Below are 66,268 nucleotides of genomic sequence, written 5' to 3'. Positions count from 1 at the left end.
CCAAACCATCAACACCTAGAACAGCCCATTGGATGGCTACCGGATAGCCAAGACCTAAACATATATATGCCTAAGTAAGATGCATAGAAACTAAGGCGAATAACTATCTAAGCCTCACCCAGAGCCTTGCGCCCCAAAATGAGCCACACTGAGATGCTAGGAGCAGAGTCTCTAGATGGAGCACTAGGAGTACTAAAGGCCCTCTTGCATGGTTGCTTAGACATCACCAAAGCTTTTGAGTTTCTGAAATGAATTTATTGATTTTAACCCACTATTTTCTTCAAATGGGATTCTAAAAAAATTGGCTATATGAAAATGCAAAGCTATAGAAAAAGAAAAATGTTGCTTCATTTAGCAAATTGTTTAACAATAGTATTCATGGGAGGACTTGAAGATGTCTATTGAAGCTCAATTGCCACTCCAGCCTTAACTTTGTTTGCAATAGGCTTTTGTTCCTACATTTCACAATCAGTAGACTCTACAACATTTTCAAGAACAGATCCATGTGCTAGTACTTCTACAGTGCACTCTAGAAACCTTGTAGTGAACTTTGCCTCAAACAATCTCTCCTTATCAGAATCAATTTTGCCATCAGGTTTATGATGCTTAAAGAATAAACTTAGACACATCATCATCATCATCATCATCATCATCATCATCATCATCTTTCATATAACCTTTCTCCTAAGAACCAAATTTATTAGGCAAAGTCTATTGTGGAGAATGTTCACGATTCCACAGACTCAATCCTTCAAGATTCTCAACTGAACTTTCTTTCTACTGCATATTAGATTCAAAACCATAAGCAACATGTTTGGAGTATAATTCCATAGTATTATCGTACATAGTATGAGATTCCTCCAACTTCATCTATAAGCCCTCTACTTTCTGCAATGCTTGATGTAGTTCATCTTTAAGTTTTGCCAACTCATCCTTTAACTGCCCAATTTGAGTATAATGATCCTCATTCACCTTCAACAACTTTTGTGTATCCTTTGAGACAAGGAGCCTTGAAGTACCTCGTAGGGCCTATTGACCACTACACCCAACCTTGCTACAATTGTATTCCAAGTCTACTTAGTAGTATTCAAAACTTGTGTATGCAACTTGTGATGTGTAGCATTTGTAATAACTAAACCCTCAATTTCAACTTCAAGATTATTTAGGACTTGCCTCTCTAGCTACTGTAAAGGCATCAACTACTTCTGCAACCTTTGACATTGCACCATCAATTCAACATTAGTCTGTGCAAGAGCATGATACTATTCAAAGGTTTTCAATCTCAATTCTTCAAACCATTCATTAAATATCTTGACAGAGACTTTACCTTGGATAAGCTACTTCTCCAACATATCTACTATTTTTTGCCAAGACTCACTTTCCTTTGCATGCTCCTTATTAATTTGTTGTAAATAGGAAGAAAGCTCCACCACCTTAGAGACCTCATGATCATACCTCTATTTGAGATCAACATATATAGCCATATCCATAGAAACCCTAGATGGTAATTGCATAAAAGCCATAATCTCATGCAACTTTGCCAAGGAATCTAAAACATCCAAATCTTGAAACTTCAACTCGTTGCCTCTATTGAAGGAAAATCAATCTGTCCTATTTTTTGATCCACAAGATTGTGTATAGCAATAGAACCTATAGATGTAGCACTCACTATAGCAAATTTTGCATCCAAGTTAATCTTCCACAATTCCAAAATTGGTTTCTTACTTGTAGACTTTGTGGGAGCAACATAGTCAAATACATCAATAGATAACTCCACATTGCCCTCCTTAGAAATTGTATCCACTACTTTCTTTGCAGGATCAACATCATAACCAACAAATAACTAATCATCTAGAATTTGTTGCTTTGGACTACTAGAAGCAGATGGATTTCAACATCCTCCTTTTCTTTCTTGATCTTCTTTGTAGAAAATTGTGACACTTTCTCTTTGTGCTTTTCAATAGTAGGAGTTGTTTGCAACATAGAGGGATTCATATTCACAACATATTTATGAAACACTCCCAAGAGCATGCCAAGATGGCTTCATTGCTCACATTTTCTGGTACCTCACAAGTAAACCTCTTGCATGATTCATTAGTAGACTACCCCTACCCGATTTGGAATGGCTTTATTTTTAGTATACCATAGGATGTCATATTATCCCCCATAGAATCTGTCTTCATCATATGCATGGTTGCTCTATAAACCAATGTATATGGAGCTTTCTCAAAGGTGGTAGATCTTTCAAGGTGTAAACAGTGTGGGTATCTATGGCTTCACCAAAATCCTCTCATCTCCCACGAAGAGCGTTTCCACAGTCAAGGTGTTCACTGCATGGAAGTCAAAGTAACCCACCTACAATGGAAGATATTAATTCAACTACTCCTCCTAGCAACCCTTTAACTGCCTCAATGCATACATTTGTAGCGCCGCATATATATTTTGTTGCCACTTGACCCAAAGGAGATTTGCATAATCCCATAGTCCAATTTATTTAAGTGCCATGCTTGAGTTTTAGGGTTATTTAGGTCAAGGGTTACCTGTGAGTCTTGGAACAATGCATGCCCAGATGGAGATAGTATGATTGACAATCCCTGGCTTTGTGAATCATCATCTTCTCTTATCATGGACTACCTAGAGGTCACACCCACCTCCTTGTCGCTATTAATCTCACACATTGAGGAGAGATCACCTTGTTGCTAAGCAAGGGGGCTCGTGTTTCCTCTTGGTGCTTCTCATGCTGGTTGCCATAAGTGAAGCAAGGTCGCACAAATGGTTTAAATGCCCAAGGGGAGAGAAAACGTCCTTATGTAGGGAAGATAAGGAATGATGTCTCATTTGAAGAGATGGGACACCAGGACAATCATGCAAGGGTACTTTATAGAAAATTACCTATGATGTGGGTGCATCTTTTCTCAATTGATGAACCCTCACACAATTAACAGGAGCAAATGGTTACACCACTTTATTCATCCTAAATTTGTTAACATCAGTCTTCGGGGGTCTCCTTGAAAATTTCTACAAAAGAAAAGTATCTTGGCCCACATCCTTACATTATTTGTAAGGACCAGAATAACGTGATTTGACCTTACCAAGATGTTTGCCTAGCTTCAATTTATAATCAACTAGACAATCACCTTTCTCAAAGATTTTCTTCTTAATATGTTGATTTACCCATGCCTACCTCTTATCTATAACACTCCAAGCATATAGGATGACATGATCTGATCCTCATCAAGTTGTAGTGTCTACTCCAATCTTGTCTAAATAGATCCTTTTGGAGCCAGTTTGAACTATGTTGCAATTCACACTAGAGATGGCACAACAAATTCCATGGGTATTATAACTTCGAAGTCATGCATTAAATCAAATGGGGCCATTCCTATAGGAACCTTATATATGGTATGAAATGCCCACAGAGTAGAATCTAGTTTTTGATTTTAGTCATATTGTTTGCAACAATTTTCTTCAAGATGCCCATCAGAATCTTGTTTGAAATTTTTGGCTGCCATTAACATGTAGATGATAAGGGGTAGACTTCTTATGAACATTCATGTGCTTTTAGGTCAGCTTTGCAATGACTTTGTTTGAGAAATTCATTCCTTGATCACTGACGAGCTTGATTGGGTGTCAAATTAGGTCATGATGTTAGAATACAAAAAACTAACTAAATTCTGGCTATATTATCTCTCAAGGCTTTTGCCTCCACCCATTAGTAATTTGTGAACACCAAAATATATCTATTCAAAGAGTACCTTGTTGGTGGTTTGATTGGGCCTACAAAATCGATCTCACATTTTTGAAAAGGTTCTAATAGAAGAATTGGATGATCCCACTTGTGATCTCATAGTTGGGAGTGACATTCCTTAGCACAAATCAAACAACAGTTAGCAGCGTGATAAGTATCTTTCAGAATCATAGGCCACCACAATCTAGCCTACGGAACCTTTTGGCCCACACTTCTTAACAAAATGGCCTCCTAGAATACATGCATGAGCCTCTTCAAGAACTGCCCATTGTTATTTTTCTGGAACACATCTTCTCAACACATCATTAGGTCCCTCTTGTACAATTGACCAAATATAACACGGAAGGATTTATGTTGCAGAGCAAGCTTTTTTAACTAATCATAATTGAGGGAATCATGCATGCTACCTCAAAGTAGAAACTTCAAGAGCTGATCATAATAAGAGTCAGCATTATACACTTGTACTTCAAATAAATCAACATCAGGCATCTAGTCATCAATGTTGGTTCCTATCCATCCAACTTGCTCAAAATATTTGCACAACAGTATGCTCCTTACCAAGTGTATGAACCACTAAATAATCAAATCCTTAGTATCCAATACGCCAACCAACCAGTTAATTGTGGCTTATTCAACAAATAAAGCAAAGCCTGATGATCCACATGGAAAATAACTTTGATGGCCAATTAAAAATATATGTATTTTTGCAAAGTAAACACCATGCTCAAAGCCTCTCGCTCACCGATTGAATAATTCTTCTCTACAACACTAAGCCTTCTACTAGCATAATATACATGCCTAAACCATCATGGAACTTCATCCTATATTAAAACTACACCAGCAACAACAACAATGAAATCATCCACAAAAACATGAAAAGGAAAATTCCATCTAGGAGGCTGCAAAATAGGTGCTATTGCAAGCCCTTTCTTCAAAACTTCAAATGATTTCTATTGGGAATCTCTCCACACAAAATGCATACCTTTTTTCGCTAATGTTGTCAATGGAACATATCAGATTTTGGAGGCTAAACTTTACTCACCACTTCAATATTTTGGGGATCAATGGCCATTCCCTCTTTTAGAAATAATATGACCCAGCAATACTCCATGCTTGGCATCAAAAGTTGATTTGAAGGGATTCAAGGATAATGCATACAACCGGCACCTTTTAGAACACAACTTGAGATGATGAAGTTGGTCTTCCTTCTTCCCAAAGACATAGAAATCATCTAAAAAGATTCACATAAAAGAGGTCAAATATGGATCAAATGTCCATTATGTAGTTCCCTAGAGCTCTGCAAGACCATTCTTTAGGCCAAAATTCATGATCATGCTAACAAAAGCACCCCATTTAGTTATAAACACTGTCTTATCTATATCATGAGGAAGCATGCAATTTTGATTATAACTTGGAAACCCATCAATGAAGCTATACATCTGGTGACTTGCTACCTCATCTAGTCGAAAATATGTAAAAGGAAGCAAAAATGGGTTTGCAATGGTAGCTACATTTAGCTTCCTATAATCCACACATGGCTGAATTTTCCTATTCTTTTTTGGGACCACTACAATAGGAGACATGAAAATGACTTGATTAACAAGCTTAATAGATCTAACGTGCAACAATTTATCAAGCTTCTCCTTGACCTACTTTGCATAATAAGGATTCATCGTGTAACGTCGTTGAACAACAAGTTTAGGATCCTTTTGCAAATAGATTCTATGTTGACAAATTTGAGGGTCAAAACCACACATGTCACTGTATTCCTAACCAAAAATATATGCAAATTCCTTGAACACCATATTAGAGAATTTGGGATTTTTTCAAGTCTCAATTTCAAAAAAGTGATAAATATTTGATCATGTGGCTAAATCTTGATCCATATTTGAAAGTGGGATTTGGAAAGGTAGCTTATATAGTATTTAGGGTAGACTCCACCTTTAAGTAAGACAATAAGATTTGACCATGTGGTCAAATAATAAAGGTATTGGGAATTCCCAAAGTACATGGAAATTCCCAAAATCTCTAATATATTGTACTTGCACAAATCCAATAGTTGTGCCTTAAATTTAGGAACTACAAAAATACTGATCTTAATGGGTTTAGGGACTTCAGCAAAGCCCAAATCCACTTCTTCCACTTCATATTCTATTATGCAAGATGAATGCCTCATTGTATGCTCAAATATTTCCTTTGCTTCAATAAATTTCTTCTAGGCCATTTCCTCCTATTTTATAACATTATGAGAGTGCTCTTCAGATTGATTTATAATATTTTATTCATGCAATATAGATTTATGGAATTTTGGAACCATTTCTTGAATGTTTGTCATAACAGGATTTCTACAACATTGGAGTATTCCTGCACTCTCTTTTCCACATCCATTTCAAAAATAGGAACTACTAAAGGATTACCTTGAAGGAAGAGATCTTCCTCATCATCTTCAACTTCAGGAGTCAAATTGATTGCTTGGACCACAAGTAGTTGATAGCTAGATTTTACCAATATCTTTCCTTGAGTGCAAAGTTTAATTTCCTTTTTATCACAAGGGATAATTGCAAACCCTAAACTCTATTCTTATTTCATCTTAGCCAACTTAAATTAGGATCGTCCAAGAAACATTTGATAAGAATCTTCAAAATCATCCATGTGCAAAACTACAAAAATCACATTAAACTTCAAACCAACCACCCAAATTAATTGATTCTTTAGGATTCACCAAAGGTTGTAATCTAAAGAATCAATTAATTTAACATTTGACAGTAGCTAAATAGACTTAATCTAAGTCACTCTTGTGATGACTAAATTAATCGAGCATAAAGCTCAAGGAGCAAATTTGAATAGACTATAATAGACATCACACATAGAGCAAATGTAGACATCCCTTGACAAACTAACTTGCTCTACCAACAACAATTGGGCCACTCAATTTACAAGTAACAATTTAAACAATCACTTTTGCCAAATACCATTTGCATCATTTGTAAAGCATTGATCATAGGCCACTTTACACACAATTTCAATTTCCACAATCATTGTATCAAATGTAGTTCATAGCATTTGGAGAGTGTTGATCACAAGTGGCTTTACACATGATTACATTTTGTATAATCATTGTGTTAAATGCAATTTATAGCTTTATACATGAAAATAGTTTGCACAATCATTGCAAATCAAATGCACAATCCACAAAGGAGACCAAATTATGGTTTGCACCAAATGTACACTTTGCACATGCCAAATTATACTTTTGCATTGAATGCATAGTGTGCAAGTATGCTTTGTTGACCTCATTAACATAATGGTACTGGTCATGTATTTAGATGACATGCTAATTCATACAAAAACTTTGGAAGAACACACATTATTCATAGAAATATTGTCCATAATAGAAAACTTTAATCTTAAATTACATCTTAAAAAACAGTTATGGGTTCCAAACTCAACTACAATTTTAAGGATTTATAATATCTCAAGAAGTCACACAAATAGACCCAAAAAGGATAGCAACAATAAAAGCATTCCCCAAACCTAAAAGTGGTAAGTAGTTTACAATGTTTTCTTGGTACGATGCATTTTTCTAATCAATTTCTATCAAAGTTAGCTAAAAGAACAACTCCTTTAAGAACATTAGGAATAAAGAAACAAATGTTTTGATGGGATGAATCATGTGGAAAGGCATTTGAATAACGAAAAGAATTAATCTCTTAAGTGATAATATTAAATTATCCAAATTTTAAGAAATTGGTTCTTTTGAGAACATATGCTTTTAACTACGGAATAGGAATAGTGTAAAAAAACCAATAAGAAAAAAAAAAGTGGAGGCCAATTTGTTATGTTGATCGCTTATTAAAATTGAAATGAACTACTCAACAATTGAAAAACAACTAATAACATGCATACGATCTTTACAAAAATTACACCCATATTGTGTATGGGTCAAAATTAATAGATGAAATAGGCCATCAAATATTAATATTCTTAAGAAAAATCATCCCCTAGGATGCCTTCTTTTTATGGTGAATTTCAACAATTCATGATGAAATTTTGATATAAAATATTATAGAGCAACATATTATAATATTGTGATGCCCTTTCTAGGATTATTCATGTTCAAAACACAACAATAGAAAGCTTACTTATAGACATCCAATAAATAGAAAGAAATCAACAACAAGATTTAGATATAAGAAATTTGATAAGTGAGTTTTAAAATAACAATTCAAAGACATAGAGATTGTGTATTCAAAATAATGTACTATACTATTTTGACAATCAAGAAGCAAACCTGGAGTCCATAAGGCCTTACAAAATACATATATTGAGTAATTTCATGCATAACCTTTGTTTGGACACTTAGAGTTCCATAAATGTTTAGAATTTATAAGAGTAAGATATTATTAGCCAAGACTATGGCATATTATAGCAAATTATCTTAAGAATTGGGAAAAGTGTCAAACATTCAAAACCAACCAATAGGTAAGTCAGTAGGACTGTTACGATATATAAAGGGTTCCAAACCATTTGAAGTAGTAGCTTAGGACAAAATAAGCTCTTTCCAAAAAAATAAAAGGAAATAAATAAATAATAGTCTTAAGAGAATATCTAATGCAATTGTGAAGTCGAAGCATTACCAGATTCAACATCAAAGTCAATAGCAAAATTCCTATTAGAATATGTTGTAATTAGAGATTGATTTCGAATAGCTATATAACATCAAGGCCAAAATTTTAAATGTAAAGTGCTCCAAATAATATATAAATTTCTAGGAGTACAACAAACATTCAGATCACTTTACCATCCCCAATCAAGCGGATTAACAAAACAACTAATTGAAATAATTAAACAAATTCTTTTGATGCATGTGGACCCTTTACAACAAAATTGGGTTGAGATTTCTCCTTACATAACTCATGCATGTAGATGTTTAGTACAAGTAAATTAAGCCCCTTTAGAGCACTATGTGGATGTGATTTAAGTTTTCCTCCAAAATACCACTTTAAAGAAAGATGTCACTTACTAGTTCTTGGAATTAAAACAAAAACAACCATTAATGAGAATAACAATTCATAAAAAATTAGATATAACATAGTCGCGACAAAAAAAGGCACAATAATAATAGGGTAGATTAAGAGTATAAATTGGAGATAAACTATCAATCTATTATCCAAATAGAAGGAAAAATCTAAATCAATCACTCCACCATAAATGGGTTGGCCCTTATATCATATCTAATAAAATAAGAAATAACACTCATATAATTAAAAGGTTAGGTAAGGATAGAAGAAAAATTGCATGTGTAACAAGAATTACTATGAGATCGTGGTAGCATCTTCTTCCCTTGCACCATATCATTGCCTCACCACACTTGCATGTGACTGATATGAACAGAAGACAAAGTGCTACACAAAATATAGAGGAGAGATCATAAATACAATTGCTTCTTATCCCTCCCTCTCTTTGTGTCACTCTTGCCGATCCCTTGACAAGTCATCATTGGCTTTGACATAGTCGTTTTTGATAAGAAACACATCATTGTTTCCTATGGACATGGACTTGTGCTCAAATCTATAGATGCCTTCTAACCTTTGGTCCAAAGTATGGCCAAGGTAGGACGGCATGAGAAATACCGGGCAAAGCCCCCACAATATGGATTAAAAGGTCTAGATATCAATCCCTAATATTCTCAAGGTAAGAACAAAACCCAATGTACAAGCCCAACCATTGTTGCAACAATAGGGATCTGCCAACCATATACTTAAGCCAACTGTATTCTTAAGGGAGTTAGCAAAACAATATAAGGTGGGAGATGTGGGGCATGTGATTTTGTATTAAGAACAAGGTATATGAACATCCAATGGTTGTCTTCATATCTTGCACTAGCATATTAAAAAAGGACAAACAATAGTTATAGGCATATCTACTTATCATTGTTTGCCTTCTCTCATTGAGATAGATTCAAAACAAGAACTAGCTTGGAAATGAGTAAGGCAAAGGAGGTTGGATGCATTGTAACAAGCTCATTGAGTTGGAGGGTGTTCTTGACAAGTTATATTTTTGTCCAAGCATCTGTCTCTGTCTCTGTCTCTCCCTCCCCCTTCAAATTTCACACTAGTAGGATGAAAAATTGCACAAAATGGCACACAATAACATTTAAGAACACATAAGGCCAAGCAAGCTTGTGCGGGATCTTATGCAGGACATGTGGAGGAGAAGGACATGGAGGGAGAACATGATGAGGCAAATGTAGTTTTTAGAGGGGGGGACTTCTACTCACTAAATGACCACTACGAGATTGTAGCAATATCTTGTTCCCGTGCCCCATATCATCACCTCACCATGCATGTGTCAGTGACTGATAAAGAATAAGAAGACAAAGTAGTGGACAAAATATAGAGAAGAGTATAATTGATACTATTGCTTCTTATCCCCCCTCTCTTTGTGTAAGTTAAGGGATTAGCAAGAGTGACACAAAGAGAGGGGAGAAGCAATATTTGTATTCATGTACATTTTCTAATCTTATCCCTCCTCTTCTTGATATTTATTTAAGAAGATTAGGGAATGTACATGAATACAAATGGAACAACAATTACTTTGAGATATGATTACTCCATTTTGGGAAAAAGAATAAGAAAGCAAAGTGAGAGTGGATGTTTAGAGCCCGTTTTAAAGCCGAAAAGAGTCTGGGAGGCCATAAAAGACCAAATTTTCATGCAAAATGAAACCATTGCAGATCGATGAAATGGAGTTTTCCTAGATGGAGTTCGATGCCAAGAACTCAACACAAGTCTTGGTTCGTCAATTGAAGTCCATTTGACCCCCCCATTGCCTTGGAGTTTGGGATTTGGGTGTCTGTTATGTTTAGAGCTCAAACTTTCTCAATTTATTCTCGATAGATATGACCGTTTTACTTTGCGTTGCAATCAACATTCCATGGGAAAATAAGACTTCTAGCTAGTTCCATGTACAAATACATCAAACAATGGTATATTAAATACTCTATTGTTCATTTTAACTAACGAACCTAAATAATAGTATTCTAGAAATAGGTACCACTCTCTTCATAGGCTACCTTCTCTAAGGTATTTTGAGATATAGTTGAATTAACATGGTGTAATTGTTGGGTTGGGTTGGCATAGACATCAATAGCTTTTGGCTTAGGATCTAGGATCTCAAGCGCACTGCTTTCTACTATTACTAGCTATGTGATTTGAGAGCTAGAAAGTGCATGACGAAGGCCAAGTGTGTAGATTTTTATGTCACAAAGCAGGCCATCCAGTTGGATCTCGAATTGGAGTTCGTTCGGGCCTCCGTTTGATTAAAAAATCATTCAGTCAAGTGTAAAGTTGGAACTAGTTTTTTTTTAAAGTTAAAGCTTAAGCTTGCTTAAGCTTGTATAGTCAAAAGACACATTTTATGGAATGTGGGGGGGGGGGGGGGAGGGGGGCATCGTTTTTTTTGGCACCCCTAAATTTGCCATTTTTTAATGATTTTCAGCCCAGTGTTGGCCAAAGGAATGCTCAGGGCACTAAGATCTTTGATTTCTTCCCCATCTATCGCTCTGAACAAATTGTGAAATGATGCATTGAATGGAAAGATCTGATTTTAGTCTTTCTCTCTCCTCTCTCCTCTTGTTGTATGTTCTCATGGATTAGTATATGAGAGAAGGGAGTGGGCTAAGATGAAAGATTTTGATCGTGCACTGATGCATAAGTGCAAACAAGCATAGATCGGAGTTGGACGGATTGTTAGCTACTGTTGAAGAGCATCAGCGGGCCTCCAATTTCAAAATACGTACGTCACAAGGCACGATCTCATGAGTAAGTCATATATTTCATTGTTTCATGATAAATTTTGGTTGGAAATGGTTGGAAGTGATTGTATTTGGTTGCCAATGTTTTGCTTTATTAGCCATGTTGAAGTAATCAAGAAAAATCAGTCATATAATAATTTTATGCTATAAAATTAAAAGGGTCTAGTAGCACAAGAAGGCTTAGTACTAGCCCTAAGCAACACAGCAATCACAAATTAGAAGAAAAGCATGGAAAGAACAGTTTTTGCACTTTCACAATGCTGATTGTTAATGAATAAACTTGTTTGAGCATAATAGTCCTGTGCAATTGCATTGCACGCACCATATGGTATCATCCTGGATGCATAACAACTATTTGTATGAGCAAGCGATGACCCATGTTGAGAGTGTGAGGTATCCTAAGCTGTAGGGCTAGATATTTGTTTCCTTAGGGGTTATTTTGTGAGGACTATTTATTATCTCCTAGATCAATCAATTAAAAGAGTGGAGCTTGTTTTGAATGTGTTCTATGTGTTCATGACATATATTGGGACTAATCCCCGAGGTGTAGGAGAGCCGTAGTAGAGCTGCGGTGATTAGCTAAGGGGTGCTCCCTTTGTGTGTGCTTATGTGGTGTATAACACCAATATGTTTAGGGATTCCCTCTGAGGAGTGGGAGAAAGGATATCTGTTTGACTACAAATCATACAAATGCAAAACTTCTATATTAGAGTTTAGAGGAGCATACCCCTTAGACACTCCTAGCCGCGAGGCTATGTGGGGTGGTTTGAGGTGAGTAGTAGAGGCGTGTTTTAGGTCATGTCATGCCCGTTTTAGGTCCTGACATGTTAGGCCCATTTTAGGTCCCGACACAAAGAGATGGCTAGTGCTTCTAAAGAGAGATGATGATAGGAATTAGAACACACACAAACACACACACACACACACACACACACACACACTCTCTCTCTCTCTCTCTCTCTCTCTCCATTTAACTCACAAGAAGGATAATTGTTTAGGTGAGGCAATACTAGGGAGCACAACTGCTTTAGACAAAGCCTTGTAATTTGCAAAAGTAGTGGTGACCCAACACCCTACTACCCTTTGTGACAAGGGCATGCATTTGATTAGTGAGAATCCACACAAATGGGAATTTTATAGGGGTGGCAACCTTGTGGAGAAGCTGAAATAAGTGATGTAGAGCATGCATTTTGGCTAATTTTTTGTCTTTGTACTCTTACACATCCCTCCCTCACTCAAGATCTTGTAGCTACATGTCCCATCCACTATGGAAAAACATGATGTGCCTTTTTCAAAGTGTTGTTGGCTATAGCATGTTAGCACTTTCATCACCTCTTTAGTACTATAGTTATGTCGTTCTTGTGATGTAATTAATCTAAGTTCTCACAAGTGATTCTTATGCTCATTGGAAATTAATTCTATACTTCATGATGTTTGTTTGCCAAAGATTCTACAATTTCACTATTATATATTATAGACCAAGCTCTTTAAGCCAATTGAAGTTACAATTATGCATCAAGCCAATTGAAGTTAAAATTATGCATCAACAATTGAAGTTACAATTATGCATCAACACATCCACATGCTTCCAACTCTTACTTCCGACAAAAGTTCTTTGGGGGTTTTTTGAGTGTTTGTATTGTTTTGGTGAAAATTTAATACAATGGTAATGACTGCTCTTACATGTACGGCTTTACCATCAATGCTTCTATACTTAGAAAGGAAATCATCACTCTTACACCTAGAGGGCATAATTTGTCTTCTTATTCTCCCTTTTCATTCAATGTTTTTTTACAAAATTTCCCCTTTTTGTTTGCTTGCATTTCACTTTTTACTTCTCATTTATTGAAGGTTCATAATGCTTGTCCTTGTGGTATTCTCTATTCTTTTGTTCACTATGTGCGTGTGCCTGTGCGCATGTGTGCATGCGCGCGTGTGTGTGTGTGAGATTAGAACTTAGCCAAAATCCTTGACTCTTTTTCATTAGTTCACCACGACTTGTAAAATTAGTTCTCTTAATCGTGATACAAGCTTGGATGGAATAAGGTAAGGGAGCTAGTTATATGATAGGCCCCTACACAATGGTGTCCTTCCCCCAATTCAAATGTATTAAAGCACTACTAAAAGGATGAAAGACCCAACAATATGATTTGAGGAGAAACAACATGATCCAATGAAGAGCTACTATAAACTGTATATTTGTATTGGCTCATAATTACTATATCTTTGTGGGCAATTTTCGATAAGCTAAAGTAAGTTTGCCCATAAAGGATGAACATAGCTTGGATTTCTCTTCCAACCTCACCTTATTGAAGGAAAAGGTTATGTAAAAGAATTTCATGAAAGACTACTCGCTCTTGGCAAGCATAGGGGAGTTGTTTTAAAAATGCAGCCAATAGATGTGATATTTATTAAAAACATATAGTATACAACCTTTTTGATCTCCTATGTGAGACAACAAAAGCTTTCTTGGGCTTGGTCAAGCTTTATATTTTGGGAGTTACTCTTTTAAGCAAAGGGGAAATTGCTAGCCACCATAGTATTGACATAGTCCTCTTACCCTAGAAGTAATGTTTAGATGGCAATAAACTTTTAACTTGCTCAAGAGAAAGTCACTTATGTAAAATAAGCAACTAACCATTTGTGCCCAAACAAACTACAATTGAAAAAGACATGAGAGGAAATAATGTTGTGTATGGCTTTTGCTATTGCAACAAAAAACACATGTGGATGTGCTAGTGTGCAGCCATGTGGTGCACATGCATGCATACATGTGTGTGCACGTGCCTAGATGTAGGTACGCACACACACACACACACACACACACACACACACACTCTCTCTCTCTCTCTCTCTCTCTCTCTCTCTCTCTCTCTCTCTCTCTCTCTCTCTCTCTCTCTCTCTCTCTCTCTCTCTCTCTCTCTCTCTCTCTCTCTCTCTCTCAATGGGTTCCACAGTCATCTCATGTGTATCTATGCTCATCACTACTTAAGTGATATCTTATTTTTAGTTCCTAAGATCTCAAAGGGAGGTTAAAATTGTCAATAACATGTTGTGGAAATCAGAAACCAAAATTCAATGATGTTTAGTCTCGATCCTTCACAACACTCTAAGGATGAAGGTTATAATAGTAAATTGGCTACATTCTTCTCAAGACTACTTGCACACCATCGCTTACTAAAAGTCCACAGTAGTTTGGTAGTTGGAGCTATCCTTGAAAATATAACCATGTCAATCACAAAAACTTACACGTAGTGCACAACATTAATTGCTTGCCAATGGAGTCATAACCTGAATCATGGGTTGTGCTTCTTGTTTTTTGATAGGTCTAATGGTGGTATAAGAGCAACGTTCCATGTGTGTCAATCTCTGGGACCAACTATGGCAAGGGCTTCGACAAATATCTTGCTATTGGATTGTCAGCTTCATCTGTTATCCACTATATGACAAAAATATTGGTTCAACATTTCTTTCATTTTTTGTAGAATCTTTGTAAATATAAGAAGGAAGAGGTGTTTAGGATATTGACTTTAGTAGCGGAGACCTTTTACAAAATGTAGAGCAAGCGGCGTTGGTTTTGGAGGGCCATTTTTTTGGCCCTCTAGAATGGAGATATATGAAGGGTGCCTGGAGATCACCTTACACGATGGAAGAAAGATGTGCCAAAATGTCCGATATAGAGTGGCCCATGTGAAGTCGCCCTAACGGAGATTATGGAGAGTGGAGTTCATGTGAAGGTGCTCTAACGGAGAAGCTATGTTCCACAGGGCTTGTACCATTAATCAAGCGGGTGCCACGTGGCAACCCACCATAGTTCTCTCTCTCTCTCTCTCTCGCGTGCCGCACCATGCACAGCTTGGCCAGCTTACTCACAAAAGCGAGAAAATGGTGGAAGGGGGGGCGCGGCTCGTCGTCAGTTGCAGAAGCTCACTCATACAAACGCAAGCGAGCAGCGGCTTTCGCCATAAATCAACAGTCCAGTGCAGGCTGGCCATCGAATCACAAACAAGAGAACGAAGCAAGTACGTCCATCTACTGCACAGGTATATTTAGAAATAAGTGCACACACAGAGAGAGAGAGAGAGAGAGAGAGAGAGAGAGAGAGAGAGAGCGCCAAAGCTTGAAGTCGGTAGCTTTCCGACGCTGCATGGAAGGTTGTATTGCGGAGGAGGAAGAATGAACATTCAAAAAGCGCTATCGGTCCCGGAAATGCGAACTAGGAAGAGCTGTAGGGCTAATGCCACTTATAGCTGATCAGAAGATGCTGCAACGGCGTCAGGCGAAAGAAGAAAGCTGTCCTTGCAGCGATTTGAAAACCAAGCGTAATTGAATCCAGACAACATTGGCTGATCAGAAAGACCTACATTAGCTGATCAGGAGATGCTGTAATGGAGTCAGGCGAAAGAAGACAGCTGTACTTGCAGTCATTCAACACCAATTAGCATCACGAATTTCCATAACATTGGCGAACATCAATAACATCCGGCCATTGGGAAAAAAAGGGAAATAGCAGGTTTGCTTTCTGGAGGCACCTGCTGATTGACTGAGACAAATCATGGATTCGGGGAGAGGAGCATCCCCAAATGAGGCAACCACAAAAGTTGCCCTAGCTGTGGGAAAAGGTAGCAGTAGCTTCAAAGCTTTAGAGTGGATCTTGGATACACCTATGATTGCTCCTGGTGAAATCCTCTACCTTCTTCATGTACAAGCTCCTCTTCACAGTATTGAAACACCATGTAAGCTTCTGATATGCAAAACTTTTTTTTCCTTTCTAACTGTAGTACTCAAATTTCCAATTCATAGCAGCCTTCTGAATTTATAAAAAGGTGATAATGCTAGATTTTCTCCCTTGACTCATTCTGTGGAGTGTTTGTGAAGCTAATTATAGGTTTCTTTATGGAAGTTAGCAAATCTGTTTTGTGCATAACCAGACACCTATGTTGCTTATTGATTCTGTCTGTACATAAAAGTGTCTATTTATTTGTACAGTGGGTAATCTTCCTATCAATGAAGCAAATGAAGAGTGCAGAAAAGGAGCCAAGCTGCAGCACCTTGGTGCAGCCAAGATGTTGCTAGATAAGTACAATAAGTTGTGCAAAGAGAAAAAGGTACCAAAGGCACTTCTGTTTGCAAAAAATTGGTTCAAAGTGATCTGAACTTGCCACATCCTAATTGCTTTCAGGTGGTACCAAAAGTTGTCTTAATGGAACATGATTCTGTTGAGAAGGCTATTATGGAGCCAGTCACCCAACTTGGTATCACAAAGCTTGTTATTGGATCTTCATCACAGAGCAAGGTAAAAACGTATGTTTCACAACTTTATGGCTCTTGAGGGTTTGACTGAATAAAATGAATTTTTTTTTGCAAATGGACAGAGATTCCATAGGCTAGAGAGTTTGAGCATGAGCTTCCAATTAATACTCAGTTGGCCATTCATTGGTCCTTTGACAACTTGATGTGGCTCATGTACCATGATCTTGAGATCTTATTTGTGAGCAATATGAGGCCTTTGTAGGTGGGAATTCAAATCTTATTAGCTCATCATCACTATCATCACCATCTTCATGTGACGGCCATTGTCGCCATCACCAAGATCAGGGTTAAACTTCTGGGAGCAAAGACTTGTAGACTTTGATATTCTCTTTTCATTGTAAGCCTTGTATCAATTTGCCTCATTTTTGTAGCTGATTTGCAGGATGCAAGTCAAGCTGCTGGGACTGCATCAGACTTGGAAATTGCCATTGACTGGTTGAGTAGGCAGGTCACTTCGATTTAGGATGCTCAAAACATTTGATGTACACTTTTTGCTTGAATGGAAGCATATTTTCGATGATAATTGTTAGTATTGTGATTTTTATGATTGTTTGCAGCACATATACAGTTGCTAACCTTAAGATCTCCAACATGTAGTGGAGATATCCTTGAGGGGGCATTGGAATTTGTGTAGACCTGTATATAGTTTTGCTAGACTCTACTGAAGTTCTCTTCACTAGTGCCATTGCAGCCTATGAAAAATTGTTTGAGTTGGGTTTTAATGATGTTCTGGAAGATTTGGGCTTCTAGGTTAGAAGCAGATATTACCAAGATTGAGGTTTTGTTGAGGGTGTCTTATTATATTTGCCAAGGATAAAAATCCTAGCTGGACAGCCTTACAAATGAATTCTTCATTAAATACACATATGACTTGAAGACCCTGCTTATAATATCAGCCAGGAGTGTGGAGCACCAACTGCATGCTTGATAAGACTGCTCATCTCTTCCCAAAGGTTTTGTTCCCTGATGATTTGTGTCATTGGCACCTATTTCTTTAAATGGGGTCTATGTTAAAGATTTTCACCAAAGTTGTTGCAAAGAAAATCTGGGTTAGCAAGGGATTGGCAGCAACCAGCCCTTATTAGTGGTATAAAGGAGCATTTGAAAAATCATGGGTTCATGATGGGTGGCCATCCATAGTCTAGGGTTTGTGACAGGTGGTCATTTGTAGGTTAATTATTACTAGACACTTGGGCTATCTCATAAAAGTGTGTGTTGATTCTAAGGCTTTACTTTGAATATTTGGAAGGATTCCAGAGTCTATTGAAAATCACAAGATGTGGTAATGATTAGCAGTGTATTATTTTCTTGCCTTCCCTACCATAGAGGAACTCATATGGCCTATAAACAAGGTAATAGATGTGGTTGAGTGTAGAGTTCTTGGGGCTTAAATCACCACTTCCAAGTGTTTATGTGGGGCTGCTTTCTTGCATGTCTGATTGGGCTAATAACCCTCACCAAATATAGCAACACTCAATTACTTTAACAAAAATTTTCAGCTTCAGAGGGCTAATAAATACAATTTTGAGCTTTTTGCGCACATGGTGTGAAGGAAACTGCTAGGTTTTGCATTGAGGACACACAGAGTGTACGACCATGACAGAAACACAAAGAGACAGACATAGACACAGAGGAAAAAACTCAAACCCTAAATGCAAAACTCAAAAACTCAAACCCTAAATGCAAAACTCAAAACTCAAACACAAAAACTCAAACACAAATAGAAGAAGGGAGAGAGAGAACACAACTCTGAAGTGAATGAATGCTATAAATGAATGTAAAAGTGTACAGTGTTCTCAAGGGCAGTGCAATGTCGGAGTGTGACGTCCACCGAAGACGGATCCCAAGTCTATGACCACCAGTCGGAGTGTAGGAGTGCTGAATAGTGAATGACAGTAGGCTGGTCACCAAAACGCAGCAGTTTGGAGGCTGGAAACTGGTAAACACAGTAGTGTACGATCAGAGGCTGGAAACTGTGCACAGTCAGTTGTAAACAGTAGGCTAAAACAGTGTCTGAGAGTGTCAGGACCTGCAATGCTGAAAATGCAGGCTGGCTGACCCTAGAGATGATGGACAGCAGGCTGAACAACAGTCTGGGACAATTTGGAGCAATTGCCAGCAGCTGAGAGCTGTCGCCTACAGCAATGGACAGGCTAAAGATAATGTGGCTGCAGTCGATGATGGCTGGACAACAGATGGAGGTGGGCTGTAGGCTGGAAACTGGGCGCCAACAGTAACAGAGGGTGTGTGGGCTGGTGTAACTTGCAAACAAGGATGATGCCTGAATGGGGCAGCCTATCTATTTATAGATGTGGAGAGGCGTCCCAAAAATTAGGGTTTCCACTAAACTCTCTCGAACTGCTCCCCGTTTTAGGGTTTCCACTAAACTCTCTCGAACCGCTCCCCATTTTAGGCTTTTACTCTAAAAGAGCATTTTTAGTGTGTTTTGGGGCTGTTTAAGAGGCTAATCAGCAAGTAATGCATATTTTAGCTCAACACATGGTATGGTTATTATGGTACTCTCCTATAGGTCCCTTTTTTGTTTTTTTTTCAACGAAAAACTTCTATTAATAACACTTCAAAGAAAATCCCCTTGAGGTAAAATACAAAGTAAAAAGAACCTTGTATAGAGTAGCTAAGTGTATCACAAATACAATGGTTGTGTGAACAACTAATTTGATGGGCTATAATGCTAGATCATTTGAGGGGTGGCGTGAAAAAATATACCATAGTCCCATTTCTGCAAGAAGGCATCTCTCCTCTTTCTCATCCTCTCAAAGCTGCCCTGTATCCTCTACCATCTCCCATGCAGAGTGTGGATGATCTTTGTCTAGATCCTCAAAAGAGTCTCTATTTTGGAAACATCCTGAAGGTCTATGGCATGGTTGCATCTCATGGTTGGCCATATGTGTACTATGGTATAATGCTAGCAATCAGCTCCCATCAATGGCAGTGTCCTTGAGTGCACTCTGTCTCTAAGTAATCTTGAGCGGAAATCCTACTCAGGTGCTGTCCAATGATAATAAAAGAGAGGCTCCCTTGAAGACCCTCGTATCTACATGCTAGGCCTCTGTCTATCACCCAAGCTAAAGGCCCCCCAAGTTGTAACCATAGTCTTAATTGTATTGTGAAAGATCATATTGAGGGCTCTCCTCCATACCTCATGGGCTTTGGGGCTGTCCCCTAGGCAGTGTATCTGTGTCTCCTTTAGGAAGAGGATATCTCCCTAGGCCTAAAGCTGTCTTCTAGTCTCCTCTTAAAGTCTGATAGGAAATGGGTCTAAGATGCCCTATCTGTGTCAATGAGATTTGGCCAGTGGTTGTGCTTTGATCTTGCTCATCTAAATCCTCCTCCCCAGCCTTGTAGTGTAACCAAAGAAGGTCACATCACTTTGGTGAATGAGTCCCTCCACACTCTCTTGAATCCCAATGTAATCTTTGGAGAGGCCTGCTTTGGTAGGCCCAGTGTCTCCTTCAATCTAACAGGCAGGTAGCTGGGTCAGGTTGATGTGCCACTTTCTCTCAGTGTGTGCCACTACTCTGATCCCCTAATGAGAGCATCCTGTAAACTCTGTTTGATCCAAGTCCTCATGATGAAGATGGCCATCCTTCTCAACCATAAAAGTAAATACTTTGTCTTTGCTATTTGCAATAACCACAAGGAGGTTGTCCCCTATGGGGAAGAGACCTATCCAGTCCTGAGATGTATGTGTATCCATCCTCCAGTTAGGAGGTACTTCTTTCTTGCAGTTTCAATCAATGCTCTGGTGCCCCTGAGACCCTATAGTCTCTACCTCTGTATCTCTTGCAGTAGCTCCTAAAATGCAAACTAGTCTCCTATTGAGGTAGAAATCTATTGCAAATACTAACCCCAAAAACTCCTCCCTAACTCTCTGGTCCCAATTCTCTGTGAAGGTCCAGTGAATGTTGGGTAGTGAATGTTGGGCTGCCATGGCCCTCCATCTGTAGATGTAATAGACTGAAGCCTCCCTAGTTGAAGTTTCTTCCAAGGATTCTTGCCCTGAAGGAGACCTCTGACTATGAGAGAATGAGCTTTTTTAAGTTTTTCCTGGGGCAGGAGACACCTGACTGTGAGCATAGCCATTAAGGCTCTGCTCTGGCACTCTGGATCTATGATCCCTAAGCCTCTTCTAGATCTCAGCTGTATAACATCTCAACCTACCTTCTCTCTAGCGCTCTCCCATAGGTCTTATTTAAAGCCTTGTTCTATTCAGAGTGAGTGCATAGTTCCTCAAACACTATTTTTATAAACATAAATCTTCCAAGTTAAAAGTGCTGTTTGGTCTGTCCACAGTAATAATTTCCACAGGTAGTTGCTTTGCTAAATGTTTGTTATTGGTGCAGATTTTTTCAGGGGCAAAAAACTGCTGCCCTTACGGCTCAGCATGTCCCAGATTCATGTGATGTAATAGTTGTCCGTAATGGGAGGCTTTTCTCAGCAAAGTACTCTGGTCACTCAAGATTTCCCAATTCTTCAGAGCCTTCTAGTCTGATTGGGAGCAAGTGTAAAACTTCACTGTTGGCTACACCAAGTGGCATCAATGAAGGTAATTTTCTGGTCGTCCAGGTACATTTTTGCATTTCCGTCACTAATAACTAGGTAAAGGAGTGGCTCTCTGAAGACTAAACTTGCAGCAGTTATGCTTCAAATTTAGAATATCTTTTGTTATTTAGCAATAATTTCATCAATGAGGTGGTCTAGTAATTCACATTACATGGTGGTGAGTTTCCACGAGGCTGAGGGGTTCCTTAGCAGATTATTTTAGAAACTTTGGCAACTAATTTCTTTGCTGTCATTGATGAAAGATAGCTACTAGATCGCAAGTTTTTAATCTTTGTCTCTCTCCTTGATCATGTGTAGAGATTTTGTAAGGAGGGAAATAAATACTACACTTCTAGTAAAATTTAATAACCTAGCACTCATTTTTGTAATGGAAAAAGAATTGGACTGTGTCTGCATTAGACTATTGAGCTGTATGAATTTGGCTTAAGCAGATTATAAGCACGTTTGCTTGTCACCTTACAACATCACATAGAGAAGAAATTGAAAGTGTAGGATTTCGGAGGCAAGAAGGCCATGTTGAAGGGCTTACTTGCTCAATAGAAGTACCTGGAGGTACGCTCGTTCCACATTGTAGAGATAGATCTTTGATTCGAGCACTTTGGATGAGACACCATCTGATTAAGTGACAAGCTTGCACAAAGAGGTCAATAGAATGTGGATGCAAGGCAGTATACCTTCTTTCACCCTAATCCACAAGGTTAGTTTGGAAAAATGCTTACAGTCCTAGGGAAATGCATGTGCAGGAACAACAGTAAGGCAAGAACTCAAATGAGCCGTTGGGATGCCATTGACTTACTCTTCTAGGAGCATCATCTATCCCCACATGTTACAGCAAGGCTTCTTTAGGGACAGAGTAATACTTATTGAGAAAGTTTCTAGGTGGACTTACCATCTTGATTTTAGAACTTGACAATAATAGCAAGGAATCAAGAATTGGATGAGTCCTTTGGGCTACAGTTTGAATTGAGGAAAGCCATGATTGGGCTACACTTCTCCTAGCCCCATAGTGGGGTCTCAGACTCTTCACCAAGGCTCTTGGTAGTGGTCAACTAGCTCATTTAGTTGGGCTATATTGATAGTTTCTTTGGATGGAAATCGACTGTGAGTGTTGGAGAAGGCTGAATGTCCCTCTCATATAATACTGGTGTATGTTATTAGTATTGTCATTTTATGATCTCATTTTGTCCACATTAGTCAGGCAAAAAAGGGTGATGACTTGTTTGCTCATGGGCTGTCTGTTGCTCGCATTTAATTGCTAGCAATTTCTTCTCCTAGCTTGCGACACTTGTGTTTCTGTTACAAGTGCTGATACTTACCACTATGCTTCTCCCAAGGTTGTGATTTTTTCAGAGTTAATTATGGGTTGGGATTAGTGGGATGCAAAGACACGTTCAACTTTCTTGCATTTAATGGCAATTGAGATCTCTCTCGCTATCTCTGCTTGTGAGTTTGCTATGGCCGTTTAGGACAAGTTACCGTCCTCTACCTCTCTGGCTATCTGTACTTGTGAGTTAGTTGTGGCCATTTAGAACAAGTTACCATCCTCTGCCTCCGAAATAAGAGTTTCCCCCATCCAGGTCAACTCAGGTTTATCTTCATGATAATGCCATGTTCAAAGAGATTGACATAGATGAAATAGGCCTATGCAGGAGAGCCCAAGATAAAGAAGTGGGTACCTATGGGACACACCTATTGGCTTTCAGAAGTGCACATAGACTAGCCATCTTTAATGGTTTGCCACAATGCCTAGGATTTAACAATGTGACATGTTGGAATCACAAAAGAGGGGCAAGTATTGTGGACTACTTGATAGGCTCACGAGCGTTGATACCAAACATCCAAAACTTTAAGGTATCTAATAGACGAATCGGCATAGCAATAGATCATGCTATTTTGGCATTCATGCTCTCTTGTGGACATATGAAACATGAAACACCATGCCACCCTAAACATCCCAAATACTACTTTATAGAAGACACCTCACACATCTATAGTGGTTCTCTGCAGACTAGTTTACATACACTGGACTTGAGCAGATCGTTGGAAGAATGTACAAGGGATTTAGTAGAGGCCATACATGGATCAGCCATGTATGCATTCTAACACACCTTGCCCCGTTGTAGACCCACGTGCTCTACTGCTCCCCAAAATAGTTGGTATGATGATGAGTGTAGAGTCACCCGAGCTTGCTTACAGAGAGAAGTGGAGCTAGGCACTCAGACACATCGTCAACGTTCTTCAAACACCTTGTGCGGAAAGACTACTTAGCGAAAGTAGAAGCAGAGATATATCGGTTGTTTTTGGGATAGGATAGCAAGAGTGCATGGAAGATGTTTCATGAAAGATAGCCCCCCATACAGATTACATCACCGAATGCTTGGCTTGACTATGGGAGACAACTGTATGACTTGCTAGGACAGCCACCTATGCAGTCCCCACATGCCTATAGGTCAACACAACAGTCTTTCTTCACTTGGAAATGGTTAGGAATGCGATTTATAGATTATAAAATGGGAGGGCACAAGATGAGGATGGACTACTGGTAGAACATTTCTCACATGCTTGTGACATACTAGCACCCATAGTAGCACATATATTCAATAGAGCAATATGTGAAGGCTCCCTATGAGTCGGTTAGACAATACTATAAGTAATTCCACTATTTAAGAGTGGTGATCCCTTGATCCCTAGCAACTACAGAACTATCATGATCGGTCATACTCTGGCCAAGATATATGGATCTAATTGGAGCATGAACTTAGTGAGCGGGCTGAAATGCAAGGCAAGAGAGCATAAGGATAGGCAGGTTTCAAACGAGAATATACCACACTAGACCATATTCTCACACTTAGAGCCATTATTGAGGAGGGTTGAGCTCGAGACAAGAGTGTGACGAGATGCTCTAAACACAAAAACACAATACTAATCGTACGACAAAGCACAAACTAATAATATAGAACATAGTTAGGGTTAGGGTAACTTAGAGACAATGAACACAGATAATAATGAAATGAATGACTGCTGAGTATATAATGCTCATGTAGCAAATATACTGTGCAGAGAGTGAATATTTTACCACAAACTCTTGTATCTTGAGGATTAGGGTAGGGGTAATGAGTTGGAGAGTGTGTTGTACTCCGAATGGATCCCAAAATGTAGCAAGGCAGCCTCCAGATGTCTAACACCAGCAAATGCAGCCAAGAACACTAGCAAATGTAGCCAAGGAAGGTTGGGTTTGATGCAAACGCATAGTGCAGGAGAGAGAAAGACTAAAACCACAAGTGAGGAGAGAGAAATACTAAAAACACAGGTGAGAAGAGATAAAAAGGCAAAATGAGCCTGTTTAGGTTGGGCGACAGTTGTAGGATAAAGAAAACTGCCAAACGCAGCCAACAAAGGCTAGGCATAGCTGGAGGAGAGAGAAAACTATGCAGATGGCAGCTCCAACAGCAAATGCAGGCAGATTGATGATGTGGCAGGCCGGCGACAGCAGGGAAAACTAGTAGCAGCAGTCGCTTGGTTGAGATGAGCTCCAAACAGTGGATGAAAGGCTAGAAACAGAGGCCAGATTGTTGTAGACAATAATGGCCAGCTTGGACCGTGATGTCCTTCGTGTTTGGGGTGTGGGCAGTAAGCTGAAAGACTTGAAATCTGCAAAAACAAGATTAAGGAAGAGTGATGGGCTGTATGCCTATTTATAGAAAGTTTGGGACACCAAAATTAGGGTTTTGCATGTGGGACACAATAACTCTCTAGGATTGTGTTTCTTTTTAAAATAAAATGTTTTCTTCATTAATTAAGCATACCACCGCTCCAGAGTCCTTCGTGTCCTTCTTCTTGGTATCCTTCTTGTCTTTGTTGGGGCAATCCTTCTTCCAGTGACCGGTCTTACCACAAATATGGCAAGTTGATTTCTTCTCCTTATCCTTCTTGGATTTATTGTCCTCCTTCTTTTGGTCCTTCCCCTTCTTCTGAGAGTCTCCGATTTGGAAGCATTCTGTCCCTTTAATTGTTCCTCCTGGTCCAAGACCATAGCAACCAACTCTTTCCACCGAAGAGTCGACTCCCTACCAGAAGCAATAAGAGCGGAATAAAAAGTACCGAATCGTGGCGGCAACTGGGATAGTAAGGTGATTGCCATGTCTTCGGAGGAAATAGGCTTCCCTACATTTTGAACCTGCATTTGAAGCTGCCGAAGCTTGTTGATGTGTTCCCGAAGCGAAGAAGACTTATTCACAGACAAAGTCCGCATCTGCACCTCCAAAGAAACCCTCTTTATCAGGGTCATCCGGTTGTACATCTGGTCAAGCTCCAGCCATATCTCACAAGCCACCGTCAAGTGCTCTATGTGAGCTATCATGGCTGTGGTGCAAGACAGAAACAGAAAAGATCGAATCCTGGCATTCAGTTTGTCCCAATGAGACTGGGCCTCGGTCAACTCCGCACGAGTATTGGAAGAGAGTTTGGACTCATCCCTCACCGAGGGCCTGTTAATCTCCTCCATCACCATTTCCACCAAATCATAAGACTCTAAAATGGCCAACATCATCACCTGCCAGATGCGGTAATTGTCACCATCAAGGTTTTGATCTGTTGGAAGAGCCGGTGGGATAGACACCTTCCTGTCCATGATCGCCTGGAACTCCAAATTAGTCTCTTTAGACATGTTAACCTGCAATACCTGCACAAATGCAAAAGCAACCCCCTCTGTCTGTGAAAACGTAGCCTTCTAGGACTGATTCCTCCATTGCCCAAACCTTCTTCACCCGCCGGAGGCGATAAAAAGGTAAAATCTGCAATGGAAGGCCTCAAATGCAGCCTTTCTCCCCTTCGAACAGCAATAACCTGTAGCAAATTCACTGATTAGACTCCTTTTCCGCACGCCCACGCTTGCTTCAGCCCTGATCCGATGCGCAGCTCTCTCACTCACCCTCGAAACCTGGAAATGCAGCCTTGTGTTGTGCTATAATCTCCTCTTCACATAGGTTCAACTCTCAGTTAGTCCATCTTCACTGCTCTGATACCATATCAGAGTGCAGTGATGTGGAAGCGTAGTACAAAGGCTGAGAGAGAGTGAACATAGAGAGAAGAGAGAGAGAGAGAGAAAAGGAGACTGTAAACGGAGAAAATCTGCGGTGTAATATGCTGTATAAGAGTGCAGAAATACACAAGGGGGCAGAGGAAATATCTGCGTATGTCTCCGACTTGATGACCTCGATCTCCGTCAGCCCGAGCTGTCTCAGCTAACAGATCTCAAGATCAGAATCTGAATAATGAATACTGGAGTGAGCCACAAAACCGGCTATAAATAGCCGAAAAATAGGAAATAATTGGAGCAAGTCGACTGCAGTAAATCTGGCCGACTGTACCAGTGCCCTGCCGTACTGCTGACGTGGACTGCTGTATTGCTGACGTGGACTACCGTACACCAACTGTCCAAGAAATGGCTATCTAACACAATCCTGCATAACACGGGTCATCAAACAATAGCTAGAGCAAACAAGCTTCATAGAATGTGCCTGATTCCTCCGTGACCTCCACGGTCCATCCTGCGGTTCCCACTCCTCAGGGACCCCCTCGATCCCTAAATCTTGGAGTGTGTCACGGGCCCAACAAGGAGAAGGACGCGAACCTCTCCCCGTCGCTCTTCATTTGCTGAAGACTCGGGTACATCCACTGGTGGAAGCTCCTCAGGGGTGGCCGGTGGAAGGAAAGGCTCTAAATCAGAAGAAGAATCTCTATCAAAAGGCTCTGGCTCCAAAGAAACTGTCTTGAGAGCCCAACTCTCCCCTGGATCTCCAAGGAGGGGGTGCTCCTCACCCCCCGCAGTGGCCGGAACTTCCACGAACTGCACATCTCGGCTCGTGTAGACATCCCGCTTGACGGGATCAAATAGACGATAACCTTGGGACTGGGAGATGTAGACAACAAAATCCTGTTGTCGGGAAGCCGCCTTGAACTTGTCACACTGTATCTTCGGGATGTGCACATAGGCGTCACACCCAAAGATCCTGAAATAAGAGATATCACGCTTCGTTTTGAAGTAAGCCTCAAAAGGTGTCATCCTGTCAACGGCCGAAGTGGGAGATCGATTAAGGATGTGAATTGTGGTAGCCAGTGCCTCGGCCCACAAAAATTGAGGTGTCTGTCGGTGCTCCATCATGGTGCACGCCATCTCGATCACACTTCTGTTCTTCCGCTCCAAAATGCCATTCTCTTGAGGATTGTTGGTGAAGTGGGAGATCGATTAAGGATGTGAATTGTGGTAGCCACTGCCTCGGCCCACAAAGATTGAGGTGTCTGTCGGTGCTTCATCATGGTGCGTGCCATCTCGATTACACTTCTGTTCTTCCGCTCCAAAATGCCATTCTCTTGAGGATTGTTGGTGTTAGTGAACTCTTGGTGAATGCCCCCTATTTGCACAAAAACGAGCAAACTCATTAGACATAAATTCACCTCCCTTGTCTGAACGCAAGGTCTTCAGTCGCCGGCCAGATTGGTTCTCCTCAAAGAGAAGCCAATCGTTGAAGTGAGATAAAGCCTCCGACTTCAAAGTCAAGAAATAGGCCCATGTCATCCTACTGTAGTCATCTACGATCAACATGAAGTACAAGCTCCCCTTTAGGAACTCGGTTCTCATTGGTCCACAAAGATCCGTAGATACAAGCTCCATAGGTGAAGTAGACCTCCTCAAAGCTTTGTTGGAAATCACTGTTAAGATTGTGGGAGAGAAGGAAGGAGTCTCACTTGTAGCTTTCTTGCTTGCACAATGGGGAAATACACACAAAGGTGGAGGCTGAAAACAGTTTTCCTATTCTTAGTTGTGTAAGCCAAAAAGAACTCTGGTACATAGAAATAGAAGAACCCTATATATGGGTCTCAAACCAAACTCAACTAACTAAGGTGGCATACTAACTGAGCCACGAACTAGAGTAGATAATGATAGCTGTCATCTAGCTATTATTCATGGGCGGTGTACCAACCGCATTTGCAATTGACAAGTCGGTGACATAAATGCACAACGGTCACCCTGGCATATCACGAGTGGAGCTCGATATCTCAACACTCCCCCTCGAGCTCAATCCCAATTCCTGCACACCAAGCAGGTCTCTCCCAATGCCTTCGTAAATATGTCAGCTATTTGATCCTCTGTGTTGACATAAACTAGATCAATAGGACCTAGTAAAACTCTCTCTCGCACATAGTGATAATGCACCTCAATGTGCTTTGTTCTAGCATGATAGACTAGGTTATTTGCCAAGTGTATACTACTCATGTTGTCACAATAAATGACAACTGGCCCATCTGTAGACTGATGCATATCATAAAGTAGCTTATGCAACCAACCTACCTCACATGCAGCCATTGCTGTACCCCTGTACTCAGTCTCTGTGCTTGACAAGGCAACTGTAGGTTGTTTCTTGCTGCTCTAAGTGACTGCAGCACTCCCAAAAGAGAACACATATCCACTGGTAGATCGTCTATAAAAAATGCTACTAGCCCAATCAGCATCAGTGTATCCATGCAACTGTATCTGAACCCCAATCTCATAAAATAGTCCATACTGCAATGTGGACTTTACATACCTGAGTATGCGTCTAGCCGCATCCAAATGCGGTTTCCTTGGAGCTTGCATAAATTGACTTACCAATCCAACAGCATAGCTCAAATCTGGCCTGGTAATAGTCATATAAATCAAACTTCCTACTATGCGTCTATACATAGTAGGGTCTTCCAGAAGCTGACCTGCATTTGCGCTCAGCTTCACATTCTGCTCCAAAGGAATTGAAATAGGCTTACAGCCTGTCATTCCATATTTGGACAGCATGTCCAATCCATACTGCCTCTGCAAGAGTCATATCCCACTTGGTGATCTAATCACTTCAATACCCAAGAAATAACGCAGCTCTCCCAAATCCTTTATCTCAAACTTCTGCTTCAATAGCATTTTCATATGAAGGATATCTTCATCACTATCACCTGTGATAATCAAATCATCAACATAAATGACAAGTAGCATAATACATTTCTTTGTTTTTCTCACATAAAGTGAGAAATCTGCCTTGAAAATCTGAAAGCCAATAGTGACAAGATACTGTCCTATCTTGTCAGACCATGCTCTAGGTGCTTGCCTCAAGCCATACAAGGCTTTCTTCAACTTGCAAACAAACTCAGGATGAACAGCATGCACATAACCTGGTGGCTGCTCCATATATACCTCTTCTTGCAAATCACCATGCAAGAAGGCATTCTTTACATCCATCTGATGTAAAGACCATTCCTTTGATGCAGCCATAGCAATGACTGCTCTTACGGTTGCCATCCTTGCAACCGGACTGAATGTTTCTTCATAATCAATGCTATATGTTTGTGCATACCCCTTGACTACTAATCTTGCCTTGTATCTTTTTACAGAACCATCTGTATTGTGCTTCACCTTATATATAAACCCACTTACAACCAATTGCATTCTTATCTTTAGGTAAAGGTACCAGTTCCCATGTAGCATTTGCTTCCAAGGCATCCATTTCTTCATCCATGGCTTTCTCCCATTTTTCTTTTCCTATGGGTTGCTCAAAAGAAGTGGGTTCTGGTTCTTGTATCACTTTGACCATATATGCATAGTGAATGGCTGTAAATCCATCATATTTCAGCCTATCCTTAGGATACCTAGCTTTGGTAGACCTGCGCAAAGTAGGTTCACTCCCAGGCGCTCTCAAAACATCCCTGGTCTTCCTTACTCCAGGTGTAACAATAGAAGGAATACCCAACTTATCATCAATGCTCTGTTCTTAGCCACTGGATTCACCATCCACATAAGAGTGACCTGCATTCACATCAAACATGGGCTGATTTACCTTCTCTTTTCCTTTTCGTGATACCTGCATACCACTATGTGCATTGCTTTGAGAAGATTCTCCTGATCTCAATCTGCCTGTCCATGGCGAAGAATGTGAACCACTGCTAGAGGACGCTCTTGGTCCACTAATATCTTGTGACTGCTGCTGTGAATTTTGTGCAGCATTACCATTTTGTGCATCTATATTATCAATCACATTTACTGGTTTATACCAGCTACTCATCTCATAAAAAACAACATCTTTGCTCACTGTAAACTTACGAGTAGAAGGGTTATAGCATTATACCCTTTTTGCTGTAGGAAATAACCAATAAAGATGCACTTCTCAGCTTTTGGATCCAACTTGGATCTCAACTCATCTGGCACATGAACATAGGCAATGCAACTAAAAATTTTTAAATGAGAAATATCTGGTTTCCTACCAGTATACCTCTCCTCTGGAGTCATGCCATGTATTGCTGCAGTGGGAGTCCTATTCATTATGTAGACTGCTGTAGCAACTGCCTCAGCCCAGTAAAAATCTGGCAGGTCTTTTTCATTGAGCATGGCACGAGATACCTCTCCAATATGCCTGTTTTTCCTTTCTGCAATTCCATTTTGTTGTGGGGTATGACTGCATAATATTGTTACTTTATGCCATGCTCTTGCAGAAACCTTGTAAACTCATTTGAGAGGTACTCTCCCCCTCCATTTGACCTTAGGCATTTTATTTGCATGTCTGTTTCTTTTTCAACCATAGCTTTAAGAGTTTTGAAATGCCCAAAAACTTCACTTTTCTTTTTCATAAAATACACTCAACTTTTTTGCTATAGTCATAAATAAAAGTAACAAAATAATGACAGCCTCCAAGAGATGCAGCTTTAGTAGTCCACACATCAGAGTGGATTAGTTCCAATGGCTTCTTACTCTTTTGAACATGTCTAGGAAATGGTTTCCTTGTCTGTTTTCCAAACTCACAGACTTCACATACCTTATGCATTTCTGTAACCTTGAATTTAGGCAACCCTACAACAATGTTTTGGGCTTGCATTGATTTAAGTTGCTGTACATTAACATGACCAATGCGTTTATGCCATATATCAATATCTGTAACTACACCTGTCCCATGTGCAAACATTGCTGCACTCAATTCAGGCATGTCTGCATCCAACGTAAACATTCTGCCATTCTTCTTTCCTTTTGCTATCGACCTTTATTTTTCATATCCTCAACAAAGCATCCATGAGAATTAAATCTGACCTGCAAGCCCTGCTCAACCATTTGACCGACAGAAACTAGGTTCTTGGTGATATTCGGGACATGAAATACATCCGACAAGTATTTCTTTTTCCCATCCTGCATAGACAAAGGAATTTTTCCAATCTGCACAATAGGATGTGCAGTATCATCACCAGTCTCCACAAATATTGGTTTTTCCATTTTCCTTGCATCCTGCATCCATTCTGTATGACCTGTCATGTGGTTTGATGCATCTGAGTCAACATACCACACATCGTTGCTTTCTTCTGCACTTGTCACAGAATTGGTCATGTGGTGCACCATAAACAAATGCTCATTTCTATCATCACCCTGTCTACTAGAAGATGCATAATTTCCTTGTTGCAGTTTTCCATTCATGATGTCATTCTGCTTTTTATAGCAGTCTTTAGCCATATGACCCATTTTACCACAGTAGTAGCATTCAACATTGCTGTTTGCATTTTGGCCTATTTGCCATCCACCACGACCTCTTTGGCTCCCCCTGCCTCTAGAGTTACCACGTCCTCCTCCAAAGGATTGGTTTTCTTGAGTTTGCTGCATATTCTGATTTCTACCACGGTCTCCAGATCGGCCTCCTCTACCTCTTCCAGCATTTGAGTAGAAGACAGCTTCTTTTAAAGTTCCTCTTGAAGAAGATGCACCACTATTTCTCTGCTCCTCAGAAATTAGAAGAGCAATCAACTCCTCAAAATCAGAAAATCTTTCACGGACGGAAATGGATGTTCGGAACTGTGCATAATCCTTTCCTAGACCATTCAAGGTCACAGAAACTAAATCATCATCTTCCACTGGCGACCCAATGGAAGCAAGTGCATTTGTAATTTTCTTCATCTTCATGTGGTAGTCATTGATGCTCATACTTTCTCTTTGCACATTGTGCAACTCTTGCTTGAGCTGCATTTTCTTGGCTTGCGTATTTGTGCTATACATTTTTGACAAAGTATCCCATGCCTCCTTTGGCGTACTTGCATCTTAAATATGCACAATCATAGAGTTTGAAATGCTGATAGACAGCCAGTACATAACTTTCCTAGCTCTCTCATGCCATGCTTTAAATGCCTGCATTTGCTGTTGATTGGGAACATCAGGAAGAACTGGTTCTTTTTCATTTCTTGCAACGAATTTTCAATATTCTTTTCCCATAAGAAAATTTGTCATTCTAAACTTCCATGCTTGGAAGTTGTTTTTGTCAAGCTTTTCAGTGACGATCTATGAAAGAGAATCAGACGCTATTACAGAACACTGTAAAAAATTCTGTCACTGCAAGGAACACAGCTTCAGCCTCACAAGGGCAAATTTGCAAAACTAACGAAAGTGGTATTTGACCACACAGTCACTTCCTAGTGACGATTTTGCATTAACAGGCAACAAGGATGATTCTGTAACTCCCAATGTCTCTGCGCACAGGCATACGATGCAATTTCTACAGTAACTTTTCACCGACCTGTAGAATAGTGGTCGCACAGCATAAAACATGGCATTTTTCTGAGTGCGTGCAGAAAACTTCCGCCTCCAAAACAGGCCTCGAAATGGCCTCAAATAAAAAAAACAGAGCATATACTGCCCTCTTGCTACACCGCGAAGAGCGTCTCAATCTGAGACAATGCACTCTTGCACTTTCCGGCTGTGCTACCTGCAGAGACTTGCTCCCAAAACAGAAAAATGAAAGCAACACTGGTCCTCTTACCAGAACACTGCGAACTTGGTTTGCTTTCTTGAGCTCCTTACCACGAACAAGGCTCTGATATCATGTCAAGATTGTGGGAGAGAAGCAAGGAGTCTCACTTGTAGCTTTCTTGCTTGCACAATGGGGGAATACACACAAAGGTGGAGGCTGAAAACAATTTTCCTCTTCTTAGTTGTGTAAGCCAAAAAGAACTCTGGTACATAGAAATAGAAGAACCCTATATATGGGTCTCAAACCAAACTCAACTAACTAAGGTGGCATACTAACTGAGCCACGAACTAGAGTAGATAAGGATAGCTGTCATCTAGCTATTATTCATGGGTGGTGTACCAACCGCATCTGCAACTGACAAGTCGGTGACATAAATGCACAACGGTCACCCTGGCATATCACGAGTGGAGCTCGATATCTCAATAATCACATCCCAATGCAATTTCCCACGAATGCAGGAGACACATGGCTGATGGCTCACCACTATATCGGGAAAACCTAGGACAAATGATCCTCGCGAGGCCTTCCGAAGGTACTCATAGTTCAAGTGGCCAAACCAAGCATGCCATAGCTCGGATTGTGTCGTCTGAGAGGTAAGAAGAAGAGAGGTAAGAGTTGTAGACGACTTCAATTTGTAGATGCCATCCTCCTCATACCCTGTAAAGAGAACAATATCAAGGACTTGAACAATATCACTGTCAAACTCCAAGAGGCCAAGAGTACAAATCTTATGAACCGAAAGCAAATGATACCCCAAGCCTCGCACATACAACACCTCAGAAGTGTGGGCACTACCACGTCCATCTGGAATAAGCTACATCTCACCCTGCGCAGCAATAGACACAAAAGAGGTGTCTCCAATGAGAATCCTCCCATGCGAAGGTCACAAATGGGCAATACCAATGGGAGAAGCAGTCATGTGCTGGGAGGCACCACTGTCCATGATCCACTCACGAGCCTGGGGAGCTGCCATCGTAGCATCAGAAGTCTTCGGTGTAGAGTCCTCAATGACTACTAAGTGTAGAAAAGCAGCTGATAAGGGTGCAGCCACCGCTCCAGAATCCTTCGTATCCTTCTTCTTGATGCCCTTCTTGTCCTTGTTGGAGTAATCCTTCTTCCAATGACCAGTCTTACCACAAATATGGCAAGTTGATTCCTTCTCCTTGTCCTTCTTGGATTTGTTGTTTTCTTTCTTTTTCTTTTCGTCCTTCACTTTCCTCTGAGAGGCTTGACCAACCAAAGCCTCTGATTTGGAAGCATTCTGTTCCTTCAACTGTTCCTCTTGGTTCAAGACCATAGGAACCAACTCTTTCCACTGAAGAGTTGACTCCCGCCCTGATGCAATAAGAGCGGAATAAAAGGTACCGAATCGTGGTGGCAACTAGGATAGTAAAGTGATCGCCATGTCTTCGAAGGAAATAGGCTTCCCCGCATTTTGAACCTGCATCTGAAGCTGCCGAAGCTTGTTGATGTGTTCCCAAAGTGAAGAAGACTTATTCATAGACAAGGTCCACATGTGCACCTCCAAAGAAATCCTCTTTATCAGGGTTATCTGGTTGTACATCTAATCGAGCTCTAGTCATATCTCTCGAGCCACTGTCAAGTGCTTGATGTGAGGTATCATGACTGTAGTGCAAGACAAAAATAGAAAAGATCGAATTCTAGCATTTAGTTTGTCCCAATGAGACTGGGCCTTGGTCAACTCCGCATGAGCATTGGAAGAGAGTTTGGACTCATCCCTCACCGAGGGCCTATTAATCTCCTCCATCACCAGTTCCGCCAAATCATAAGGCTCCAAAATGGCCAACATCATCACCCGCTAGATACAGTAATTGTCACCATCAAGCTTCTGATCCGATGGAAGAGCTGGTAGAACAGGCACCTTCCTGTCCATGATCGCTTGGAATTCCAAATCAGTCTCTGTAGACATGTTCATCTGCAATGCCTGCACAAACACAAAGTCAGCTCCCTTTGACTGTGTAAACGCAACCTTCTAGGGTTGGTTCCTCTGTTGCCTAAACCTTCTTCACCCACCGGAGGTGATGAAAAAGTAAAATCTACAATGAAAGGCCTCAAACGCAGCCTTCCTCCCCTTCAAACAGCAATAACTTGTAGCAAATTCACCAGTTCGACTCCTTTCCCGCACACCCACGCTCGCTTCAGCCTTGATCCAATGTGCAGCCCTCCCGCTCGCCCTCGAATCTTGGAAACTCAGCCTTGTGTGCGCCGAAATCTCATCTTTAGGTAGGTTCTGTCTTCACTGCTCTGATACCATGTCAGAGTGCAGCGATGTGGAAGCGTAGGACAAAGACTGAGAGAGAGTGAATACAAAGAGAAGAGAGAAAGAGAAAAGGAGACTGTTACTCATGCACGTTCAGTTTTCTATGATTTGGTCCGCAATCAGGTTCCACTTGATATGCAAACTACTTTGGAGACAGATATTTGTGAGGCGGAGGTTATGGATGTTCTATTACACCTGCCTAAGGACAAAAGTCCCGGTTGGAATGGTCTCACCAATGAATTCTTTGAGATTTCTGCTACCCAACTGATGAAACCATTAACGGCAATGTTTCAACAGGTTTGGGAAATGGTGTTCATGCCTTCCTCATGGAAAGAAGGTTTTATCAAGCTGCTTCCAAAAGTCCCTTCGCCGTCAATGTTGAAACATTGGAGACTAATTTCTTTTGATGGGTTCGATGTATAAAATCTTTTCCAAAGTGATGGCGAATCAGCTCCACAAGCATCTTGCGGCCATTGTGCATCCTCTTCAATATGGTTTCATTAAGGGCCGAAACATTCTGCACAATATCTTAAATGTGCAAATGGCTATTGACTATGCAAGGCACTCTAATCAACAAGTGGTATTGATTCAATTGGATCTGGAAAAGGCTTTTGATTATTTAGACCGGTCCTTCATTGTAGAACTTATGTCTACTATGGGCTTTGGTACTCGGATGTCCCACTTGATCAACACCATTAGTACTGTGGCTTCTTCGCGAGTTATGCTAAATGGTGGTGTTACCGAGCCATTTGTCCTTGCACGCTCTGTGAGACAAGGTTGCCCTTTGAGTCCTCTCTTCTTTGCCCTTGCGACTCATCCGGTTCTTTCGATGTTATCTTCTATGGTAGCTTCTACTCAGTTGGCTGGATTATCCCTTCCTTTTGGACAGCACTTCATTACTCAATCTTTGGCTGATAACAACTTTATGATTTTGCGTGCGGACAAGGACAATCTTCGCAAAGCATTAGATGTTTGGACGCTCTTTGGTCATGCTTCTGGTCTTCATATCAATGCTTTCAAATCAGCCATTCTTAGTTGCACGGAGTCCGATTTATAGTCATTGGGCTGGCAGGGACAGGTTGTTCCCCGTGGTTCCATTGTTAGGCATCTTGGGTACCCTTTGGGTGTTGATATTCGGCCAAAGCAACTTCTCGAGTGGATTTCACAGAAACTGGCAGCTAAGTTTCTGTATTGGAAGTCGCAGGCTTGGCCCTTTCATGTTCGTCTCAAAGTGGCTCAGACAATTATGTTGCCAATGCTCACATATTTCTTGCCATTGCTGCCTTGGACTACTACTACTTTGAATGCTCTCAGTCAGCACATTCGTTTCATGTTATGGAAGAAGGATTCCTTGCAGGCAGGCATTTCATGGATTTCTTTGTCGCATACATGTATCCCCAAACGCATGGGTGGTGGGGCTATTTTGGATGCCGAAACTCATATACTGGCACTTCGTTGGTCTCTTTTTCGTGCCATGTGCGTGGATCATCACCCGTGGGTCGTTATAGCCTGCTATTTTCTTGAGGATCACGGGCTTCTGCATGGTAATACACAAATTTGGAGCTCTTGGTGGCATGTTCTTAATGCAGACTCTCGGTTTTCTAGTCCTTCCTCATCCTTGCTTGTTCATTTGGTCTGCTCCTGGAAATCGGTTCTCCAAAAGGTGCGTTGGCATCCGGCGGAGGACCGCTTACATACTAACTCTTTTCAATTGAAATTGTTGGCAGCCTCGCGATTACTTTCTTGGGAAGGCAAACATGAGCTCAGGCCAAAATTTAACCGCATGGCATGTTTGGGCTTGACTTCAGTGGGTTCAGATGCCACCCTTGCCAATCGTAACGTCTTGATATCCTTTTGTACAGCCAGGAGGCTTTTCAGAATCCCTCGTGGATACCGTGATTTATGGGAACAGCTTTTGTCAGTGCTCCAGAGTAGGCAACCCTTCCCTGCCCTTGTTTTCGATTGTCCTTGGCAGGACTGTGACCTTGTGGGTCCGTTGAATTTGAAAAAGGCCTCAGCTAACCAGGTGTATCATCTTCTGATTAAAGACCATCAATGGCTGGTTACTAAAGCTAATACTATATGGGGATTGTGGAAATCTCAATCATGGTGGAAGACAACTGTGATGGAGGGCTGGTTGAACAAGACACCTTTCAAATGCAAGGTCTTTCTTTGGAGGGTGATGATTGGTGGTCTTCCGCTTGCTTCAGCCCTTTCCAAGCGTCGAATCTCTAATGGCCATTGTTTCTTTTGCACCACTACTGTGGAATCGGCCCGTCATCCATTTATTTCGTGCCCTCTCGCTAAGAATATCTGGTCGCTCTTGTCAGCGGTTTGGCGAGCAGTGGTTGGCTTCTCGCTAAGCCCTTTTGATTGGGTTTTTGTACGACCAAAATACCCCACATCGGCACAGTCGCATATGAAGATATTGTTTCACTTTCTTAGATACTGGGGATGCTAGCACAATTGGACCACTCGGAATGCCTTTCTTTTTGATTCGGCCTCTAATGTCCCGGCACATATTGTGAGGCTTAAAGGTCTCTTGCATTGGCAGATAGATCTGATTCGGCACTCAGGCTTACTTCCTCGGGAGGACTTACTTTCCTGGCATCTGGCAATTTCCTCTGCGTCTTTGCCATGACTTTTGTAACTCTTTTGTAGTTTAGTACTGGGCCTTTACACATGATGGCTTAGTGTCATCGTGTATCTTGTAATCAAGTAAACTTGTACCTTTTTTTCGTAATTAATACAATTACCTTTTATGAAAAAAAGAAAAGAAAAGGAAACTGTAAATGCAGAAAATCTGCAGTGTAGTATGCTGTATAAGAGTGCGGAAATATACACGAGGGCAGAGGAAATTTCTGCGTGTGTCTCCAACTTGATGACCTCGATCTCCGTCAGCCCGAGCACAGTCTGTCTCAGCCAACAGATCTCAAGACCAGAATCTGAATGTGAATATCCTGGAGTGTGCCACAAACTGGCTATAAATAGCCAATAAATAATAAACAACAGCACTAGGTCAGCCCGATTGCAGAAAACTGCTGTCTGACTGTACCAGCACCACATGGCATCCTGCCATACTGCTGATGTGGCATCGTGCTCTGTCCGTACGCTGTTGATGTGTCCTCTGCACTCTGCCGTACTGCTGTCCACAAAGAAACCCTAAACCAGCCTGTCCAGGGGATGACTCTACCTCTAACAGCCTCATCCACCCCTCTAGAGAGCAGTTTCAGACTTTTTCAGTGTAGCTGAACCCCTAGCCGCTGCCACCCCAAACACTACATCTTCTATTGATAGGCGTCATTGAGGGACATCATTAGGTGGTATCACAGTTGACAGAGCTACAGCATTATGCAGAGTACAATGCCCTAGAGTACCTACTCGGTGACATAGGAATGCCCATATGCGTCACATTCGCATTACAATTGCTTGTTACAGATGCAGATTGGCACGCTGACTCAGTCGGAGGTAGCTTGCAGAGTCTCGGTGGATTCCATAGAGTGAGGGGGAGATACTCTACACTCTTTTAATCTTTTTAAACCTAGTTTTTTGAGCTTTTTCAGTTTTCCATACTTCTCATCCCAATCTACCATGTAGACCTACACATAAATTTATCTCTATCTCTTCTTCTCAGATAAGAGATGATGATACCAGCTGTATTGGTTATGGTCTCATAGGCCATTCTGGCCTTTTAGAGTCGTTAATAGATCTTATCTTATCTCTCTGCCCTTTTGCTTGCACAGTTTCCTTTCTCTTCTGCATTCCCACTACAGTCTGCTCTCATCCACCTTTCTTCCTTTTATCTAGTATATGTCAATAATTTCCCTGCATGAGGAGCATGTTCCATCAGCTTTCTTCACTTCTTGCCATCTTACTTCAGCCACATGCTATCAGCCCCCCTCATTTTCCCAATATCTATTCTCGAGGTCCTTCACCTCTTTGCTTTTTCTATCACTATCTGGGGATGTACGCTTTCTCAAGTGATTCTTTTGGATTCCATAGCACCATCTCAAGACATCAACAAGGATGACTCAAGAGCTTAGTGGTTTCCTAAATCCTATAGTTCAAAGGTTGGCTTATTGCACATTCTAAATATGAACTTCTAAAATGTACCTGTGTGCAAACAAAGCCTTAGTATAGCAAAGTGATGCTCTGAAATGAATCTCATCATAGTCCCCACAAGAGATAAAAGGTAAATAAGAAGCTACTATGCAAGGTTGATGGTTGACTGGGAAATTATGAACTTGCATCCACAATCACCTGGAATGAGAACCAAAATAACTGTTTTGGATTTTACAAAGCAAATATGTGATGCTGTACAAACAAGATCGGAACAACATATATAGCACCATAAGCTTGTTATTAATGCTTACGTTATGCCAGAGTCACCTGTCACCAGAGTCATTTGTGGGGCAGCCACAACAACAACATGCAGTGAAAGGCAGTGATAAGGTGGTGATGTAGGCGGTAGCATGAGTGGCAAGATACCAGCTGCAGCCACATGTGCATCAGAAAGCTGGCAGTGGCAGCAGTGATTGCTAATGGGCAAAGAATGGGGATGGCATGAGCAGGTGGGATGGGGATTCCAGAACAGAGTCAAGTGGATGGGAGATGCTGTTAGTGGCATGGCAGCCAGCCATGAGGAGTGGAATGCCAGTTCTGATGGTCATTTGATCAGCTCATCTAAGTAGTGCTATTTATCGCATTATTTCGTTGCCATCTCAATTAGGTGCACTTGGACATTTGGCTTTTAAAATTGGAATTCAAATGTTGAAAACATTCATGTTTCAGGCTGCTCTTATAATGGTACAGGTTGCATCGACTTTCTAACCTTGTTTAAAAAACAGTCTCTTTTCTTGACGTCCAGAAAACTTTTTCAGATGGTGTACTTTACTTTGCAGGAAAGGTTTTGTTCAACTTTGGACCTTATTTGCAAACTATAAACAAAACCCTAGAGGAAAATTCAAGCAGAGACCTTGCTGTACAGGGGAAAGTGGAGTATAATGAAGGTTGCAAAAGAAATACTTGTTTGGGGAAAGCACATATAAAAGATGATCCAACGAATCAGCTGTGTTCTGATGATCCCATGGAGGAGGCAATTAATGCATCTAGATTGTTGGACAATAGGCTCCTTTCAATAAACAGGACAATGGAATTGGATAACAATGCTCTCAATAATGCTCAACAAAGCTTCCAAACAAGTTCCAGTCCAACCTTTTCAAGGAATAACACTGGGAAAATCAATTTTGAGAGCAATAGTGTCTCAGTGTGCAATTTTGATGACAGCATTTCCCCAAAAATATCTGTGGACTCCAATGGTGCACACAGCAATATATTCATGGATACCAGGATGATGCTGGATACTGACAGTGAAGCTACCTCAACTTCCAGACAAAGCCAATCAGCTTGTGATAAGGTTTGCTCTTACCTAGTTCCTCAAGCTTAGTTCTGAAAATTCTGGATTCATTTTTCATGATGAATTTTTGCAGTAAACTTTATAGTCAGTTCTTGGTCTACTCATGTCAAGGATCTGCCTTGATTATGTTCAAATTTATGCCCTTAAAAGTGTACAATGTAATGTTATTAAGCTTATCCCAAGAGTGACCAAAGGTACCCAAGTGTAAGAGTAAGTTGTACATACATATACATATTGACAATGTTATTGGTAAACCTTTGGTCCTTATCAATATTTTCTGAGGCCTGAACTGCATCTCTGGTTGCATACACACTGATTGTTACCTGATCCGTTATCAGACAGTCATGATATTACAAACAAAAAAAAACCTCCACAGATTTGAACCAGATTCTTATAACTACTATGAAACATTCAATGATTGGGGCTATGCAGAGATCCCAGTACGTGTGCGGAAAGAGAGCATGAACTCTAGTTTTCCAGGATACTTCCTTTTAGCCAGGAAGCAGAAAGAAGTATCTTCTAAACATGATCTGCAAACTTGCTGAACTTTACAGGAAACCTACTATGTGGGCGATCTTCAATATCTGGATGCTGCAACAGGTTACCTACAAGTAGGATCCCTGCCATATGACCCAACCCCATAGGAACACGTCTGATAAATCTTAATGCTTGGAGTCTTATGTCTCTACTTTCACCAATGTCAGGCTTATCAAGGTTCTTACTAAATTAGTGTGGTGTGTGCTCCAATTGGCGAGATCTGTAGCTGTTGCTCAGAAAAGGCAATATGTAAATAGTTTTGGCAACATGTGAGAAGTCGCAGTAGTTACTAGACATTTTCTATTGGCACCTTGCTTGAAACTGAGCATAAAGTTGTCATCAAGGCACTTGTCTTTGACTCCATCTCATACTCCCAAACATTTTCCACATGATCTAGATAGGTTTCCTCTGTGATTGTCGTTGTATTAAGAAATGCACTTAGTCACTTAAACAGCCCTAGAACATGCTTATTTTAGGCTTATTTTAGCCAAAACCCTAAAATGGGGAGTGGATCGAGAGAGTTAAGTGGGAGAGGGTCTAGAACCCTAATTTTCTATAAATTGGCAGCCAGCCCTCCACTCTTCCTTTAATCTCGTTTTTGCATATTTCAGGTGTTTCAGCTTGCTGCCCACACTCCGTTCGTGGAGGACATCTCAACTGAAGCTGTCCATTGCTGTCTCCATCAGTTGGCACTTGATTTCCAGCCCTCTTCACGTAGTTTGGAGCTGATTTCAGTCAGGCGACTGCTGTTCCTGTGCAGACCTGCTGCCGTACAGCCTGCCACATCATCACAGTCCTGCTGCCTACGTTTTTAGTCTTTCTCTCTCCTGCAAGCTCTCCTGCCTGCGTTTTTAGTCTTTCTCTCACCTGTTTCCTACGTTTTTAGTCTTTCTCTCTCCTGCAGGCTGTTCTATCTGCGTTTTTAGTCTTTCTCTCACCTGTTGCCTGCGTTTTTAGTAATTTTCTCTTCTCATTGCTGTCTGCATCAGATTCAACTTCTCACTGCTGCGTTTGCTAGTGTTTGATATCCGGAGGTTGGCTTGCTGCGATTTGGGATCCGTGCGGAGTACGACACACTCTCTACTCTGCACACTCTCCAGCTCATTATCCCTGGCCTGATCCTTGAGATTCAAGAGTTCGAGGTTCAGTATTCATTCACTACATAGTGTGTTTGTTGTATGAGTATCGTATTATTCAGTAGTTATATCACTTCATTTATTCACTGTGCTCATTGTCTCTAAGTTACCCTAATTATGTTTTTTATCAGTTTGTGCTTTGTCGTGCGGTTCTGTTTATGTTTCTGTGTTAGGGTATTTCTTAACATGGTATCAGAGCCTGATACTCTCTGAGAAACCTAGGCCTTTGATCTTTAAGCTCTACACAAGAAGTAAGAACAACAGTAGGTACAAATGACTTTGAACACAACAACACCGATTCAGTCTCCAGAATCAACTATGCTAAGAACCGAGCAAGAGTGGGCCGATCAGCTTGCTCCACAAAGTTCTGACATGGTGGATGACACTTCTGATTACGTGGAAGAACAACTAGGCAAGCTGACCTTTGAAGAATATAAATTGATCATAGCTTATAGACGAAAGAAGATTGAGGAGCTCAATCGAAGGATTGCCCTTCAAGAAAATTTCCTAAATGAAGGTATGCATGAATTTCTCTCTTCAGATTTTGCATGTAAGTCTGATGATGTTGTAGGGCCATCGAGACCTTCATCAAGGATGGGCACCCCTGTTGGAAAACAAGACCCGAAGTATGTTCATTTATTTCATTCACTTTCATCCACTCTGATGCAAGGTACGTTAGATTTATATTTTGTGCCTTCTTCTTTTACTTTTGCTTTGCAATATTTTGGTAGAGATCATGTGGAAGAAAGTGTACAGTCTGTTGGCTACGGAAAAGGTCATCTTGAGGACCAATTTTTGTATGTTAACACATGTCATGGGGATTATAAGAAAAAGCCAGGTACCTTTTCTTCTACCCTTCTCCTTATTTTACGTCTACTTTACAAAATTAGAATGAATTTGGTGTTCCTTTTTCTTCATTGCATGGTGCATCATCATCTTCAAATTTTCATTTTCAATCATTAAATGAAAAAAATGCATCTGCACCTCATACACCTCATTTTCAAAACCTATCCATCCCACCACATTCATCCGCTGCTTCTCCACTTCCATTCACACAATTCACTTTTCCATTTCAGACACCTTATGTCGCACCACACATCAGACCGAGGGGGTTATGGAAACATAGGCACATCCTTTAGGACCTCATCCTTACCTCTGCCAAGTAGTGTTTCATCTACTTTACACACACTTTCGGGATCATTGCAGCCTGGGTATCCCCCTTAGTCTCTCCTGAGTGTGGATCAGTTGACTCCACAGTTTGCCTCCATGGCTTTTCCTAGTGGACCTTCTGGTCATACTGTTGTGGCCCAGCCTCACTTTGGACAGGGCTTCTCTGTCCCAGTGCCTTCGCATACACCGGCACCTTATGGAAACATTCATGTTCCAGTGCCTTCGCCTCAATCGGCACTCATTGGACACTCATAACCTATTTCTGCCCACCCATCTTTTCCCCCTTCTCCTTTTTCTTATCAGACATATCCACCTCCACCATCTTACCCTTCACAATCTTATCCCCCACATCCATCTTATCCTACCTACTCGACACCTCATGGTTCTAGCTCGTCTTCTGTCAAGCATGCATTTAATGACAAGACTTGTTTTAATGGGTCAAACTTTACTACTTGGTCGAACTTGATGAGACATGTCCTTGACTCCCAGAACCTATGGGATCTTGTGCAGGGGTTGAAACCCCAACCCGATCCTACACTTCTTCCATACGAGGTTGTTTGCTCATGGAAGGCTAGGAATACCTCCGCTATTGTTGAGCTGATGCAGGGCTTAATATCTGAGTTTCATTCTCAGCTTCAGCATTTTGACTTAGCATCAGAGCGATGGGCACACTTGACTGACTGCTATGCGGCTCGGGATAGGATCCATCATATTAATCTTGACCATGAGCTCCAGCTTTTCAAAATCATTGACCGAGATGACTTGAAAGTCAAGTTGGCTGAGTTTCGGCGTCTCCTCGCTGAATTCTCCACTACGGGGACTCCCAAGTCCTCGGACGATCAGGTCACATTGTTCCTAAACAAACCCCCTAGGAAATACTTCAACTTTGTGGAAGGCATAATTTCAAAACCTACCATGCCTACATTCTATGAATTTGAGTGTCAGCTATTGCATTACGCACGGTTGTTCGATCAGTTTCATATGAATTCCTCTTCAGAGGGGGCTCTTGTTGCTCATTCTCAGAAAGGGCAACAAGGGAAGGGAAAACAAAATCAAACCTCTACTCAAACTCAAAATCAAAATCAAAATCAAAAGCAAAATCAATTCGGGGAATCACAAGGAACATCCCAATCTCTTAAACCTGGGTGGCAGAATGTACCTAAAAAGAATAGGTATTGTCAACATTGTCAAAAGGTTGGCCATTTTGACGAGGAGTGTCGATCAAAGGCAAGAGGCACAGTGCCAAAACCTAAGTCTTAGACCTCTGCCCCTCAATCGAGCAACCCCCTGCAGGGGAGGTAGGATGATGGCAAGGGGCAGTTTAAAGGTCAGACTCACACTGCTATTGCACAGCCATCTCAGTTGACAACATTCTCAACTTCAAAGGGTTTGTCTGACTGGTTTGCAGAGGCCCACATCGTCTCCATAGAGACATCAGATGTGAGTCTCGTCCATATCTGTGAGTTGCCTCCTGACGAGGTTACCGCAGAGGCCCACTCGACACAGCCAAGCACTTCAGCTCTTGTTTGGATTGTGGACAGTGGAGCTACACATCACATGATTCCTATAGAGGGCATTTTCCATACCCGAGTCCCTGCAGCCGGGCGGGTCCGCGTAGGAAACAACTCCTTGGTCAAGATTCAGGCACAAGGTTGCATCATTTTTGCCACTAATAAGGGTCCGGATCTGGCTACGCTCGACAATGTATATCATGTCCCTAAGCTTGGGGTAAACTTGTTATTTGTTTAGTAGCTTTGCCGGTTGGGGCGAGCGGTTTTCTTTACAGCGACCACAGTCGAGATGCTTGACTCTCTAACTGGTTTAGTGTTTGCTCGCAGTGAGGCACCGCGTAATGGCCTATACCACATGACACACTTTGTGACCGAGCCGACAACTAAGGGCTCCGTGTTCCATAGCTTCTAGGCCTTAGCCATATCTTGGGAGCCTACGTACAGTGAGCGTCTTTGGCATTTTCGCTTAGGGCATCGTGGTTATGACTCACTTTATGAGTTGTCACGCCATGAGCTGGTTGAGGGCCTTCCATGCCTGAAGCTCGCTCGAGATGTTTGTAAAGCTTATCAGCTCGGGAAGTAGCACCATACCCCATTTCCTCAACAGACCTCACATAGCACTGAGGTGCCTCTTAGATTGATTCATGTTTATCTTTGTGGACCAATATCCACTGCTGCCTTAAATGGCGCATTGTATTTTTTTTTTATAGTGGATGATCATTCTAGATACATGCGAGTGTGCTTCCTCAAGCATAAGTCCGATGCTTTTACATACTTTTCTGCTTAGGTGCTGCTGGTTCATAACCAAACTGGTCGTCGTGTCGGTTGCATGAGGAGTAATACCGGTGGTGAGTTAATCTCCCATGAGTTTTTCGAGTTTCTACAGAAGCATGGCATCTCCCGCCGGCTCACGTCTACCAATTTCCCCTCTCAGAATGGAGTCGTAGAGCGTAGAAATCGGATAGTCATGGAAATGGCACATGCACATACCTATCGCTTTGTTGTAGGAAAACTTCTTTGGTTAATTCACACTAGGCCAGATTTAGCTTACTCAGTCAGTATACTCAATCAGTATTTCACAGCACCTAGGATGTCACATTGGACTGCATGTTTTCGTGTGTTGCGTTATTTGCGGTGTACTTTTTCTTATGGCCTGACATATGGTTTTGGTTTATGTTTGTAGGGATACACTAATTCTGATTGGGCAAGAAATCCTGACACCCGGCGTTCCCATGGCGGCTACCTCTTTACCTTGGGCACGGCTCCTATTTCTTGGTCCAGCCGTAAGCAGGAGACGGTGGTGGCTACCACGGCCGAGGCTAAGTACCGGGCTCTGTTTGATGGCACCACCAAGGCCATCTATCTGAGGAGTCTACTGGCGGCACTTCATTTACCATGTGACTCTCCCACAGTTGTCTACTGCGACAACCAGAGTGCCATTGCCCTTGTGGGCAATCCGATCATCACACCACGAACACGGCATGTGGAAGTCCACTTTCACTTTTCCAGAGAGTAGGTTGAGCTAGGTACTATTCGCCTAGAGTTTGTGTCTTCATCAGATAATTTTGCAGTCATTTTGACAAAAGCGGTCAACTGGCCGGTTCTTCAATACTTGCTACCCAGGATCAGCTTGGATACACCCTTCCCTACTTCTTCAACTTAACAGGGAGAGGGTGCTTCTCTCTTGCTTTCCCTTTCACTTTGAGAGGGGGCGGATTCTACTCTTGATAGTGACAGTGATGATACTTACATTTTTTAGACATTGCATTCATTTATTCTTTTGTATTGTATTATGGACATTTGTAACTTCATCTGCACTGTCAGGATGACATGATTGTAAAAGGACACTTGGACAAGTGAGCAATTCCCCTGCAAGGACACTGTCCAAGTGGCCCCGTTGCATAGCATATTGCATGAGCCTATCATCTTGCATCTCCCTTTGCATTACCCCATGCATTGGAATTCTGTTCATGTAAACATGTATTTGTGCGCATTTATCCCTCTTCGGTCTTTTGGAGTGGTCGACTCTAGGATCCACCATATTCGTGGCATAACACATGGCAATTCTCTTAAAAGGCAGTTTTCCTACCCTTGCTTGCTTGCTTGGCTTGCTAAGCCCACCATCATCTTTTTTGCCTCCACATATATTCACCACATGATTGGCACACACACACACTTTTATTATCCTTAGGCACTTATCCTAGTCAGTGTGAGGGATTGGCTTGCTAGCTTTGTGAATGACTTAATTTAAAACTCTCTTTATCTTTTCCTATCTATCACTTAATCAACCGTTGCTCCTATATTACTTATGTATTTTCAAAACACTTAAAAAAAAAAAACCAAAACACAACAAACACAGTCCATTGTTGTATCCATTTGCCTTTGTAGGACTTGGTAGGCCCTTGGGCAGCCGATATGCACCCTTGGTCCGATGTCCTGGCCTCTCTGGGATGATCACTTGGGCTCCCTTGGTAAGATAACCATCGCCTCTGTAGTCTTGGTAAGCCATTGGGCAGCCGATGCGCACCCTTTGTCCGATGCCCTGGCTACTTTGAGGTGGGATGCCTTGGGGTAAATCTAAATTTAGGCTGGCCTACTTTTCTAGCCCTATTTTGGGCTTGACAGGGGGTGTTGTGCTAAGAAATGCACTTAGTCACTTCAACAGCCCAAGAACATGCTTATTTTAGGCTTATTTTAGCCAAAACCCTAAATTGGGGAGCAGATCGAGAAAGTTAAGTGGGAGAGGATCTAGAACCCTAATTTTCTATAAATTGGCAGCCAGCCTTCCACTCTTTTCTCAATCTCGTTTTTGCAGATTTCAGGTGTTTCAACTTGCTGACCACACCCCGTTCGCGGAGGACATCTCAACTGAAGCTGTCCATTGCTGTCTCCATTAGTTGGCGCCTGATTTCCAGCCCTCTTCACGCAATTTGGAGATGATTTCAGTCAAACAACTGCTGTTCCTGAGTAGACTTGCTGTAGTACAGCCTACCACGTCATCACAGTCTTACTGCCTACGTTTTCAGTCTTTCTCTCTCCTGCAGGCTGTCATGCATGTGTTTTTAGTATTTTTCACCTGCTACCTACGTTTTTAGTCTTTCTCTCTCTTGCACGCTGTCCTGCCTGCGTTTTTAGTCTTTCTCTCTCCTCACTGCTGTCTGCATCAAATCGAGCTTCTCACTACTGTGTTTGATGGTGTTCGACATCCGGAGGCCTGCTTGCTGTAATTCGGGATCCGTTCGGAGTACGACACACTCTCCAACTCATTATCCCTGCCCTGATCCTTGAGATACAGGAGTTCGAGGTTCAGTATTCATTCACTGCATAGTGTGTTTGCTGCATGAGCATCGTATTATTCAGTAGTTATATCACTTCATTTATTCACTATATTCATTGTCTCTGAGTTATCCCAACCCTAACTGTGTTCTTTTATAAGTCTATGCTTTGTTGTACGCATAGTGACAGGAAACGGCCGGAACGGCCCCCTGGCACGTGGAATCGCCGTCCTCGGAATGTATCCGTCATGGACCGCATTTCCAAATGATGGAACGTTCCCTGACCCGTTTCAGACAGGGAACGTAGCAGGAAACGCGTCCCCTACTATGTTCCCTGTCTGAAACGGGACAGGGAACGCCACGTGGCAAGCAAAACTTACCTGCGCCCGGTCGCCTGCATTCTGCTTCCGCCTGCGCTTCGCTTTCTACTCCCCCCCGGCGCCCAGACTCCCGCCTGCATCCTACATCCTACTCTTCGCGTTCTACTCCCACCTGCATCCTGCTCCCGGGACCCGCCTGCATCCTGCCCCCAGCAGCCAGCCACCTTCATTCTCTTCCTTCTTCTTCTTTCTTCTCTTCCTTCTCTTCCCTCTCTTACTTCTTCTTCTTTCTCTTCTTTCTCCTCCCACCTCCAACCTCTTCCTTCTCTTCCTTCTTCATCTTTCTCTTCTTTCTCTTTCTTCTCTTTCTTCTCTTCTTCCTTCTACCTTCTCTTCACTTCTCCCTTCTCTTCTTCCTTCTTCCTTGAACCTTCTTCCTTCTCTTCCTTCTTCTCCTCTTCTCTTGAGTCTTCCTTCTAAGTTCTTTTCCAAGTTCCAAGTTCTCCTCTTTTCTTCTTCTTCTCCCTTCTCTCCCTTTCCCTTCTCTCTCGACTCTTGAGTGAGTCTTGAGTCTTGAGCCTTCTCCCTTCTCTCGAGCCTTCAATTTTTCCTTCTCTCGACTCTTGAACCTTCAATTTTTAGCCTGAAATCATAAATGGCTTCATCTTCCCGCCTTGCTCGTCGGGTTGGTGGTCAAGGAAGAAGGTCTGATGATTGGTCATGGTGGGAAGAAGTAAATGCTGACCGCCCTTTGAGTGGTGGAGGATCTCGACCATGGACTTGCAAGCTTTGCCCATATAAGCGAACTAGTGGAGCAAACAAGGTAATCCATTGAGCCGAGCATTTGTATTTCAAATTTTTATTGATTTTAATTTTTCAAAGTTCCTTAAATATTAGAATATGGACTACCAATTGCCACTTGTTCCATTTTAATATTTATGCATAATCAGGTCCGAGCTCATCTCCTACATGAGCCAAATTCAGAGGTGCAGTTTTGTCCAAATGTGACCTTGGAGAAGCAAAGGGAGCTTCGTAACCGTATAGCAAGTCAACAAGCTTATCTTGCATCTAGACCACGACGTGTTGCAGTTGACCCTACAACTTTTGTGACACCATCCCTATCAGATGTATCTAGAGCAGGGTCAGTATCAGGAAGTGCTACCTCCACACCTACTGCAAGCATTGCATCGGCCATGACATCAACAACGCCACATGTTGCACGTAGACAAAGCACACTTGATGCTAGTTGGGATCCCAAGAAGAAGGAAGAGGTAGATACATCAGTGGCACGCTTTTTTTATCATGACCACATTCAATTTCGTGCAGCCAGGTCAGAGTATTTTAAATTGATGTGCAAGAAGATTGGTGAGTATGGCCCTTTGTATGTACCTCAATCATCAGAGACCTTACGCACCACTTTGCTCGACAAGGAAAAGCGCCTTGTTGAGCAAGCAACAGTGACTAGAAAGAGCATGTGGGCTAAAAATGGAGTTTCCTTGATTGGTGATGGTTAGAGTGATACACGCAAGCGATCCATTCATGGTATGGTTGCTTATTCTCGTGGAGAAAGGTATTTCATATCTTCACATGATGCATCAGGGACAGGAAAGTCAGCAGATGTACTTGCAGCAGAGTGGGTTACAGGTGTTGAGCTTATTGGCCCAGAGCATGTTGTGGGATTTGTTGCAGATGGAGAGCCTGCAAATAGGGCAGCAGGTGCTATTATTCATGGATATTATCCGCATATCACAGTTTCATATTGTATGGCTCATTGCTTGAACAACCTACTAAAGGATATTGGTAACCTGTCATGGATTGCACCTGTCATAGAGCAAGGAGCTCAAATGGTTAGCTTTGTTTTGAATCACCCGTTTCTTCGCCATCACTTCTCTTTGCGGTCGAAGAAGACACTTTTAAAATACTCTGATACTAGATTTGCCTTTAACTTCTTGATGCTAGGCAGGTTAAGAGAATGCAGTGGTGCCTTGAGGCAGTTATTTCTTAGTGATGAGTTTACTTCATCAACATTGGCAGACACTCCTACAGGTATCTTATGCTTGGAGAAAGCAAATAACTCCACTTTTTGGGATGATGTAAAGCGGATAGATGCTATGGTATCACCCATTTATTGAGGGTTATGGATGCTATGCAACCTTGCATTGGCAAGGTATATGAGGCTATGGACAGGCTGAATGAAAAGTTGCAGGAGTTGGCACCAAATGATGAGGCGTATGAGGAAATACACCATTTAGTTGTGACGAGGTGGAACTCCTATAGCTCACCCATGCATGCAGTTGCATTTGTTGTGGATCCTGTTTGTACTTGAGTCTTGCAGTCTTGCAGTTGCCCTTTGGGCTATTTTGGCATGCCACATTTTGCTTCAATCTAGAGATTAGACTTTATATTTGTAGTCTTTTTTGGGGCAATGAGCATGTTCTTTCAAAGATTAGACTTTAATTTCATATTTGTAATCTTTTAAGTTTTTTGGCAATGGTACCATAGGCATGTTCGTTTACTATTTGGCTTAGACTTTAAAGTTTAGTTCATTGTTCATTGTTTTATCATTTATGATTTTTGGCATATGTATTATGGATTTTATTATTTATAATTGAATAGCTTACCTCTTGAGCCTTGTAAGTTGCAATTCAATTTCTAATGAGTAGTTTTAGAATAATGCATGATATCTTAAAGTTAAAACTTAAAATGATTTGTCCTTGTGGATTATATATCTTGGTTTTAAGTTTTAACACTCCAGAGTCCACATGGATTATAAGTGAAATATTAATTTTTTTCATGAATTTTGATTTTTTAAATGCCGTTCCCGTTCCCACGTCCCCGTTCCCTAGGTTTGGCGTTCCCGTCCCCGTCCCCGTTCCCGTTCCCTGTTCCCGTTCCCCGTTTCATGTTTCTATAGTTGTACGGTTTCTGTTTATGTTTCTGTGTTAGGGTATTTCTCGACAATTGTGTTACGATTCTGAGTAATTTTAGCAAACTATGAGTGTGCACTATCTGTGCATATGGATCCTGAACCTCATGTATTAGGGAATAACCCTAATGTGTAATAGTGGTGGATAAAGAGAATCAAGATGGCGTTTCAACTTTGTTTATGTCAACTTGCATCAAAGCACTGTGTGTTTTTAGTGGCAACAAACAAGTACATGTATATCTCTAACTTCATTGTAGATAAAGTAGATGTAGAACAAATGAGGAGGGTCCAATCACTTGCATTACAGACCTTGTTTTCAAAGAAATGAGAGTCTAACATTAACACCTTAGAGAAAATCCTCCTGAGGTAAAACACATATTAACACCTTAGAGAAAATCCTCCAATGACAGAGTGAACACATGGATGAAAGTGACTCTATGAATAGTTTTTTGACAAAGATCAAAGGTTGCAAAAGAGTTGTGAAATATTATGCAGGAAATTGATGTATGTCATATTATGGCTGTGGAAGGTTTAAGTGTAGTAGGAAATAGGTGCTATTGAGGATGTTGTAGGTTCTAGTTCTTACACCACTACCTACTATTGAGCAAATTAGCTAGGATAGTGGAGATCTGTAGGCTCATACTTTGATTGCATTATCTATTAAATACACTATGACCAGACACATTCACTCATGTAAGATAGCTAAAGATACTTGGAATACACTTGCACGCCAATATCAAGGAAGAAATGAGGTTTGTGCTGCTTACATGTGTAAGCAATTAGAGGATGAACATATGGATGAAGGTGACTCTATGAATAGTTTCTTGACAAAGATCAAAAGTTGCAAAAGAGCTGTGGAATATTGTGCAAGGAATTGATATATGTCATATTATCGCTATGGAAGTTGCAAGTGCAGTAGGGATAGGTGCTATTGAGGATGTTACAGGTTCTAGTCCCAACATAATAGAGCACCACTACCTACTATTGATCAAATTGCTAGAATGGTAGAGATGCATAGGCTCATGCTTTGATTGTGGTATTTGTTAAATATACCATGATTTCATAAATTCTTTCACGTAAGATAGCTAAAAATGCTTGGGATAACACTTGTATGGCTATATCAAGGAAGAAACGAGGCTCATGTTGCTTACCTATGGAAACATTAGAGATTAAATATATATATGGAAATGAATCTATGAATAGTTTTTTGACAAAGATTAAAGATCTAAAGTAGCAGTTTAATAGCTATATATGAGATTTTGCTAGATAGTTCACTTGTATAGATTTTTCTCAATAGTCTTCCTAATTGTTATTAAAGTTTTGTGTCTCCTATTTGTTTGATGATGAAAGGCAATGCTAATGCTTTGTCATTTGAGAAATTAGTTTCTATTTTGTTGCAACAAGATCAATCTTGGCAAAATAGGTCATTGTATGTTATAGATCAAGCTTTTTTGGCTAGTCAGAAAGGTAAAGGAAATGCTACCTTTTCTACTAGTGAGTAGAAATCTTCAAATATTGTTCAAACAAAGAAATATGATATGGATGTGAAGGACTTTTTAAGTATTGTGAGGCAAGAGATCATGCTAGGACTATCCCACACTAGCTATGAAAAAGACTAAGAAGAAAGATGCTAGTATGGCTGTTGCAAATACCTCTTCTTTTAATTTAGAATCTGTAAGGGAAAAATGAAAGGGGAAAACTGTCTTGGAAAAAAACATGATGCTGCATCCCTATCCCAACACATAACTACTTTCTTGGAGCATGTCCCCAGCCATCCCCTTGTCAAGTACGGATCAGGGGATGTTGCTGCAAAAAGTGATGCGTTACTTTTCCTGCAGCTGTTGAGGACTACGTCCTAGTCACCTGTCCTGGTATTCCCTTATCACTATGATGTGGCAGATCATACATCTTTGTCATAGTGCTTGACAATTCACATCGTACTATATGTCACCACACAATGAGGGCTGGGATCTTTATTTAGCATATGACGTGTACAATAAACTCTGCTCCATACATAGTTAATCCCAAGTGCATTCAAAGTGCTCACAAGCTATCCTTTAATTGGGCCATAAAATTAGGAAGTCATTGCAATCCCAACATCAAACATCACTGAGTAAAAACTACAAAACAAGCCTTTAAAATACATAAAATAAAGCAATGAAGTGGATACCTCCCAAGATGGCTGCTCTTGAGGGGGGATGTCTTATACAAGCCTCAAGGGCTCAGTGGATTGGATAGATATATAAGAGCAAACCATCTAAGCTATCCAAGGCAGAAGAAGGTACTTGAAAATCATGAGTGGCAAGAAAGATTGTGATCAATGCTACTAGTGTCCATTCAAATGTCCAAGGATGTAACAACTCCTCTCTCTAAACCCCAACACACACAAAAACACAGAGACAGAAGGATGCAAATTGTCCCAACTACTGCCTTAGATTATTCTAGATAAATGCATGAGCTTGATGCTCATACTCCTCAGAATAGACATTTCTATGCCTTTAAGTTCTGAATCAGTATCTTTGGAGTAATCAAGAATAGACATTTCTGTGCTGTAGTGCATGCATCCTATTTTGATGCTCATACTCAGAATAGACATTTCTATGCCTATAAGTTCTGAATCAGTATCTTTGGAGTAATTAATAATAGACATTTCTGTGCTGTAGTGCATGCGTCTTATTTTTACCCTGATGATACATCTGGCGAATGTGATTCTCTAATTTTCTGAAACTCAGGTTGAAAGACGTGGAATATTTCAGTCAATCTTGAGGAAGTGTGGTGAGGTGCAGAAAATAGTAGGTGTCAGCAACCGAGATGAATTATGTGCTTGTTTAACTGAAGCTGTACAGGTTGCGGTCAAGGAGAGACATACTGCATTGCAGCAATTTGCAGAGGAACACAAGAGATGGAAAGAAGCTGTTGCTGCCCTTGCCACTGCACAAGCAGAAAATGAAATGTTAAAATGTGAGGCTGAACTAGCTCGACAGCAGGCAGCAGAGGCAAGGGGCAAGTTTAATGAGCTATTGGACAGTGTTTGCGACATACAGAAGAAATTGGAGAAGCAAACACAGCTTCGGAATGATGCTGAAATAATTTTGCAGCGTGAAATGCTAAGCAAACGAAAACTTGCTGCATTACTGCAGAAATGTTGGAGGAAGTATAAAGAGTACAGTTTTGAGGAGCTCCAGAGAGCGACAAATGACTTTTCTGAGGGTCAGAAGTTAGGAGAAGGTGGCTATGGGGGCGTGTACAAGGGCATAGTAAATGACATGAAGATTGCTGTAAAGGTTCTAAAGCAAGCTTCCACTGATGGCCAGGAACAGTTTCAACATGAGGTGAGGTTTTTACCATAATAAACTTTTACTGCAAGTTTGAAGTAAAAGATATCATAGGATATAATATAATAACAGTGGCTAGGTAAATGTTAAAAATTGTGCTCTTGCCTCTGACATGGATGTGTACTCACAGGTGGAGATCTTAAGCCGCATTCAGCATCCTCATATGGTAGTGCTTCATGGGTCATGTAAAGAAAGATCCTGCTTAGTATATGAGTATATGGAGAATGGCAGCTTAGAGGACTGTTTGATGTGCAAAGGCAACACATCTCCTCTCCCTTGGTATGTGCGATTCAGAGTTTGTGCAGAAGTAGCTACAGCCTTGATGTTCCTCCACAATAACGCACCATCTCCAATCATTCATCGTGACCTCAAGCCAGGAAACATATTATTAGATCACAATTTTGTGAGTAAGTTAAGTGATGTGGGCCTGGCACGGTGGATTCCCAATAACTTGACTTTTAATGTCACTTGCTACAGGGACACTAGTCCAGCTGGTACTTTTCCCTATATAGACCCTGAATATATTCGCACTGGATCTTTTGGCCCCCACTCTGACATATTTGCATTAGGGATTATTATCCTTCAGGTACTCACAGGTAAGCCACCAGTAGGGGTGGTGCAATATGTTGAAGAAGCTCTAAGTAAGGACAGTCTTTCTGATGTCCTTGACAGAAGTGCTGGAAGCTGGCCAGCATCTGAAACACTGAAAATGGCTCTATTAGCTTTGAAGTGTGCAGAACCAAGGCGAAAAGATCGCCCTTTTCTTACAACTGAAGTATTCGTTGTGCTTCAGAAACTTTCCAAAGCTGCTCAGGAAGTGGTCTTAGCTGAAGCTAAACAGGGGCACAATCCTGACCGAATCTCAAGCTTCTTTGTGTGCCCCCTGTCTCAGGTGAGATATTTCTTCATTTCCCTACTATTATTGTTGCTCAGCCCCTGAGATAGAAACTATGGAAGGTTTTTCCATGAGTTGATTAAGCACAACATTCTGCATTAGGTGGATAAGCCTCATCCTCAAGAAATTTCCCATCTGCAAAAATTCAACGGCCAACATTTTAGACCATAAATGTGTCTTTTGCTAAATTTGCAAATAATAAGTATTCTCTTGAGTTTGTAGCTTCCTTTTTTAGATGGTAAATGTACAGACAGTTTTCTTAGAGCTAAAGCAACTTGTTTCGATGCATGACTTTTGAAGTCTGAATGATGCTTCAAATCAGTACGTTAGAATTTTTGCAATTGAGAACAGTTGGTGACAGCTCAATGTGATATATCTTTACTTCTCAGGAGGTGATGGAGGACCCACACATTGCAGCAGATGGATTTACTTATGAGTATAATGCAATTCATTCCTGGTTGATTAGCCACAATACATCTCCAATGACAAATTTGGTGCTTCCTCACAAAAATCTACAAAAAGATGCTCAATTGTATTCTGAGATTTCAGAATGGAAAGCACGAGCACGCCTTGTTTAGTTGGGTATTTCATCCTAAATGCAATCAGGTATGGTTGCATTCTAATGCAGATAGCACAATATTTTGCATAAAAAATCTGGAGCAGTGTTATTAACTAGATCTATTATTTTAAATCTTTGCGGCCATATTTTTGAGGTTACAATCATGCATTAAAATTTTTTCTTTTGAATTCTTTGGCCATACACTGCACAAGATTTGTCCTATTTTATATTTGAACATGCCTCAGGTGTAATGTGCAAATTTTAGCACATGGGATCTTGGGTTGATTTTTGAAGAAGAGTGCTTATATTTGTTGGATATACATTTTTGTTTCAACTCCTAAGGCACATTTCGTGGATAAAGCAGTGGAAAAGTTGATGGATATTAAAATTGTTTTAAAGAAGTATATGATGCACAAGTTGGAGCATTTACCCTTGCTAGAGTTTAATTAATTGTGGAAAAATATAAGAGCTTGTGTATACAAATTTGAAGAGTAATGGAGATCATGTGTTGATCATCCATCAGAAGCTTGATATTAAATATTATTTCAAGCAAGAAACTTCATAAAAAGTATAATAACATTGATGGCCTACCCTGACAGGTTTATAAATTCGATGTTTCTTTAAAGTTTCTTAGACGATCAACTTTTGCCATGTTCCTTCACTTTTGGTTTTGCAATAGTTTCTTTTCAAGACAAAAGCAAGTAGTTAAATGATTACATTACTCACAACATAGGGTATTGTGCTTGCATAGCGAGTATATGTATTGGACTTGCTTTATTGGACATAACATGAATCAAAAGGCTTTGTGACAGCTTCAATTAGTGTTTCATATCCTCAAATCGATTCAATCTTCTCTTTTCTTCTTATTTTCTAAACCTACTCGTTGTATTCTTCTCTCTTAAAACCCAGCAGTTAAGGAATTTGACTTAATACCCCCCTGACAGCGTGTGGATGTATGTGTGTAGGGATTAAGAAGGTGAAGCCTTCTCTTGCTTCTGTTCTCTTTTTCTTGTTGTTGTTGTTGTTGTTGCATAATATCATGTTGTATGTATCACTTCTATTACATGCTTGATAGAAAAAGAGTGAGAGAGTGAGGAAGAGAGTAAGGACCAAGAAGGACTTCTTATTTTCTAATGCTTCTCTTCTGTCTTGGTGGCATTGGAGAGAAATCGATTGGTTGTTACAAATTGACGAAAATCCAAGCCTAATTATGTCATGGCATGCACCATAATTTGACTTATATAATGTCATGCTAAGAGATGTTGTGTGGGTATGAATCGAAACACTTAATCCTCACTTTGTAGTGATAGGTTATGATGTGACATATCAACTGTCATGCAAATGTGATCTATGATACATTAAACAGATAGGTTTCTATGTGAGACCCATGATGATAACTCCCTTGTGTCTCATGTGAAGAGCAGATTCTGATGACACATGTTACTTACTGATGTACATCAGAAACATAACCCAACTGTGTAGTCACGCAGTTTGATTTGCTGTATGAAATGTCATGCACTGTGATCTGACCTATGTATGTATGTCATGTGAAGAGGCATTGTGTGGAATGAAGTAGGAATACTTTCAAGGAAATCACATGGGATGATTGTTCATCATGCATTTCCTTGAATGCCATGGCTAAGGCAAGGTTATTATTGGTACAAAATTGAAGATTTCCTTTGCTTGAGGTGTACTTATGGGATGGACAGCAAGTCAAGGATTGTGGATCTTCTAGTTGGTGGTCGTGGATGAGGGAGTATTGAAGATCTTGTTGAGCTGTCAAAATTTGCATTTCAAGTTATCATATTTTTCTCTTTCATTGAACAGTCCCAAAAGGCATTTTTGCCTTTTTGTGTGACACTATAGACAGTTTGTACAATGCTCTACATTTCTTCTTGCTTCAACATGTTTTTGTAAAAGGGGCTTAGTGTGCACACAAGTCATCATCCTAATCTGTCATTCTGTGCCATCATCACATCATTCATCATTACCCTCATCATCTTCAGAGCTGCATTTTGCTGCTACAGCATCCACACCTGATTTATCAGATTTCACCGTCTTGCATCATTGATTGGCCCTCTGCTGCTGCATGAAATCACCTTCAGCTTTAATCTACTTCATTGCATCATTCTTGGTGGTATCGCTGCACTCCGGATCTACACATGGAGGAAGTCACTCTATGACACTCTCCCTCAACCCACTTCCACAAGAATTAGTGGTTGTTAGATATCTCCATTGCTTAAGCATCCACAATTGTATCATGTTCCGAGGTAATGGGTCTCATGGAGGGGGCCTCACAGCCGAAGAATTTGCATGAAGTTTAGGAGCGAATAATAGAATTGGCTCAAAAAGGCACCATCTCCGATGTTATACCCTAGGAGCCAGCTTGGAGTCCGATGCAAAAGACTTCACAATGTCCTCTTATAAAAAATGACATCTCTGTACAATCATCTTGTTTATCCAAGGATTGGACAAACAATAGGCTTTCACCTCGGATCATCAAAAGTGTGCGTATATGCATGAGATCAGAAAACTCTAAAGTGGGAAACTACAATGCCCTTGTAGGGCAATTGTTTACTTTTCCAAGCGCCCTTTTACAATCATAGTTATCTTGATGATGTGAATAAAGGTACAAAATAAAAATACATAATGTATGAATAAAAAAGACAGTATAAACAACATCCTATCACCACCAAGAGAAGAAAGCCACCCCCTCTCAAAGTGGAAGGAAAAATTGGAGAAAAGCACCCTCTTTCTGTCAATCTGAAGAAGTAGGGGAGGGAGTACCCAAGCTGATCCTAGCTAGTAAATATTGTAGCATCTTGCCTTGGTCAATATGTTTGTAAAATTCTTTGATGAAGGCACAAACTCTAGGCATATGGTGCATAGCTCAACTTGCTCTCTGGTAAAATGGAAATGAACTCCAACATGCCATGTCCAAGATGTGACGATGGGATTACTGGTAGTGCAATCGCACTTTGGTTATTGCAATAGAGGAGAGTTAGTGCAACACATGGGAACTGAAGCACCACCGGTAAGCTTCTCAAGTAGATGTCCTTCTAAGTACTATCAAAGAGAGCTCTCTATACTCAACCTTCGTCGTGGAAGTTGCCACTCTCTTCTACTTATGGTTAGCTGGTGCAAGAGATGGGAGCCAAACTCGAGATAAAGAGATAGCCGCTATGGGAATGATGGGTATTAGAATCTATTGCCCAATCAAAATCTATATATCCTTGCAAACATGAACTAGAATCATAAGTCAGGCCATAAGAATAGGTACATCTTAAATAACTCAAAACACAGAATCTATATACCCTTGCAAATATAAACTAGAACCATAAGTCAGGCCATGAGAATACGTACGTCTCAAATAACTCAAAACACAAAGATGTGCAATCCAATGTAACATCCTAGGTGTAATGAAATACTGACTAAGCAAGCTAATTGAGTATGCTAAATCTGACCTAGTGTGAATTAACCAAAGCAATTTCCCTACTACAGATCTAAAGTGTACTCATCGATGGGCTGACCCAAAGTATCCTTAGACAAGTGGACAATGGACTTCAGAGGCATGGCCACAAGAGGCCATGTTCGATTCTAGCAATACTGTTTCACCAATTGAAGAGTGTACTTCTGCTATGACACAAAAATGCATCCCTTAGATCGAACTACCTCCATCCCCAAAAAGTAAGATGATAGGTCATCTCAAAAGTAGCACAAACCTAGGCCTTAATTTCTATTATGGTGGCAGCATCTCAACCAATGATAAGTAAGTTATCTACATATAGTAGGATATAGTTGACCCTCTCTGAAGTAATACGTACATATAAGTTTGGGTTATAAGGGGTAGAATGATATCCCTGAGTTTGAAGTAACTCATCCATTCTTTGGAACCAAGATTGTGGTGCTTGCTTCAGTCCATAAATAGCTTCTTCTAAGTGAAATACCTTATTTTTTTGGTCAATAGAAAAAAACTCAGGCGGTTGCTCCACATAGACTTCCTCCTCCAAATAACCATTTAGAAAGGTACTTTTGACGTCCATCTAATAGATTGGCCAACTATGGTAAGTGACTAGTGCAACGAATGAACAAGATGATGCCAACTGTGTAGTAGGAGCAAAGGTCTCTTCATAATGAATGCCTTGCTTCTGTCAAAACCCTTGCATTACAAGGTGAGCCTTATATTTGTTTAAAGTTCCATTAGCTTTTAGCTTGGTCCTAAAGATCCATTTCATTTCGATGACTTTCTTGTGACTTAAACAATCCACCAAGATCCAAATCTCATTTTGGTCAATACTCTCTAGCTCCTTCTCCATGGCTTCTTGGGGGGTGATGAAGAGCCTCCTACCAACTATCTGGCTTAGAATGTGCTATGTAATTAGTTGTAAACAGTGATGTAGATGATGCTCGAGGTGCCAGTTGGGCAGATCTTCTAGGGTCCTTTGGAGTGGAATCTGGTGAAAGAATCCTTGAATCCCACATAGTTTGTTGCTACTAGCAAGATAATGGGTCTTGCAAAGGGGACTTGGGAGCTGAAGAATCTATGGAAAGGTCAGGAGCAGACAATATAACTAGCCCAAAAGGCACACTTCTTTGATGGAATAATCTCAAGAAACATTGCAAAGTCTAGCATAGAAGATTGCATAATATGCCTCTTATCAAAGATTGCATCTCTCCTAACTATTACCTTATTTGTTGAAGGATCAAATAGACAATAGGCTTTTGCTTCAGAGAAGTATCCTACAAAAATCAAGAGATCAACTTGGGGAGTGAGCTTTCCTATCTTACCATCAAAGGTGTGGGTGTATACACAACTCCAAAAGACTCTAAAGTAAAAAGTGACACACTAAGAGTTAAAGAATGTGAAACTAGCCTTCCTCCTGGGATCGGATGGTAAATAACTTGATTAATTACTAATTACAACAAGCATAAAATTCATATAAACTGAAAATGCACACTTTGTCACTTTAATATTGGACATTGAACACCCTGTTAGCCCCAAAATTAGCGCCCTGTGTGATATTTCTTTATCTTGTACTACAAATGGAAGGAATACAATTAAGATTCTCTAATCTCCTTTGCTAATCCAAGTGCCCCTTGTCAAATCTGATAGCAAGCCTCCAAACCAATTTGCCCATTGGTTTGCTTAGGGATTGGCCTTCACCTTGGTCCTTGAAAGACAAGTTTAGCCCTGAATTTGATATTAGCTGGCTGGCCTCTTGAATCTCCTTGAAATTCCTTAATTTCAGCTGCTAGAATTGAAGTCCTAGGCCCTCAATTTTGAGCATGTATCCCGAGGTAGCTGTCAAAACCTTAATTTCTGTTGTAAGTTAGGATTTACGACAGAGATTGACTGAAATCTCTTCCTTTGAAGGCTCAAACTGCTGGAAAATGCTGAGATAACTTGAGAGATGGCTAGGAGATGAGAGAGAATGTTGTAGAGAGAGAAATCTCAGAGTTTCATCGCGAGAAATGATGAAATACTGTTTGCTGCCCTGCTCAAATAGCCATGGAAGCTGTCACCTACAGCTTAGGACCACCAAAAAGACTGTTGCCCCCTCATGTATGCTGTCACCTTGACTAGAAGGCCCTTGGGTTGCTATCACTTGCTCTTGGAGGGCTCCAAATTGTTGTCACTTGCTGTAGAACTTGTCCATGGTGGCTGCAAATCACATGAGTAGCCTCTCCTTACTCTCTAGCAATCCCCTCCTCTCTCACAATGACTAGAATTACTTCCACTAGCCCTATTAAAGTAATTTTTAGAATATCAAATTTAAAAATTAATTTAATAGTTATTTTGGTGCTCAAAGAATCAATTTTACGAACCAAAAATTAAATTGGCTAGGCCAATTTGTCTTCCACGTATCCTCGAGCAGTTATTGATCCTTAGATTGGCATTAATTAATTAATCAATGTCTAGTCACTAATGTCATGACTAACATTCGTGGCCAATAAAATGGTCTAGACCCAAATTTCACACCTCAGCTGCTACATAACATCATACTTGGCTCCAGTTTACCGTGTCTGTGCTGAATTTGATGGTATTGCTGCACTTGACATATATACAAGGAGAGTGTCACTCTTCAGCACTCCCTTAGCCTTCTCCCATGAGAGTCAATGGTTTTTGGACATCTCCAGTCGTTGAGCATCTACATTTGCATCACCTTCTTCACTTCTTCATATTCAACATTTTTCATTCATCACATACTCGTCTCTCCTATTTTTGTTTTTGCATTTTTGTTTGATTTTAGTGTGTTTTAGTTGTGCTCATTCATTCTGTGTTTTGTTTGAGCAAATCCTAGTATCTCTTCACATAGTTGTATGTGGGGAAATTGCAAAAACCAAAGGGCAAGTGAGAAGGAGAGGCAAGATATTGGTTCATGGGTTTGGATAAATGGGGCATCATTGATGGGCTGGCTGTGATGGCTGGTCTTGGTGGTGGGGAACAATAGACAGTGGCAGGGGGCAATGGCAGCTTGAATGTGAAATGGTGAGGAGGGCTGGTGACAAGATGGCAAGCTCGTGACAAAGGAAAGGAAGGCAGCTTGCAGGTGGTGGCACAAATCCAAGCATACAAATTAAGGGAGGTTAGTGTATAATCATTCTCTCTACTTTGGAATATGAAGTAACTCAATCTATTCATACCACATGAAGATTTCTAGAGAACCAAGCAGCATAACAAAGGGCTACAGTGCATATGTACAACCATATTATCTCCTAAAAATGCATGGAGGCTTGAATGGATTGAATAATCATTATCATGTGTTGGCTAGAAAAGCCACTCTGCTGTTAATTGTCTCCAGCAATAATAGCTGATGCCTTGATTGAGGATATGTGCTTTCAAAATGAAACCTTGAGCTAGTTGGCATTGCACCTTTTTGGAGATTCTTTCACATGTACAAATGCAAAAATTGCAGGCTGCATATACAGTAGTGTATAGCTGATTGGAAACATGTACAGTAATATGTAACTGGTTTAGTGAGGTTATGTCAGGTGGGCATTTCTCTGCTTGAAGAGAGTTTCAAATTTCAGAGACTTTGCACAACCTTTGACATTGCAGGACCCAATGAAGCACTTACTTTTGTTTCAAAAACAGGCTTCATTCAATTCAGGATGTGACAGGTCCTGATGGCAGGATGCTTGAAGCACAGGCAAGATAAAGTCTAGGGGCTCATCATAAACAGTTCTAGCATTGAGCTAATGCCACTAGCATTTGATCTGGGTGTTTAATAAGTATGGATTTGAAGGGGAGACCAAAGTCTTCATCCCAATTTAAAACCAGGCTTCATTCGATTCAGGATACGATAGGTCCTAATGGCAAGATGCTTGGAGCACAAGCAAGATAGAGTCTAGGGGCTCATTATAAACAGTTCTAGCATTGAGCTAGTGCTGAAACCAGCCTTCCTTCTTGGAATGGGTGGTGATAACCTGATTTAAGAGTTAATTACAGCAGTAAATAAATGCACATAAAATGAAATACACACTTTACAATAACATTCTTGGACAATAGACTCCCTGTTGGCCCCAAAACCGGCGCCCCTTGCAGTATTTCTTTAGCTTTCATTCAATTGGAAGGAGTACAACTTGAGATTCTTCAATCTCCTCCTGCTAACCAATTGCTCTTGCTGTCATAAATGACCAGCAAGCCTTTTGGGTCATTTGCCCCTTGATTCACCCAGGACTTCTCCAATTTGACCCTTGGCTGGCCAAATGCTGCCCCAAATCAATTTGGGATGGGCTGGCTCCTGAAATCCCTTGATAATCTTCAATTATCAGTTGCTGCTGATTTCAGTCTCTTGAACCTTCAATCTCTGGCACGGATCCCAAGGTGGCTGCTAAACCCTAATTTTTGCTGCAAATTAGGGCTTACTGCAGAAATTACAGATCAGCCCACCAAAAATGGCTGAGATCTCCTCCGAATGGCTGAACATAGACCGAAGTAGATGAGAGAATGCTGTAGAGAGAGAAAATTCTGAGATTTGTCGCGAAGAATTGATCAAATTCAGCAGCTGCCCTGCTGTACCAGCCCCAAACGGATGCACCAACAACAATAGGAGCATTAGAGACTATGATCTTCAGGAGAAAGTGCATCAGCAGCAATAGCCAACTTCCCAAGGTCAAGAATATGCAATCTCCATCACCAAAATGGTCTCCAATGGCTGGGAAATGGCCCCAAAAGCTAGCAGCAACAATCCAACACCTCTTCCCAACAACTCCAAAATGAAAAAACGAGATTTCTCTCTCCCTTCAGCCCTATTTAGCCTTTTCCCCACTTGCATGGGAAAGTTTTGCCAAGTGGCAGCTTTCTTAATCCATTTTCAGCAATTTCCCACCAAGTACACCCTAGAGGGAGGAGGAGAAGAGATGTCGAGGCTACATATGGTAGCTAAAAGGATGCATGTTACTAGAGCAAAGAATGATGCCATGAAAGAAGCTAGATTGGAGTATAGATTCCATGCTTGGTCTTGCTTTTGGACTCGGTCATTAGATAGAGTTCATAGATACTTTGTTCACACCACAGAGCCTAGACATTCTAGACAAGGAGTGCAAAGACTCGTGATCGTAATGGATCCATAGCACAGGGCTTCTTAACAAGCAAGACAAGTGGCTACAAAGTACTACACAACCTTGTTGCAGTCAACGACTAGACCCCCTAGATATGGGAGGGACAGAGAATTAGTATAGTAGAGGGCCACATTCCAACAGGGTGGTCATTGACAGGATAATAGGCATTTGATGGCTCTTTTCACAAAGGAGGAACTTGAGAAGGTCCTAGACTTGCGCTTTGACAAGTATCTATGAGATGATGGATCGGATGAAGTCCTTTTTGAGCTATTGGGATGTTACTAGTATAGGCCTCATTATAGCTTTTCAGGATATTATGGCATCATGAGACATGCTGGAGAGACCATGCGAGGGATTGATCCATCTCACTCCCAAGAGTGGCAAGGACAAATTGGAGATTACAGGATGGTGACTAATCACTTTGCTTGGAGCTGCTCACATGATTCAAACTCTACCCTATGGAAACCAGCCCTATCAAAATCAATACAGTGCAAACCATCACACTTTCAACAAAGAAATGCTATACGGAAGGGGAGCACCATTATTCTTGCTAGCTCCACCTGAATAGAAATTTGTAAGCCCTAGGCTAGAGATCACTGAAGGTGATCTCTAGACCTCCTAGCCATCCTCCCTCACTACATGGTAATTCTACAAGATAATATTTACCTACTTCCTAATTGTGTTGACCATAGGAAGAGGAAAAATGGGATAGCCAAGGGAAGAGGTTTTCTCTTGGATTGCAGTCAACTAGGAGAATTTTCATCATGATGTCTGAAAAAGAAGCAAGAGACAAGTAGAGACAACATAGAGGAACAATGATGTAATGAATGCGGGATAACACACCTTTATCCAAACTCTCTGTTAACCTAATTCACAACTACAAAAAATAGTAAGTGATGGCTAGCAGTTGGGCATCTATATTTTGCTCCCATCTGATCCTCCCCTTGTGGCTTGCAACCTGAATGTTATGGCTTCCTCTTATGTTGCAGCACTAACCACTGGGTGTTGCAGCAAACCTAGTCACTCTACCTCAGCTTGTCATCATTGACCATTGCTCCCTACAACACTAGTGACTAGAGTATA

The 66,268-nt window shown here is 40.9% G+C and overlaps 1 protein-coding gene across 1 annotated transcript; it reads left to right on the top strand.

Annotated features, from left to right (window-relative positions):
• The first annotated feature begins 15,367 nt into the window (after positions 1 to 15,367).
• On the top strand, positions 15,368 to 56,876 carry LOC148018523 (U-box domain-containing protein 52-like). Its single transcript, XM_087662079.1, has 9 exons — positions 15,368 to 15,607; positions 15,698 to 16,300; positions 16,554 to 16,672; positions 16,747 to 16,868; positions 21,242 to 21,444; positions 40,442 to 40,956; positions 54,564 to 55,163; positions 55,297 to 56,058; positions 56,451 to 56,876. The coding sequence occupies exons 2-9, from the start codon at positions 16,120 to 16,122 to the stop codon at positions 56,637 to 56,639; spliced, it is 2,691 nt and encodes an 896-aa protein (XP_087518205.1). The 5' UTR covers positions 15,368 to 15,607; positions 15,698 to 16,119; the 3' UTR covers positions 56,640 to 56,876.
• Positions 56,877 to 66,268: the final 9,392 nt, after the last annotated feature.

The sequence above is a fragment of the Lygodium microphyllum genome, chromosome 21, assembly GCF_053477565.2.
Source record: "Lygodium microphyllum isolate KBCC chromosome 21, Lygodium_microphyllum_v1.1.10, whole genome shotgun sequence".
NCBI classification, from domain to species: Eukaryota; Viridiplantae; Streptophyta; class Polypodiopsida; order Schizaeales; family Lygodiaceae; genus Lygodium; species Lygodium microphyllum.
The sequence above is the reverse complement of the archived record's forward strand: the minus strand, read 5'-3'. Positions and strand labels throughout refer to the sequence as shown.

Bases quoted from the DNA above. Each gene is read 5' to 3' on its own strand.
- LOC148018523 (XM_087662079.1), top strand. From the start codon at position 16,120: ATGGATTCGGGGAGAGGAGCATCCCCAAATGAGGCAACCACAAAAGTT. The intron at 40,957-54,563 runs GTTTGCTCTTAC...TCTGAAACTCAG, and splicing joins GCCAATCAGCTTGTGATAAG to GTTGAAAGACGTGGAATATT. The intron at 55,164-55,296 runs GTGAGGTTTTTA...GTGTACTCACAG, and splicing joins AGGAACAGTTTCAACATGAG to GTGGAGATCTTAAGCCGCAT.